This window comes from Saccostrea cucullata, unplaced genomic scaffold (genome assembly GCF_032062105.1).
Source record: "Saccostrea cucullata isolate Sc308-1 unplaced genomic scaffold, CSIRO_AGI_Scuc_v1 ctg2799, whole genome shotgun sequence".
NCBI lineage: Eukaryota > Metazoa > Mollusca > Bivalvia > Ostreida > Ostreidae > Saccostrea > Saccostrea cuccullata.
In genome coordinates, this window is record NW_026935018.1 from 1 (window position 1) to 61,518 (window position 61,518).

At 36.7% G+C, this 61,518-nt stretch overlaps 3 protein-coding genes and 1 pseudogene across 3 annotated transcripts; 3 read left to right on the forward strand and 1 right to left on the reverse strand.

Annotated features, from left to right (window-relative positions):
* The first annotated feature begins 10,619 nt into the window (after positions 1 to 10,619).
* Positions 10,620 to 11,747, forward strand: LOC134241710 (thyrotropin-releasing hormone receptor-like). The gene has a single exon (XM_062723731.1). The coding sequence runs from the start codon at positions 10,620 to 10,622 to the stop codon at positions 11,745 to 11,747; it is 1,128 nt and encodes a 375-aa protein (XP_062579715.1).
* Positions 11,748 to 16,619: 4,872 nt separating this feature from the next.
* Positions 16,620 to 43,030, forward strand: LOC134241709 (myelin P2 protein-like). Its single transcript, XM_062723730.1, has 4 exons — positions 16,620 to 16,746; positions 20,098 to 20,270; positions 20,996 to 21,112; positions 42,856 to 43,030. The coding sequence occupies exons 1-4, from the start codon at positions 16,659 to 16,661 to the stop codon at positions 42,907 to 42,909; spliced, it is 432 nt and encodes a 143-aa protein (XP_062579714.1). The 5' UTR covers positions 16,620 to 16,658; the 3' UTR covers positions 42,910 to 43,030.
* Positions 43,031 to 48,003: 4,973 nt separating this feature from the next.
* LOC134241707 (uncharacterized) lies at positions 48,004 to 50,268 on the reverse strand (annotated as a pseudogene).
* Positions 50,269 to 56,055: 5,787 nt separating this feature from the next.
* Positions 56,056 to 61,509, forward strand: LOC134241708 (fatty acid-binding protein, adipocyte-like; the record flags this gene model as incomplete). The annotated part of the gene is made up of 3 exons (XM_062723729.1): positions 56,056 to 56,233; positions 57,896 to 58,068; positions 61,399 to 61,509. Coding segments are annotated over exons 1-3 (375 nt in total), but the record flags the coding sequence as incomplete, so codon positions are not given.
* Positions 61,510 to 61,518: the final 9 nt, after the last annotated feature.

A 61,518-nucleotide genomic window follows, 5' to 3' on the forward strand; every position in this document is an offset into this window, starting at 1 on the left:
GATTCAACCTCCTTATCAAACTCATTTCGATTTTTGGGTAATGTAGACAAGATTAATTAGCCGTTTTGAAACTTGAACTATAGTATTTTGGCGGGGAAAACAAGTGTTTAATTTGAAGTTAATTAGTATCACATTATACATAGAATATACGCGGATAAATTCAATTAATTTGATTAAATTATACATGAAAAGGCATATTGAATACAAAATGTTCATATCTAACGATTTTGATATAGTTTTATCAATTTGCAAGACCCGACCAATACATTTTCTTAGTTTTCAAAGACAATCCCTTCCAAAACTAATGTCACCAACATCCGATCTAATCGATTCTATTTACATATAAGTAACAAATTTTTCAGTCCTTCGGACTGATTTATCCTCCAAAACGGTAAGTCTCTTGGACTCGCTCTACATTAAATATTTCTATATGTTACCTTATGCTTGTGTATACTCTCTCTGTACTTCGTTGACTTTCATGTTAATGTTCCTTAAGTTTAACTCTCTGTGAATGAAAGTGGTTAATAGTGTCTGTAAACAAACTACATTTTAAACAATTATTAGTAGTAGTACTAGTATCTACCAATTTTTCAATTCAAAGTCAGATTAAAATGGATAGTATTTGAGGACATCCATGCCTAAAACACTTACAGTAAAATTTATTTAATAAAATTGTTTATCCACAATATTGTGTACGATTTGAAATTTCAGTACCTGTCTTTACCACCAAATACGCCATATACCAAGGGAATTATTTTCCATAAACCCCATCATGACAATGAGCGCAAGGTGGGCCAAACCCGGTGAGGATGCTTTTTCCTCCATGTGACCTGATCCCAATATTCCTTTTTTTTCTAAGAGGTCCATGTTACCTCTGCATTTAGTTTGAATAGATTCAACGGTCTTTTGACCATAAATTTTCGTTATTCCATTATTTTATTTAAAAAAAAAAAATACATGTTTTGATGTGTAGTTTTTCTACTTTTTGGCTTTTAGTTCTACTGAGTGTACTTGTATAATGAAATGATTGCGGAACGGGCTGCTCTATGATTTAATGGATCGCTAATCTACTTATAGATTAATAAATTTTGCGAATAAAGTCCGAAACGGGTGCACCGGGGGGGGGGGGGGGGGGGGCTAAAGCTAATTTTTACACGGGTACTTGGGTTTTGGTTTATGACTATGTACATGTATGTACCTTGTTGATATTAAAAAAAAGCCTTTTTACTTATCGATAAGGGTACATATATAATTATAAACCAAGACCCAAGTACCTGTGAATTTTTACCCCAACTCCCAAAAATCAATTTACATGTATTTGTAAATTGTGTATATTCGCTGCTTTTATCTTTCATGAAAATGAAATAAGAACATCTGAAGGGCAATATCCATAACATTGTATGAGGCTTCACATAAACGTCAAGAAAAGTTTTTTTTTCAAGTTTTCACAAAAAGTGGGTGGGGATGATGACGTACATCTACTTCATGCGGGATTGAACAAAGTATTTCTTCCCTCTATCAGTCTGTAGTCTGTCAGTAAAATCTACAATTTACAACTACATTGTATTTAATGTTCTGTTGTAAATGGTAACTATATATACATTCAATTTCCCGCGCTTGCGCGGGTGTTTATCTAGTACTTCTATATACTTATAATACTTGCATATGTAAAATGAAGTGACAATTGAAGAAGTCTTACATGTATCTCAAACTATCAAGATTGGTTTCATGTTACAGTGTATGGTTTTCATTTTTATCCACAAGTGCGGGACTTTTCGCAAAGTGCGGGATATTATTTTCGATCTGTTTGCCCGTCCGTCAGTCCGTATTTCTATTTGTCTATAACACTCGTTTACGCGTGATACCTCAAGCTTTAGCAGTAAAATTTTAAAGACGCATATCAATTTTAAAGTGAAAGGTCATAAATTCATTTTTGTGTTTAATTAATATTTTCGTTTCCGCGCAATACCGGTATCTTCTCAGCTCTTGCATTAAAATTTTATACCGTAATTTCCAAAGGCCTAAGCTAGGAAGACCCGTATTTGTTTTGAGGGGTCAAAATCGTAAATTCATACATTTTGTGTGTGTGTGTGTGTGTAAAACATTACTTCCCGTCACTATTTCAAGAAGCTTTGAATCTTTTGCATTTTGTTTAAACTTTAACTTCCTATGACCTGTCTGCCTTTGCTAAAGTATCCCTTCAAACCCAAAGCATGCTCTTCCCTTTTCCGCCAGCGGGGGACACATACTCTTTGAATTAGGTTTTTAGTGGTTTAGGTCTCCTATTCGGGAACGTGCCTGAATGAATAATTATGTTCCCCAAACGAAGTTGGGGAACATATTGTTTTTACTCTGTTTCTTATTATTATTATTATTTTTCTTCCTGGGAAAATTTTGTCCGCGAGTGATCTTGTAAACTATACATCCGACTTAGGTGAAACCTTTTTAGGGTCAGTAGGCATGTTATGTAGAGTTGCCCAACGAAGGTCATTTTGCGCGCACGTGCTTGCAAGAGCACGCACGTGCAACACGTTAAATGGCCAATATAATGTATACTGCCGTAACTTTTCTATTTTTTGATGAAATGCTTTGAAACTCATAATGTAAGGATATATTAGTAGTATAGACAAGACGACATGGTCAAAATACCAAGATCTCACGCGCATGCACGTGCGCTTTGCTCTGATTGGCTGAAACTAAAGTCTCAATATCTTTCTTGTTTTCTGACGAAATCCTTTGAAAGTTTGAATATAGCCCTGCATTAGGATATGCTACAACATGTTATAAAGCAATTATCATGAAAACACGTGCATGCACGTGCGCTGCAATCTGATTGGCTGAAACTTTAAATAGCTATAACTCCCTTGGTTTTCAACCAAACAGGATGGGATTTGGAACATAGATATATATAATGGACTTCTACAAGAAGGTATGGTCACCATGCACATGCATACACGTGCATGCACGTGCGCTGCAATCTGATTGGCTGAAACTTTAAATAGCTATAACTCCCTTGATTTTCAACCAAACAGGATGGGATTTGGAACATAGATATATAAAATGGACTTTTAAAAAAAGGTATGGTCACCATGCACATGCATACACGTTCGTGTACGTGAGCTGCAATCTGATTGGCTGAAACTTTAAAAAGCTATAACTCTTTGGTTTTCAACCAAACAGGATGGGATTTGGAACATAGATATATTAAATGGACTTCTACAATAAGGTATGGTCACCATGCATATGCATACACGTGCGTGTACGTGAGCTGCAATCTGATTGGCTGAAACTTTAAACAGTTTTAACTCCCTTGGTTTTCAACCAAACGGGATGGGATTTAGAACATAGATAGAGTTAATGAACTTCTACAAGAAGGTATGGTCACCATGCTCATGTATGCACGTGAATTTTTTAATACTTTTGGATTAAATACTTTAATATTTAGTATATTAAAATATATAAATTGTGTAGACAAGATGATATGGTCATTACGTACATGCTTTCACATGCGCACACATGCAATGCTAAAATTTGAATGAGCATGGTACATTTCTGGGTAAACATTGTTAAAATTTCAAATGCATAGAGTTTGTGTTAATAAATGAAGCTTACAGGGAATATGGCACCAAAAGGGAGTTAAGGAGCGTTTGGGGAACATCTGTAACGGTCCCCGTTACAATTAGCACTAGTTCTATACATTTTTATTGATATTTAATTAATAAAGTTTACAATGACAAACCATTTATGTAAGCCAGATATTAATAAAAGGAATAGAAGAATAATTAGTATAGACCTTGCAGCATTATGTATTTGTAACAGGTATGTCGTACCGATAATCACACAGCCAGGGTCTCATTGTTTGTCTACATGTAATTGTCACACGTTTCCATTAATCCTATGTACCAGCGCGAACATTATCCAAACTTAAACAATGTCAGATTTTTAATATAATTCTCTCTGTTCTTTGAATGAAATTGTTGTTTTTTTTTCATCTCGAATGGGTGTATATATACATTTGCGCACACATAATTATGTGACTTTTTGAATATTTATTCCAGCGGAAAGATCAGGATTCAAACAACCTACATGTAGTAAGTACTACCGAGTTTTCCGACAATCAGTACCAATGACTTTGTTTATATGACTAAAACTTAGTATATTTATTAGGTTAAAAATTGAAACAAATCAAAAAAACTTTGCTTAAGCCTTTAGTCCAAAATATCTGACGTTTTCCAGGTTTTTTTTTTTACGATTTTGATATTTTACGCGCCAGGACGTAAAATAACAAAATTCGAAAATTGTTTTAAAAAGCCTGGAAAAACGTTAGACAAAATATTTTGAATTATTCTAGAGCCACGTTTCGAGGTTAGCTTCACTGCATTTTTATACGACAATTTCAGAGCAGACGATTGAAAGGTGCTATGAAATTAAATTCTCTCGTCCGACACTGGTAGGAAAGTTTGTGTACGTACTGATTCTAATCAAGCATGAACAAACGTTCCCTCTGAAATCCTCGAAAGCAACTGTTGAATCCTGTACTTTTTATTTACACTTCAAAAATTAGAAGAAAAAAAACATTCATAAACAAAATGAGCCATCGTGAAACCAAGTGCCTACAAGCATCTTCTGCCGAACGTTAAAACCTGCCGCGTGCTCCTTGTCATGATCGTGAATTTGAAAAAAAAATCCGTTAACAAATTGGGGTAAAAATGGTTTGTACCGCCAGTCGTACTTCATCCTAACGATTGATTGTGTATTGTTTAACCTCCCATTTAAGAATTTTTTTCACTCATACAGGTACATCACCGTATGCCGGTGAAGGGTTACAAATTTAGACCTATACTCGGCACTTAGGGCCATTCAGCAGTGAGGGTTCTTTATCGTGCAAACGCCTACCGTGCCAGAGGACCTACGTTTTTTAGGTCATATCCGAAAGACCCGTGACTTTCATTGCTAGTGTCGATCGAGTGCAGTCACTACCTTTGTTACGTCTTAAGTTTGACGCAGCGCCGCGAACGAGAATCGAACCCGGGCCTCCCAATCCCGAAGCGAACGCTCTACCACTAGGCTACCCTGACCGGTCTTTCTAACGATTAAATGTTATTGCAATGAAACAGGTTAAGAAATTCCAGCGTTGGAATACGAAACCGAGAAGGAGAAAGCACCCCATTTCGACCCGTGTATCGAGAAGGAAAACAGAGTAAGTTATCAAATGCAAACAATTGTTTTACCCCCCGCAACAGGTTGATTGAGGTATAACGTTTTTGGCCCGTCCATCAGTCCTGGATTTATTTTTTTTTTGTCAGCGTAAGTCCTCATAAACCCCGGAATTTCAGCACTTTTCAACTTTTATTTTTCACCGTAACTTGAATATAGAGTTGAACAGTTTGTCAGCGCAACTCCTCATAAACCGCTGCACAGAATTTGGTTAAACTTTGCAGATATTTAGAACACATTGTTATACTATTATAAATAGCTTTCTTTATATTTATTACTAATAAAAAGTTCAACAAAAGACTTACATCGGTCTAACAATTCACTGTTGACCGGTCTGCCGGTCCAACATAAGAATTTTTAGACCGCAACGTCACTGCTACGTCACAAGTTATTAATCATCGTTCAATATCGGCGACACGGAAATAGCCGAAATGAAATGCTGTAAAAATTGTTGCTACCAGCAGGGTAAGGATTAAGGGAAGAGTATGTTTTGTGATAAATAGTTTTTGTGATAAAATAAAAAAAAAAACACAGCGCGTGTGCCTCGTCGGCAGGGAATACTCACTTCTCCATGACACCTGGTCTTGTTTTAGTCCGTGTTTGCTCTGCTCCCGGTTTGTATTGTTTAAAATGGCCTAGGCTTTGAGCTTAAATACTGATCATCATACGGTTACATGTATCACACACCTCATATATCAGTCAAAATACCTGTTGAAAGGTTCTTTTCGCTTACAAAATACTTTGATATCCATTAGATTTTTAAAATGCAGATTTTGAACGAGAATATTGACAGCCTGTAACATCAACTTTGGCAGTGGTCTGTTTCGGTTTTAAAAGAAAATTGATCATACTATAAAACATCTTTTGAGTTGTCACTGGAACTTAAATTAAAAAGCCCTTTATGTTTATAAGTTACGCATCTATAAAGGATAATATATGCATACGTACATACAGTATAAAACGATTTGTTGTTAGATAAAATTGTTTCTCATAGCGAATTAATTTAAAAAAGACACTGTCTGCGGACGATATCGAATGTAGTTTAGGCACTCTTCAAGCACAGATTTTCATGGAAAATTAGGTTGTATACACAGAATGACCACTGCACCGGTCAAAAATAGAAACCGGATCTCGGCACAGTTTTCGTTTACGCTTTTTTTGTTGTTTTATGTTAAGAAAAATATTTTTGCGAATTCAATGGAAATGCAAATTTGCTAACAAATTATCTACAGTAAAATTTCATGATCTACAGTAGTATGATCATTTTTTTTGCTTGGAAACAGAAAAAAAAACTTAGCATTTGCAGGTAAAAAAGGGAAATAGAAACTTAAATAAGGAAGTGCTTGTAAACTTCGATGATTTTAATTCGAGTTCATTGTAGTATATTTAGAGACATGTGCATAGAAGAAACTTTTGTTAACTTAAGAAACTCGCTCGAGTTAAGGAAAATGTTTTTCTTTTTTCTTTTGTCAGAGCCCCGTGGGGATCCGGGTTAGAATAGGTCCTCAGTACCCCCTTGCTTGTCGTAAAAGGTGACTAAATGGGGCGGTCCTTCGGATGAGACCGTATAAACCGAGACCCCGTGTCACAGCAGGTGTGGCACGATAAAGACCCCTCCCTGCTCAATGGCCCTGAGTGCCGAGCATAGGCCTAAATTTGCAGCCCTTCACCGGCAATGGTGACGTCTCCATATCAGTGAAATATTCTGGAGAGGGACGTTAAACAGTATACAATCAATCAATCAATCTTTTGTCAGAATTGAAACAGATCTGTTTTCATATGAGTACAAAAAAGAACAGTGAGCTCATAAGGTAGCGCACTTAGTTCCCGTCCAAATTCAAAAAATTGTTGAAAAGACTGCATAAATGATGTCAATGACGCGAACATTTTTTAAACATCAACATCGGTTTTAATGTATAGAATTAGAGTGATTTTTTACAGGGTAAAGATTATCAATCACAAGAATTAAATGTTTCTTCGGTCCATTTTTAGCTCCACTGGTCAGAGACCAGAAGAGCTTATGCGATAGTAATGCGTCCGGCGTCCGTCCGTCTGTCTGTCTGTCTGTAAACAATTTTTCAAAATGCTACTCCTCCTACAGTTTTGGTCTAATTTCAATATAACTTGGCACTCAAGTAAACTACACTAAGATACATAATTCTGTTTATCGGTTTTTGATTTCGATAAACAGTGTTGCCGTGGTAACTAAAAATAGAAATTTCTGTGAAATTCCTTTAAAATGTTACTCCTCCTACAGTTTTGGTCTGATTTCAATATAACTTGGCACACAAGTACACTACACCAAGATACATAATTCTGTATATAGATTTTTGATTTCGATGAACGGTGTTGCCATGGTAACTAAAAATAGAAATTTCTGTGAAATTCTTTCAAAATGCTACTCCTCCTACAGTTTTGGTCTGATTTCAATATAACTTGGCACACAAATAGAATACACCAAGATACATAATGCTGTGTATCGGTTTTTGATTTCGATGAATGTTGTTGCCGTGGTTACTAAAAATAGAAATTCCTGTAAAATTGTTTCGAAATGCTACTCCTCCTACAGTTTTGGTCTGATTTCAATATAACTTGGCACATAAGTTCACTACACCAAGATACATAATTCTATACATCGGTTTTTTTATTTCGATGAACGGTGTTGCCGTGGTAACTAAAAATAGAAATTTCTGTGAAATACTTTCAAAATGCTACTCCTCCTCCAATATAACTTGGCACACAAATAGACTGCACTAAGATACATAATTCTGTGTATCGGTTTTTGATTTCGATGAACGTTGTTGCTGTGGTTACTAAAAATAGAAATTTCTGTGAAATTCTTTCTAAATGCTACTCCTCCTACTGTTTTGGTCTGATTTCAATATAACTTGGCACATAAGTAGACTACACTAAGATCCATTATTCTGTACATCTGTTTTTGATTTCAATGAATGATGTTGCCGTGGTTACTAAAAATAGAAATGTCCGTAAAATTGTTTCAAAATGCTACTACTCCTACAGTTTTGGTCTGATTTCAATATGACTTGGCACACAAGTAGATTACACTAAGAACATAAAGATACTTTATCAAGGATCATTCTTCTATTTATTGCTGTTGTTAAGTTTCAATTCCCAACTGCTTAAGTACTTTTCCTTTGCTATAAGTACAAACCAGTAGAGCTTCAGTCTCGACAGAGACTTTTGGTTATTTTAAGAACTTGTCTCTGATATCAAGTCACTCTCGAGAATTTTCACATATATGGAGACACCAACACTTGCCGGTTCGGAGCTGCCACCACTTGCCAGTGGAGGGCTTCATATTTGACTTATACTCGGCACTCAGGACCATTTAGCGGTGAGGGGTATTTTTCTTACCAGCCTCTTCTGCGAAACGGGACCTCGGTCTAGACGGTTTCATACGAAGAACTAGTCTTCACGTCCCACAGTGGGAATCGAGACCGCGACGTAAAGATTAACCACTTACTCCTAGACTCTAAAGCAGACGCTGTACAACTGCACAAGAGGATCGTTGTATCGACCTCAAATGTGCAAAATGTTGTCTTCATCTAAATTTCAAATTTTTATATTCTTCAATCATTAACTTCTCAGGTAGGTGGCCTAGCTATTAAATCGTTTTAGATATTGTTTGTACAAAGAGTATGCTCTTTCTTGTCGAATTAATGAAAGATATAAACCTTATGTGCAGGTAATATTGTATATTGTTACATAAAAGGGAAGTTGTCGTAAAAAAAATATGAAGTTGTATATAGTTTACTTTATCCGCAGTGTTTTTTTTCAGAATCCTTGTATATATGAAACAAACGAGTCCGACTTTTCTGGTTCATTTTGTCGATTTTCAGGGCATGTATCGAATCAAAGTAGAAATTTTGTTGATAGATAAAATGCCGCCCATATATTTGAATGTCGGGTTTATATCTGAAGCAATTCAGAGAATAGATATATATAACTCCTTTTTAATGTTGTCAAATCGGACGATTTTTAGTAACTGATTACTCGCTCAATCTTCCGATCGAGTACCCGGTTGCTCGGGTGATTTTCCTTAAAAGTTTCCACATATCTATTATTTATCCAATCCTTTAATCATCGGTTGTTATAAAACACAAATATACTGTATATGAACATTATTTAAAATACACACTAATATAACATGTAAACACTTTGTCTTCAAATAATTTTGATTTTAGATTCAAGAAAATAATTAATTGACACAGGAAGAAGACAAGTGAATATAAAATGGTCAATCACCGTTTTACATTGACTCTTGGTTCCATTTTCCTTTTCAGTCCCCATTTTAAATAGATGACGGAATCAAGGAAAATAAATATTAATTTTACGTATTCCGTAATTACTGGTTAATTTGCGGAGTGTCCAGTAAATCGCTGATTTCGTTATAATTGTTTTCAGCTTAGGTAATTAAGGAATATTTTTCAGTTTGGTGTTTTGTAATTGGCGTTAACGTCGCTGCAGCCTCACTGTAACGTCACGTTAAATAATGCACGTTTCTCCTATATTTCTACGCATGAGTTTACACGAAAATGGTATTCAAATCAATTACTCAGTTGGTTTAGTAGAAAAACACAGCAAATGTAAATATTTCTATATATTTGTAGTCAAACCCCAATTAGGGTAAATGACATTTGACAGATTTCGACTCAGCAGTTGTTTCAAAGTACTTCCAAGCTTTATATATATGTGGCAGCATCGTTGAATTATTAGATCAGGTAATTATAGCTCGGGTAACTGTAAAATGCGAACCGAAATGAACTGAAACGAAACAAAACTAAATCAAATCGAAGCCTAGCGAAACGAAACGAACCGGTTAAAATTTAATTTTATATGAAGTAGTCCACATGCAGTGTCACCCATATACAATTAAATACCTTGATTTGAAAAACATTCTGAAACTTTGGTTTCGTTTCAGCAGATTTTGTTTTGATTTCGTTTCAGCTCAGTCGTTTCTATTTCGTTTCGCATTTCACAGGTACCCATTATAGATGATGTCTTCAAGACTTGAATACCTCTAGGCAATCAAAGCTATCAATTATAAAAGTTGTGAAAACCAATCAAAACAATTCGATCCTATATGTGAACCATTGGATCAATTCTAACGGTACTACTGTATTAACTAGTATACCTTTATATATAATATTTACATTATTTTTCTGCGTATTTACTATGTTAAATGTATTTTATCCGAGGAACAGATAAGCAGTTTTACTAACCGATATTCGTCTCGTTCGACGGGTAACCGGTCAACCGGGTACTTGTTGACAACACTAGTTTTTCTCGATTTTAGGATAATTTTTTCCATTGCAATGGACACTCGCGTTTTAAACCTTTGAAGGTCTTTATAATCTCTTTTTTTTCTTTCAGAAACAAGTATGGACAGAAACGGCACGTACAACATTTCTGGTTTTAATGCATCTGATGAATCAGGCACTCATTCAAGCGACGTCAACCGCGTCCTTGAAGTCCTCCATTATACAAATTTCATTTTCCTTCCCACCTTTCTTGTCCTTGGCCTTGTAGGCAACTGCTTGTCCATCATCATAATGATAAGACCAAAATTTAAAAACATCACATCAAGCATGATTCTTATGGCACTCTCAGTTTCCGACTCCGTCCTCCTTCTGACACAACCGTTCAACAAAAGATTTATCATTCAACTTATTGGTACTGATCTTCGGGCACTCTCAGATATAGGATGCAAAATATTCTTTGTAATATTCAAAACCTCAAAGATGACGTCTTCTTGGCTAGTGGTCGCAATGTGTGTGGAGCGATTCATAGCTGTCTGGTTTCCTTTAAAAGCCAAGTTTATCTGCACGAAAAACGTAGTTCGTGTTGGAATCATCAGCATTTATGTTTTCATAGGTACTTACACATCGATATGGAGCTACGCATCAAAGATTAAAGACGGGATATGCCATCCAGATGTTTACAATGCAAGTAATCCAGAGGAAGTGGAACAGTTCGGTCGATTTCTACTTGGAGGAGTCAATTTGTACTCTTTCATCCCTATCATCATTCTTTGTATACTCACACCGATGATAATAATCAAACTCTCACAGTTAACACGGAAAAGACGCCGCCTAACCGGAAAACATAAGATGGTAGACCAAAAGCAACAAGCTGAGTCTAATAGGACAACCATGATGTTGTTGGGAGTTATGATTGCCTACATCGTACTCATTGCCCCCGTCGGATCCCTCCATCTGAGCGCATTTATTCTGCGTAAGAATGCTTTTGGAGTTCAAAACAGTGGGTTTCAGATTTACACCGAAGTCACACAGATAACCGAACAAATCAATTACGCCATCAATTTCTTCTTGTACGTTGTCACTTCAAGAAATTTTCAACATGAGCTGAAGAGCATTTGCCGTTGTAACCTGGGCTTCAAGGGATCCCTCACAGCGAGCATAAGGAGACAGTTCACTTCTACAAAAACTACCAAAGAGAGCTCGAGCGATGTACCTTTTGATGAAAAAAATGAAACGAACAAAATTTAAAACGATTTTAAGAAAGCTTCTGGCTGATATTCCACAAAGTAGCCCTTCTATGTTTATGACGAATATATACTTCTTGATTGTTGTTGTGGTATACGACAGGAGAGATATTTATTCTTTAATTAGCCAATTTTAACACTTGATAATTAAGTCTGATTCAATTTTTTGTGTTTTTCAATTATTGTATTATTTCCAGTGACATTCATTACAATAAATATTCTTTCATATACAATAAAATCAAAAGTCCTTAAAACACTACAAAAAAGGAGCAGAGCAAACACGGTCCTCAAAACATCAGTTGAATCGATTGCCATGGAGGAGTGAGCATCCCCTGCCGACCGGTCACACACGTCGGGCGCTTCTTCTCATGATTGGAAATAAGGGGAAAATCCGTCAATGCAGTGCATAAATAATGGACTAACAAAGTGTATGAAGAAAGTCTGTCAGCATTTGACTCAATGATAAATTGTATTTGCTGAAAAAGTCATTGTATCGACAATAGAACTAAAGAATTGATGACTTAAAACGAGACTGCTGATAATCTTGTTTCATCAACTTGTTTGCCAATAATTTACCTCCTTTTAGAAATTGTTCATATGAAAAAGATGCTCTTGCGTACCGAATCAACTAAGATATATAAACTCCGTAACTATGCAGGTGATGAAGATATATTGCTATATAAGTAAGGGAAGTTAACGATTGTAAAGTCATCACGTTTATCATCCAGTTTGGTTAGAGTACCATTAATGTCTTTTTCAAGCAAAAAATATCCAAATATAAATTAAATGTGTCAGACTCTGTGGTACCTTTTATCTCAAGCTCATTGCGATATTATATCGACATAATGGAAATAACCATAATTAATTGACAAAACATCGTCGATATATCTAAATGTCGAGTTGAAGGCCACAGCAAATGTTTTCTTCTTAGTTTGGACAAGTTCTGCTTCATATAAATACAAATAGGTCTGCTAATAGCGGGGCACAATTGGTACCTATTGGAATTCCAATAAATTGTTGGAAGACCTGGTCTCCAAAAACCACATAGATATCGTCAATCAGAAACTCAAACATCATGTTGATATCAACTTCTGAGCACTTGTGTCTACAATCAGAATTTAAAACAAAAATGATTTTGCAAAATATGAAGTAAATTTACGAGTGCCACTTTTAATAAAAAGCAGCTGTCGATGATATCAAAAAGTCCGGACTTTAATTTATTGTGGGGAATTGTTTTGTATAAAGTTGAAAAGTCGTAAATTTTTAACCTGTTGATTTTAGTAAAATCTTATGATTTCAAAATGTCCAAAAGATCCTTGAAAATTTCAAGTATCCACATTTGATTTACACCACTTCTTGAGTAAATTGTTGCACAATACTCTTGAAGCTTTTCCTTCACTGCTTTTAATATCTTAGTGATTATGAGGAGTAAAGGAAGAGGCTTGGTTAAATACCTACTGGAACCCGCCATGTATCTTTGCTTCTAAGTATTTTTATGAAGTTTAATTAATTGTGCAGGGGGATCTTTTACATGCCAGAACCTACTTCGACACAGAACCTCGGTTTATAAGATCTCATCCGAAGGACCAGTCTCCACGTCCCACAGTGGGATTCGAACCCGCGTAGTAAAAACCAACTCCATACTCCGCGATTTATTACAGAAACAAGTACATGTACACGTGTTTCAGTCCCGGGTTTATATTCATGTTCCCTCCGGATTGTAATCCGGTAAAACCGGAGGGAAGAAGAGGTTTCCTCTGAGTCTATGTATCCGTCTGTCTATCCACCCGACCCTCTGCCCCACTTGATTTTCTGCACTCCTTTCTAAACGTGTGCAGATATTGAGCCGATTATACTCCCGCTTCAAAGAAGAGGGGTATACAGTTTTACCCAATTATGTCTGAAACAAAGTTTTGGTCGCAGTTTTCTCAGCAGCTACTAATCGCAGATGCTTGACATTCTGGCACATTCTTTGCTGGGGCATGCCATATCACCCCTACTAATGTGTTCGGAACCTTTTATTTTTCTGGTGTTCTGCAAATTTTTAAACCCGATGAGTTCAGAGTAGCTCTGACAGTAGCTCTGGTGAGAGTTAGCGAGACTACAGCGAGATATGTTAATTTTTTTCACGGAAATGTGGCTAGGAAGTGACTAGCACGTGGAGACATTGTAAACAGAAAAGTTATGTTGCGTTTTAGTTTTCACCACCCTATAATATTGTTCTGTAGAAATGTACTTCAATCGATCTCTCTTGAATTCATTCAAATTTAAATTATAAGTATTCTCTATGATACAATTTTCTGTTGTCATGAATTAAGATTTTTTTTGGACAAATATTTTGCATGGGAACCGGGACTATATTTTGGGCGTCAGATTAGCAAATGAGTAGGCCTTTCAACTAATTTTTCAAGTTGCACATATGGTAAAAAACATTGCATAGATAGATTTATAGGTACATGAAATTATCAAAAAAGATAATAACTTATGCATACATTTAATTACATCATTAAAAAGTTTAATTATTTATAATTGACTTTTCCGATGTTGTGTTTTAAGGATAGGTAACTCAGGTGTGAAAAATGACCAACTTAGTGCCGATTTATGAGTTATCGTTTATAGGAATGACATATAGACTGCTTCAGAATTGGTATTGTTATGTACACAAAAGGGTTCCTTACATTGTTTTGTACACAAAATTGTTGACCAAGAGAAAGAGAATATCTTCACTCTACCTGAAATAACAGGGTCAAATGAATGGGGAACAGACTATATTCAATATTTTAACTCTCTTTGGCGATTATTATAAAGAAGAAAATTCAATGTCATGTTTTTTGTGTTCGCGCTTTTTCGCTTCCTATATAAATATATATATTTTTACAAGTAAATGCAGCAATTGATCATCTTACTTGTGTTACTAAGCACGAAGGGGAACGACCGAGTATAAAAATTTAATTATGTTAGAACTAAGAAAGAGGGTAGATTTCACTTTTTTATTTTAATTAAAACTTTTAATTATATGTAGTGAAATGGTGTCCGCAACTATACAGTAAATAAGTTTAACATTGGTGCTAAAATTTAAAACCACTGGATTCTACTGAGAGCAAAGAAACACTCGGGAAATGCTAAAAACTACCTTGTGTGTAAACGGTTCGATACCCCGAGCCTGCTCTCAACATGTTTCAGCAGTGAGTTATCGTTCATAAAGCCGACCTCTAGCGGCAGTTGAAAGGCCTAAAATGAGGCACCAATGTGACTTAAACTGACAAATCAGCTGAATGAGAATTGCATTATGGGTTACTACAAATACTACAGGAATTTTACGCTTGATAAATTCCTTTATTGTACTATCGGTGAATACAATTGTCAAGTGGATTCTCTGGCCAACACACGTTATCACGTGACACTAACTACGTATAACTACGTATACATTTTATTATATATATGTATTTTCTATTTAACCACAAATTAAAAGCGCCTGTGATATTTTTCATAGTTTCTAATGTTTGCATTTTGTTAATAAGAACACTTTTTTTTATTTTGCACTCATTGACATGACCATAGATTGACCGGAACCACGTGTTCGAAGTAACATGTAAACATGTATTTAGCGTAAACGTATTCGATCAACAATTGGTCAGTTGCTCGTGGTAAGATCCTCCGTGCGCATTAATAGCAATAGCCATATCAGGTAAACAAACGTTTGTCTTTGTATATGATATTACACATTTTTTCCAGCGTATCGGTCGCTGGTGAGCTGTAATTTTTGCAGTAAACTAAAATAAGATATATTAATTGTTATCCCCCCTTTAGCCACCCATTTCTGTTGAAAATCATGAAAGTCTTTCAGAAAGGTCTGGAAACACATTTCTCACATGACATGTTTTCAAAAGAAAAAGACTATAGCAATTCCTGTTTACTACCAATTTTATTTATAAAACCGGTTCTACCCTATAACCTTTGTATAGGTAAACTTAAACCACGTGTCTTGAGTTTAAATCACAATAACATTAGTAGGTGTGCATATGTTGGAACTCATTTTTGTTCACATCTGACGTCACCTTCCTATTTACCTGTGCGCCTGTCCGTAAAATACATAACGAATTTTGGTAGCAGTTTTCTCAGCAACTACTCTGAGCAAATCTTTGCACATTCTTTGCTGAGGCATGCCACATATAGTGTAATTCATTTTAGTTCAAATGCGATATCAACTTCTTATTTATCCGTTAGTTTGTCCATCGTACCATACATATAAAATAATTGGCCGTAATTTTCTCAGCAACTACTCATCGAAGGTGCTCGAAATCTTTGCACATACCGGTAATTTGTAGATGCATGTCATATGGCGGGACTCATTTTGGTATGAATCTGATATCAATTTCCTATTTATTCTACTGACAAATGTCAATCGTTTGTAATTGTCAAGTGAGAAAAAGACGTTGAGAACAATTTTCATATGGATTAATTTTAGGTATAAGGCATACACAACCTCAAAAAGGTTACTTTTAATTACTTTGATAGTTTTTTTTAAATGCAAATGCTTGTGCGTTCTTCAAAATTGTTTTGAAGCGATTCTCATTCTGCAATTTTGTGCTACATAGCGAGTATATTAGAGGCATTCTAACCATGGTGAATACTTGTCCAGAGACACAGTTAGATTATTCTAAGTGACAAACCATAGATCTAATTTAAGTTATTACCGAAATGTCCACATTTTGGGGCATTTCTTCATATACATTGTACAGGATGTTATAAAATGAAATATGTATTGCTTTTGAAATACTCTCCGTTTATGGTATGTTGATAGGAATGAATATTTGAACCTAGTAATCTCAAACACTAAGATAAATAAGTAAACAAAAAGATAACCAATGAAGCGATAACGAGATAGACAAGTTTAACACTATTAAAAATAATAATGGCGCTTGACGAAATTAAAGAGAAGTTTGTGGGTGTTTGGAAATTAGACAGAAGTGAAAATTTTCAGGAATTTCTTAACGAAATGGGTAAGGCACATGATTAAAACAACAGAGAGAAAAGGAAGATCTATAAGTCTATGTTATACCGGTAGCTCTTACTTGCAAGAGTTAAGTCCCGTTGTACTTTAATAGTACCTTTCGATGAAAAGTACTCACAGCTCAAAATAAAAAAAAAAGATTATAGAATTTTTCATATGTAAGAGGGTTGTTCCAGAAAGTCGTAGACAATGTTTACACCTTTGTACACGTTTAACCAATTACTAAACAAATTTTGGATATCTATAGTACATTAAATGTTCCTTAAAATAATGAGTTCTTAATTATTCATCGTTCATATTAATAATACGTTTTATAGAAAGTCCGATATGGTCTGTCGGCGCACGAACAAAATTCGGAATAATTTACACATATAACTAATTACATTTGTATGTGTTTTTTTTTACTACGTAAAGCATTAAACTCATATTTATATCAGCGAATCCTGAATCAAAATCTTAATAAAATGTCAATTTTTCATATAAATAGCATCAGACGCAAATATTGATGTCGTAATTTTTGAAGTGTTGTTGGAACTGGGTTTGCCGAAAATGACGTCGTCAAACGCGTTAGCGGCGCACGGGGATGTGATTAATTGTTTTGAATGTTCTTTATCCACATCAGACACAAATGGTATAAGATATCTGTGCTATATCCAGGTTTTTTAAAAACAATATCTATAGATAAATCATCTGTTAAGAGAGAATGTACCCCTTTTATTCCTTTTTATTTTGAAAACATTATTGGATATAAAAAGTGCACTAAAGTAATTTATAGAAATTTGAATAGTAACAATGTCATTCCTACATCAATATTTAGATGGAACCAGGAACTATCAGTATTTTTAGAATCTGATATTTGTGTTCAAGATGTTTTTAAGGTTTGTTTTAGAACAACTGTGGATACTTCTGCTCAATGGTTACAGTATAGAATCCTTCATAGAATCCTTCCAGTGAAATATTTGAAGAAAATAAATATTTTATCTGATGATCATTGTACCTTTTGTAAACAGGATCTATTATAGAAACAACACAACACATATTTTTGAATTGTACAAAAATTTCTTCACTATGGAGTAATCATAGTATGCACATATTTACAAAAACTTCTAAAAGAGTTGGATTTAACACATGCAATATTATTTTAGGTGAAATGCCATTTTCTTATCATAATAGGGTGATAAATTTACTTTTTTTTTATATATACAAAGCAATATATTTTTTCTTGTCTAAAGCAGAACAAAATACCTATGATTACTGGGCTGCTACATCATTTAACTCTTAAGTACAAAGTAGAAAAATGCATATCAATTCAAAAATTTACAATGAACAATTTTGAAAATCTATGGTCACCATGGATTAATATTTTTGAGTTATAAACATTTATTAAAACACCAACTTTACATATTTCTTGAATGAAATACTGTTTATTTAATATACTCAACAACAAAAATTAAGGGTTGTGTATATAACTGTAGTTAAGTAAAAGAAATTTCAATTCTGAAATTTATTATAAACTGATGTGATGAATCAAAATTCTGTGTGGATTTTAATGATGGAAGGTAACGAGTGTGGAGACAGAAGAATGAACGTTTTAGTGACTGTTGCGTGGCTCAACATAATCGCTTTGGTGGAGGTTCTGTTATGGTGTGGGGAGGCGTTTCTATTCAGAGGTCCACGGGGTTGTACATCATCAGAAATGGAGCACTGACCGGTATCAGATACAGAGATGATATCCTTCAGCCAATTGCAAGAACATTTGCCGATGCAATAAGGACAGAATTTGTTTTAATGGATGATAACGTCAGACCAAACAAAGCAAACATAGTGAACCAGTACCTTGAGACAGAGACTATCTATAGAATGTAGTGGCCCTCGAAGTCACCAGACCGCAATCCTATTGAACATGTCTGGGATGTTCTTCAAAGGCAAATTCAGCAGCGGTATCCTGCTCCATGCAGTACCAATGGACTTGAAGTTATTCTTTTAGAAAAATTGGATTGGATACCACAAAGAACCATCCGTTCATTCATTCGAAGTTTCCAATGGCGATGCAGGGCTGCTATTCAGGCAAGGGGAGGCCATGCCAAGTTTTGAGAGTTGTTGGATGATTGTCAGTTTTGAATTAAACAAATCATGCAATTACTGTATATGGAAATTCACTTTGAATAGGAGGGTATCCATAATTGGTAATCTTGTTCTTCTGTCCAAGTGAACAATTACCATTAGTTTTTTATATTATCAGACGTGTAGGAACTTTACAGAGGAAACTATGTAATTCATTTTGAATAAATATACTTTTTCGATGTAGAAATTATAAATGAAGGTTTTGATAACCCTTAACTTTTTTTGTTGAGTATATTTCATTTTTGTTTAAAATCAGAGGGGAAGTGTGAATGTGTGTGTGAATGTGACTAAAAATCTTATTATATATTAACTTGACATGTCACTTTTTGAAATAAAAAAAAATGTCAATTTTTCATATAAATAGCATCAGAGGCAAATATTTGAAGTGTTGTCGGAACTGGGTTTGCCGAAAATGACGTCGTCAAACGCGTTAGCGGCGCATGGGGATGTGATTAATTATTTTGAATGTTCTTTATCCACATCAGACACGAAAAAAAAACGGAAATGCTTTTACACAGTATAACCTATTAGAGATCTTTTCAAATGGTATAAGATTCAATGATAGTTTTCACCTCTATACCACATATAGTTACACCTGTGTGAAGTGGAGTAATGTTTGCTAAAAGCAGACGGGGGGAACGTTATGGGCTACGACCGACGTCAAACATTGTGTTTTTTCTGCTGCCTACAATGTAAGGTGATTTTTCGACCGAAATACAATCCTGATTAATAAATTGACAGTAGTTAAAATGGACAGTAGTAAATTAAAATGAGTCCTTCAGTCAAGAGTGTTTCTTTTTTGTACTTTTATAAAAATAATTGGATGCTTAAGAGACACGTGTTAAGCACATGAGGTAGTATTTAAAAATTGATCATGACGTTATAAGAGACGTAACTTCTTACGCTTGCTTTCGTGCGCCGATGTACACTTTTATATGCTTTCTTTATTTTAGACTTGTTTTCTTGTTGAATGTGTGATATTATCATGAAATTTGAAATGCATGATCATAAAATGTTGCTTTTTACTATAACAGGAAAATTAATTTGATTAAGCAAAGAGAAACTAAACTATTTTTCCTGTCTCCTGACTCTTTTTAGGACAACCCTTGTATGTGTCGATTAATTGTCAAGTTCTTACTTCTTTATCTTTGCACTTTACATTCTAATAATTTAAAAAGGCTTGCATGTGTAGTGTAACCTTGTCAACCTTTTGTAGGTGTGGGTTTACCCCTCAGGAAGATGGCATCTCTAGCGAAACCGGAAATGACTATAAGCATAGAAAGTAACAATAAAATCAAAATTGTAATGAAAACAGGATTTTTCACCCAGGAAGACTGCTTTAATCTTAACGAGGAGTTCCTAAAAGAAATGCAAAAAACAGTCATGAAGGTAACTTGAGCCATTTTCCCGGAATGGGAGCATTTAATGACTTCGTCTAATATCTCTGAAGGTATGAAAAGCATGTAAGTTAATATTCGGCGGATTTATGGCAAATCATAGGAAATAACGAGGGGAAGATGAAGAGATGAAAGAAGTAGAAATCAAAGAGTCTGTGTTTTAAAGCAAATGGATTAGTACTCTGATGAAACTGGTTGATAAAAAAAAACTTGCGGTCAAATATAATTACTAATAATAAAATGGAAGTCTAGAGTTGTTTGATTGTCTATTAATTACATTACTATTATATAGTACTTCAAAGAACTTAAATTATTAACCTATATACTGCAGGATTAAATTTGTCGTTTTAGCAAAGTAATAGACGTTTAAAATAAAGCCCTACCGGAGATGTTTTTTTGATATATAGGATGGTTAAAATGATACACTGGTTTGGTAACGTGGTTGGGTCACTTGCAATTAAAATACTTGTCACTTTTCTGTTGTTTTTAATTTAATCAAGTACTTTGTAGTTAGATAAAGATTTTATCCAACGAGTTATCCTGGAGCCTTGGCGAGGGGATAAAAACACAACGAGTTGGATAACAGTCATTTCCAACTTATGGGAGATTATTTTATCCCATGTTCTATACTTCACAACCAATATTTTAGTTTTTTTGTCGCTGCTGTATTTGGAAAATATGTCTTATTATTCAAAAACACTTTTAATTCTCTTTTAGGCAACTGCAACGTACGAGGACGGTGTTTTAAAAATGATAAATACCCCTGTAGATCCGAAATCTAAGATTAAGGAACAGATTGTTCACAGGGAAAGAGTTGGCGACGAAATTGTTTTGGTAAGAATAACACTTGCTCTTTTCACAAACATATTGAACAGATATGTAGAAATGATGTGCAGTCTATTTCAGAGCTTGCTCCCACGTGACTTACTTCTCATTTATATTCATAAGATCCTGCAAAAACTCAAATTATACCATTTCTTTAATTTATAAAGATTTATTTCTTTAAGCCCCTGCCATGAATATATACGTAGAATTTAGCGCGATTGTAAAAATAAACATTCGTTTGCACCCATTTATCGGCGGAAGAACTTTGCCATCTTACAACGCACTTTGAAAAATTACGCACTTTGAAAATTTTTTTCAAAGTGCGTTAAAATTGGGACCAAGCTAACGCACTTTGAAAAAATTAATTTTATTTTCAAAGTGCGTTGATATCGACCATATTAACGCACTTTGAAAAATTGTAAAGCCTGATAAATATTCTTACAAAAATCTGTATGATAAATAATTGATCCTGGTTGCCTATCTTATTTTATGATAAGGTCACTTAATTCAGGACATGAAATATTGACGTTTTAAATATTGTAGGTTTTGTTAATGTTATAATACGAAATCGATCTTTTAGACAAATGGAAAGATGATTATTTAATATCATTATTTGATACGTTTCTTCTTATTAAAAAGTATATATATATATATATATAAGGGGCTAGATATAAACAACTAAAAGAATCGCATTTTTCTTAAGAAAAGAGAGCAATTTGATTTTTCAAAACAATGAAAATTCTTTCTCTATCATACATTTTAATGTACTTAAAAATTTCTAGATTCATATATTTAAAGATAACTAATTCATTGAAATTTTCAATACTAGGTATGTAAATACACTGTACATATAAACATCTTAATGGATTAGCATAGGCATCGAAACCGGGTGAAGGTCGGGCAAGGGGAGGGGCTATGCCCCCATTCATTTTGTAAAAAATACACATCGTATAGGCATTCATCGTCTCAAGTCACGTTCCGGAGTCCGCATATATAGCTCTCTCTCCAGAATGGGAGAGGATCGTACATTTTGGCCGTGGTTTGCGACAATGATAGGCATTGAAAATGCAGCTTACATTTTGGGGGGTTTATTACTACCTTCCCTGTTTTATTTGCTACCGACGCTTGTATAATGGAAAGAAAAAGTCGGATGCTGGACTCAGAGATCTTTTACCCGTCTTCTGCTCTTCCCGACGGTAGTAAAACAATGCATAAGTTTTTCGATAGATAATTAAAAATCAAAGCTTTCTATTACTTAAATCTGAATTCAGAAATTCGTTTCTTACATATTTTTTTCAAAGTGCGTTAAGTGTCTCCATTGTAAAATATATTGATGTAAACTCTTAACGCACTTTGAAAAAAATTTTCAAAGTGCGTTGATTTGGTCCCAATTTTAACGCACTTTGATTTTTTTTTTCAAAGTGCGTTGATTTGGTCCCAATTTTAACGCACTTTGAAAAAATTTTTTCAAAGTGCGTTGCCACAAAGCACTTACATTTCATCATCAAAAATGAGAAAAAAACACTAATTCAGTTCTCTTTTCTTCAATAAAGCAGACTGGTGTTCTCTCGTTTTGAATTTTCAAATTAACAAGAGGCCCACGGGCTTTATAGGTCACCTGAGTATTGTGCAACAACTTTCAAACAATTAAATTTGGTTCTTGATTTAAAACAGAGGCCATGAAATTGCAATTCACAATGTTGAAAGAGACCCCATTGCTTATCATAATTATAGACTTAGAATGCTTACTCTATTTACTTAATACCCAGAGGTAGATCAGAGTAACATAAAGAGAAAAATGCACTTCAACTTTATAACCAGTTGTGCACCTCATCCCAAAGGAACCACTGACCCTGGGGCCACATATTTCAAAATTTTATCATAAAATGGTTGATTAATACCAAAGAGCAGATTTCAAAGTTTTATTTATTTTCAGACAATGTACACACCTCCCCGACCCAGGGAGGGGGGCATAAAAAATAACCATTTTGCTAGATGCACCTTTCTTTATCATAAATATATATATACTTGGATCATTGGCATAAAACCCAGGAGCAAAGGAAAGATTTTCAAAGAATTAATGCATTTTCACTATATAATCAATAGGGCCCCACCCTAACACCAGAACCCCTGACCCTGGGGCCATAAAATTCACAATTTTGGAAGAGGAACTCTTGCTTATCATAATAACTATGTACTTAGTTAGTTTATTTAATACCCAGAAGCAGAGAAGACGATTTTCAAAGAATTAATGCATTTTCACTATATGATCAATAGAGCCCCGCCCTAATATCAGAACCCATGACCCTGGGGCCATAAAATTCACAATTCTGGAAGAGGCACTCGATCTTGCTCATCATAACTATGTGCTTGGTTAAGTGGTTTTAGAGAAGAAGCAAATGTTAACACACGACGCACGACACACGATGAATAGGATAAAACAACTGTTTTTATGTATGTTTTATGAAGAAATCAACATAAGCACTTTTTTTTAAAAAGTCAATTTATGGTCAAATTAAAATATAAATTATAACACCAGTACCTAACCCTAACCCTATGCAAATGAGGTTCAAAACTAACTGATTGGTGATGGGGATAGGTGGGTCAGCTGAGTGGAGTGCTAACCCTAACCCTAACCCCTACCCCTAACTAGCCCTAACCCTAACCCTAACTAACCCTAACCCCCTAACTAACCCTAACCCCTAACTAACCCTAACCTATTCCCTTAAATACTGGAGTTGTTTACACTGTGTTTTTACATTGGTACGTAGGTACTACGTTTTTGTTTATGAACACAGGTAAAATGCGCCGTGTGCAAAAAACATTGCAAGAATGTGATTATGACGTCACGCATCACAGTCTAGCTTCATTTTCTGAAAACCTCATTACCAAGAAACAAAAGTGAAAATGAATTTGATCACATGACCAAAAGCGATTTTTTTGTGTTAGCCAATCACATTTAATCACGTGATTGATTTGTTGATGTTTTGCCGCGATTGCAGTATCGTCTGCTATTGTAAATAAATACAGTCCCTCCGTGGTTTCAGTATCATTCCTTTGCGCTTGATTATTGATATAAGAAGAAGAAGTAAGAAGTAAGAACAAGATGTCGACCTTTAATCAGGACCTGTTCATGATCCCAGGGATCACCATTGAAACTACGGTTGTTGTCAGGAGGATCGACAATGGGGCAGAGATCGCCAGGCATAATATGCTGAGAGTTCAACTCCCCCAGCGGCCACAGAGTGGGACCAGGAGGGCCCACCCCTACAACACGCGGACAAACAGGAGGAGGAGAACCTCACCACCATCTCCACTCCCACCGTCGCCACCCAGACCCACGGCTCCCCAGGTACAGGCCCGGAACCAAGGGGAAATACCGTCCTGGGGATTTAGAGTCCCCGTCCAGAGGGTTTATTGTACTTTATGTATGACCGATAACGAGGAGAATAACTACGAATGCAGTAGATGCCTTCAACGACCCTCGTGTGTCCTCTGCGCGGCCCGCATCATTGAGCAGGGAATGGGGTGCCCCCTCTGCAGGAACGGGATCCCTGTCCCCCGTTACAGTTCCAGTGACAGTTCCTCAGATGAAGAAGACGGGCGCGGAAACATTGGACAGTTAGTCCAGGAGCTGCTGGCAGCCTAGGCGGGACCTACTTGACAACAAAAACCAGAAAAACCAAAAAAATCAACAAAAACCAGAAAAACCAAAAAAAAATCAACAAAAACCAGAAGAAAAAAACCAAAAAAAGTGTTTTGTACAAAAAAGAAAAAAAAAGGTCCTTTTAAGGACCACCAAATTTTTCGAAAAGATGCCTTCATATTCAGTCAATAAAAAAGAAACGTGTGTGTGTATCTCAAGTTTATAACACCAGGTCACTTTTTTTTTTTTATAAATTTTTTATGAAAACATTAACTTTTTTGAAAACATTAACTTTTTAAAAACTTATAAAATTTTTTTTTAAAACTTTTAATAATAATAACCCCTTTTTAAAAATCTATAAGTAAATTCACTCTATACATTGAAGGAATTTCTGTATGAAATAAACTTACAATATTCTTGAATTCTTTTTGAGACGCGCAGTGTGTGTGTGTGTGGTTTTTAATCAAACATAAAAAATCTAGAGTGGATCATGATCTAAAAAGTAAATACGAATGATTTTTAAAGTAGTACGAATCTTTTCATGTCAAATTTTCTTTCATAAAACATTGGGTTACTTAAAAAATCAGGGGATGTGTATGTCCTACGTTGTTTACACTCCAGTGTCACTACAGTGTTCGATTTTTGGTAAAAAAAAAAAACAAACGATCATGACTTGTAAAGGATCTAAAAAGTAAATACGAATGATTTTGAACCTCATATCATTTTATTTTTCTTAAAATATCAATCAGATAAAAGCTAGATTCCAAGAATCCTTATGTATCTCATAGTATGATTTTCTGAAAATCCGTGACCTCTGACCCCTCATTGTGTCTATAGGTAAACCTATTTGAGCTTGTTTTTTACCCTGATCATGATTCTTTTGAAATAAAAACTATATCGGCACTCTTCCCTAAGTCCCTTCTCCCTAACCCACATGAGTTTTCCCAGTCTCACCCTCTAAAAAAGACTGAAAAGGTTTATTTTATACACTCGGGTCACTGGATTTCACCTCGTCGCTTCGAGGTTTTTTACTCTTTTCTCCACGACGGATGCATGTCATGTATTAATTCTAGTATGAAAAGAAGCAGGAAACTTATCTTGTTTAGACCTGTATCATTATGGAATCCTACTATGAACACCTACTAAATAATCCATGAAAATGTGTAAGTCCCAAAGCACAAAACACACACAATTTCGGTTCGCCATGAGATTTCGGCTCTCGCCATCGAGGTGCTCTCTTTTCCGTCCGTGCTCTATGCATAAATACAGACGCTCGCCAGTAGTCGGCGTCATTTGTTAGTAGCAGCACCTACGATTTACAATGGCTTCTGGAGGAGATTTGCCTAGTTATTTCCCGATGAACAACATCTACTTAGAAGCGGTTTGGATTGTCAGGGATGCAGCGACCGGCCGGGAGCTGACCAGATTATCCATCGCCACCCTGGGTCCTGCCAGTCCACCCGTTGCAGAGAGTCCGAGGAGCCCGTCCCCCCCTCGTCGACCTCCATCACCGACTTGGTCCCCGAGTCAGCAGCAGGGAGCGGCAGCACAATCATCGGATAGTGATTCCGACTGGGAGCCCCCCGTGACGGACGACTGGGCACCTGAGCAGGAGCCAGCACCCCCAGCCAATTTGCCAGTGAGGAGGGGACCCGTGCCAGTCTGAGGGATCCAGCTACCGGAGGCCCGGATCCGATGTACCATCTGTTTGGAGGAGGATCTGCCCTCCAACTACGTTTGTTTTGAGTGCCGGAACAGGCCCGCCTGTTACCGGTGCTCGGAGGTGCTGGTCCTCCAGGCCCCACCCTTAGGCTGCTGTCCGCTTTGCCGGAGGAGGGATCCCAGACCACCTATGCCGAGGAATGTGGCCACCCGCGGGGTCCGAGGGTTGAGAGCACCACGGCCCTTGAGACCCCCCACCAGACTGCCCTTACCCTCGGTGAGGATACCCCTCTCCGAGAGACCAGAGTTCCGGAGACGAGGACGAGGCAGGGGACATAGGGAGTAAACCCTATAAAAAAAAATCAACCCAACGGCTCTTTTAAGAGCCACCAAATGTTTAGAAAAGATGCCTTCATATTCAGTCAAAAGAAACGAATTGTGTATCTCAAGTAATAACACCAGGTCACTTTAAAAAACTTATAAATTTTTTGAAAACTTATAAATTTTTATAACTTTTTTAAAAAACATTAACTTATAAATTTTTAAAAACTTATAGCTTTTTTAAAACTTTATAAATTTTTAAAAACTTATAGCTTTTTTAAAACTTATAAATTTTTTAAAACTTATAAAACTTTTTTAACTTTTAATAATAATAATAGTAATAATTTCCCTCTTTTTTATAAAATAAATTCACATCAAATATATATATATATTTTTAAACATTTATTTTTTTTTCATCAGAACAATAACACATACATACATACATACACTTAAAACATATATCGACAAGTAATGTACACCTGTTTGTTATAAGTGTGTGCAAATTGTTCAATATAATGTCTATAATGATCCCGATTTCCTTTTAGTCCACAACATAATCCAGAAGGAAAAGCATAAGTCTGGTAAGGTAAACTACCCATTTGTTGTAAACAAGCTTGAAACCATTTCTCTCTATTATATGCTGTGTCCTGATAAGTGGAAATTCTTCTAGGTCTGTGACTTGCTTTTCCATAATCCCATTGAGATAGTAAACAAATGACCACAGGGGTTTGTGAAGGAAACACCTTAATAGTGCCTGGAATTCCTCTATCTTGTTCTAAAGCTATATTTTGAAATCCTACAGCTCTGCGGGTGGCATAGAGATTGGCTTGTGGGAATTTCTCTGCAATAATTTGACTCAATCCATAAGCTTTTACAGACAAACAATCACATTGATGAACAATAGCTTCTACCTCACAGTTGAGTAAATCACCTTGTATCTCCTGGACACTCATGATGTAAAATGAATATATTTTCTTTAACACCTTTGTTTTTATACCCCTCACACCTTTGCAAAAGATAAGGGCCGTGTGCAAAGAAATATAACGATAGACCTACGTTTTTTGTTTATGCTGACTGCACAGGTAAATACTTGCGCCGTGTGCAAAGAAATATACGATAGACCTACGTTTTTGTTTATGCTAACTACACAGGTATAATACTTGAGGGCCGTGTGCAAAAACATTGCAAGAATGTGATTATGACGTCACACTTTTCATTCACAGTCTAGACTGTCTAGCCAGGCAGCCGGTTCAAACTGGATTTTTACTGAAAAAACCATAACAAAGAAAACACAGATTTTTGATTTTTTTTCATTCTTTATTTGTAACAACAAACAACAAACAACGTATTTACAATACATTTTGATAAAAACATTGACACTTTTGTCCATGACCCGTAGGTAATTTATGATAAGTGTTTTGAAACCAATTCGCTACATATCTGTCCCTTTGTAAAGCCGTACTCTGGTCAAAGGGGAATAACCATTCGTCGGTTTTCTTTCTTTTCTTGTCTCTTTGATGTAAATAATACACGCAATATTGTCCACACACGTCGGTATTCCAGTCTTGATAGCGATACGGATTATATATCCATTGTTGAGCATGACGCTGGATAAAATCTTGAATTTCTTTTTGTAAGGGAGGAAATCCATAAGAATCGAAATATTCCACCACGGGATTGCTCACATATAGACACACCCAATGTTCTCCAGGTCGATCTTGAGGATCCGTATTGACCACCACAGCTTTTTCTCCAGGTCTTAATTGATCCGGTAATAAATCTACAGGATACACACCTCCAAAAGAACTCTTGAATTCTCTGGATAAGACTTCTCTCAATTGCCCCGTATCCATTAGTAATCAATGCTCACTTCTCTCTGTTTGTTAATTTCTAATAGGTTATCGAATTCTGCATACACCACACAATTTAAGGTAGTGGCCGTATTGTTGGTAAACTGCACTTCTACTCTCAGATTTCCTGTTTCTATGAGATGGAATTTATCCGATTGCGCTTCTTGATCTTTAGTGAAATCCCAGCCCCATAGAGTGTAGCCGCTTTTATACTCTTCTAAGGTGATGTCTGGAGCCCAATCTTCTCCTAATTTTCCCAGAGCTTGATACAGACTGAGATAAGATCTCAGATATAAATCGTCGTTGAAATTAGGCTCAAAACAACGAGTACTCATGGTCTCTCCGTTGATACTGACATCTAATTTCTTGATCCCAAAGTTTTGGAAATGAAAGGGATTTTTAGTTTTATCTCCGTTAAAGGCCGCATTCTCCACAAAGCCTAAAATGAGCCGTTTAGGCATCTTTCCTTGAAACAGATGATCAGTAATCTTAGACTGAGTTCCTGTGGGGATGGTAAAGGTTTTCACTTCCACTCTTCTCAAGGGATATTTGGCTCTGTGGGTATTCAAACTCTGATTAATGGCATTCATCATGACTGGTGTGGGTTTGACTTTTCTCACCCACAAGACCATACTCAAAATTTTCACTTTTCCTGTACTTCCTCCTTTGATCATCATGTAGAAAGCAGGTCTAGCTCGATTAAATCGCAAACGGACGTCCACTCCATTAGGTAGAAATCGATCTTGTTGAAACAAATCCAGATGTAAACGATCCAGCAAACTGATTTTCTTACTGTCAGCAATAGCTTGGTGTCTTTTTCGGAATCCTTCGTTTTTAGAATTGGCTGGAAACGCTGTGAGGATGGGTTCGTCAATGGTCACCGTGTCTTTACCTGAACCTTTACTTACATCAAAGGTCTTATTTTGAGCTACACCAAGAGCCTCTAACCCCACTTCGTCCATGTGTCCTGCCGTATCTTTTTCCCACAGACTACAGGCCCTCGCCTGTGTCTTTAATGTTCTGGGTTGGTAAGACAATAATTTCTCCAGATAAGCTTTGTAAGGATAAGTATCCGTCCCTGGAGTCACTATTTTTCCATTCAGACTGATATCGATTTCCGTAAACATGGAATGTAAGATATTATTCACTGGACTCGAAGTGCTGTTTGCCCCGGTCAGATTACTTCCATCGTCTTTGGTAAATTTACATACCATTTGAAGATAAGTTTGAGATAAATCCAGATAGTGATCTCCTTGTCCTTTAATTTCAAATTCGATGGGAGCGGTGTCCGAATCTAAAGTACTGGAAATGGGGTAATATTCTTCCCATTTCGAGTCTTCTAAAGCAATATTAGTGGGAGGGACTTCAAACAATTGTAAATTGTTCATCCCACACGCACAGGAATCGGGTTGTAACATGATGTGTCTACTAGGATTCAGTTTTCACAAATGAACCTTCTGTTCACAGGACTGGCCTATTTATACCCCTCTCTCAGTCAAACACATCTAAAGGACGTTTTCTTTTAGGAATTCCTCCTCCTTGTTTTTTCCTTTTTCTCTTAGGACCTCCTCGGGCTAACATAGGGGTCTTTTTTTTTCTTCTGTTGTTAGTACCTCCTAGATTCATTCTTTGTTTCACCATTCCCGAAGTATTTTTTAGAGCTTGTACTCCGTGAGTTTTGACTGCGTCTTTTAAAGATCTCTTATTTTCTAATACGTCTAATCCCGTTCTAGCAGCAGCAGTCAAGGCGTGTTTAGCTCCTGTTTTCAGTAAATCAGTAAAAAATCCTCGGCCTCTCTGTCGTCTTCTTTTTCTTCTTGTTATTTTAATCACCATTCCCGATCCCCTCTGTTTTTTCATTCTTTTTCTTCTTCTTTTGTTAGTACCTCCTAGATTCATTCTCTGTTTCACCATTCCCGAAGTATTTTTTAGAGCTTGTACTCCGTGAGTTTTGACTGCGTCTTTTAAAGATCTCTTATTTTCTAATACGTCTAACCCCGTTCTAGCAGCAGCAGTCAAGGCGTGTTTAGCTCCGGTTTTCAGTAAATCAGTAAAAAATCCTTCCCCTCTTTGATAGTTTTGGGGTGGATAATAGCCTGGTGGTGGTGGTGGTGGTGGGGGTTGCTGTTGACCCAATAATCCTCCTACTAGATTGCTGACTAAAGGAGCTGCTACTTTAAATAGGGATCCTAAAAAACCGTGTCCTTTTTGACGTAATAACCCTCTATGATAGACAAACTGTCCGTGTCCTCTTTGTCTCAGTAATCCGGGATGATACTGCATGGTTCATGTCTCTTATTCAACTGACCTTTCTGTCCTCATGGGACTTCCTTTTATACCCTCTTTAGGGCTGAATACAATACAGACAGCAGACCAGACAACCCACCACGCCCAATAAGATGGAACACAATAAGGGTACATTCATCTCAGTATACTTTTCTGAAATGAAGTTTCACCACTGATTTACCACTTACAAAGGGCATGGGAGTCCCTAAAGGAGTCATGATGTGAATCTCAATGGTATCGAAATGTTTTTTACTTAGTTTCAAATATTCCGCTCGAATGGGTTCCCATTTGGCTTGTTTTGAATCCTCCAAATGAAATGTACAAGGCACCACTCTTAAGAGTTTCAAGGCATTGGATCCTACCGTCTGGGGTTGAATCAAGTCACAATAGACATACATGGATTTCAGATTTTCATATAAATCCACAGTATTGTTTCCCAAGTAACTAATGTTGATCCATTTGGTCATGTTTTCTGTATCGTTCTGAAGAATGACTTTCTGACTGTCCATGCCTAGCTTATAAGCTAGGGATGTGGGGAAACGAATGCATAAGGGAGTAAGATTTTTTCCATTAATTTGATACATCACCCGATCATAGGTCTCGTAATATACTAATTTCATAGAATTTTCTTCATCTGGATGACCAACGGTTTTCCATATTTTTCTCAATGATCTCTGTAGTCCTAGACTTATTTCCTCTGTTAAAGCCTTGGGGTGAACGTAAGGCCCGGGTCTGAAGTGAATTCGTCTAATTTCCATCTTGCCATCTAGATCAATGAGTGAAGGCCGTTTATTATGGGCCCAATCTATCAGTACAGGACATTGACGTAATGGCATTGGGTCTAAGGTTTTCATTTTAAATCTGCCCGATTTAAAAACATTTGGGTCTTTGATATCTTTGTTATGGGGAGCAAAAGACTGAGGGATCAGGATGTCAAAATAAGCCTCCTTTTCTGTAATGTTTTTCAATGAATTGGGATACATCATTTCTGTTAAAGCCACTTCCCATTCTCCGTCGGTTAAATCCACTGTTTGTGGTAATAAGGTTTTAAATTGAGCGGTCGTATTGGTAGAAAAAGAGGTCATAGACCCATCACTGGGTAAAGTCATGTAAAACCCACTGCTCTCTGCCATGTTCAATCTAAGACTGAGACCTTTGACCTAAGGACCTTTGTATTTATAACAACTTCTTTTTTGTATATAGGGGAAAAAATAACAACACTAGAATTTTGGTTTTTTCTTTTATTTTATTGATTCATAACAACAACAACAACAAGAACACGAACATCATAATAACAAACATTCAAAACTTTGGTTCAGTTCTTTTTGTATGGGAAAAGGTCTCCTCATGTACAAATAGTCTGTTTCACAACGGTTACCACAGGCATTGAATCCTTTTACGACCACTTCTTTCAAATAGTCTTTAATACAATCTCCAGCTTTTTCCATCCATTTCCCTTGAAACAAACTGCTTTCGGGTCCCTCTCTTTGATGAGGCAAGACGTAATTGATTTTCCATTTGAATTCTCCTATACTTGGGCTGTCTGGGTCCTAATAAGACCATGTGTTTGCTTCTTTGGCGGTCCGGTAACTTGAATCTCTTATACAGGTAGATTTCATTGAGACCTGTTTGTCCTGGATTCTGATCAAAGAAATCTTGAATACATGTCTCTTTGTTTTTCATCCATTCTCCCTTTAAAGTAGTCCCTTCAGGTTCTACTATTTTCCAACGATACTCTGAGCTTAAAAATTCCATGATGTGTGTGTGTGCTCTGTCCCTCACTCAGATCAGAAATGATCCTCTTGGGGTTATGGTATCTCCTAATATATAGAGGGATGTATCTATTTTTAGATTCCGGGATTAACTGGGTGAATTGGTCTTCTTGGTGGTAGGGGTATGATGCATCATCCTAGGACTAGGCATGATGTAACCCACCGAAGAACTCACACAGACCATCCAATATTCTCGATTAGAATCGTGTAAAGCTAACATGACCACACTGGTGATGATGAGGGAAATACAGATGAATAATTGTGCAAAATACACAATTTCTTCTCGAGGAATATTCTCTCCACAAAATTTCCAATGAGGTGTTATTTGATGAGATCCGTTTGGGGAATCCATGAATCGAAACTTGGGGGATATCCTTTCCACCGGACTTTGACTTCTTGAATGATTTTTTTCCCGACTCGTCGCTTTTTATACCCCAAGATTTCCTCCACTTCGTACACGTCGTCTTTTTTAATGATCTGTTGTAATTCTTTCTCGTAAAAAGTCCCTTCTAATTCCTCTTGGTTATAATCTTGTACTCGATACACGTAAGGATACCGACCGGGGACTCGTTGAGCAATGGTAAATATTTCCGTGGTCCAGTTCGGTAAATATCCTTTTTCAAAAGTGCGTTTGGCTTTACTGATGCGCACTTTATCTCCTGTTTTAAATTTGGGGGGTTTTTTGGTTTTAGGTGATGATTCTTCCCCATATAAAGTTTTCCAGACTTTTAACACATTCGAGGGCTTCACTTGAGCTGGAGCTCTTTGGATACTGCGATGATAGGTATGATTGTAAGCATACACTAAATCCGGTAAGACCTCTAAATACCGTCTGGTCTTATTCCGAGTGAAATACCGCCACATGCGTGCTTTGAGGGTTCTCTGGAATCGTTCCACGATACTGGCTTTAGTGTCCGTATTGCGAGTGGTAAAGAAATGAATGGATTTAAACGCCTGTAAGAATTCTCGATTGGTAAATTCTTTGCCTTGATCCGATTGAATGCGGACGGGACGTCGACCGTCTTGTCGGAAAATCTCTTGTAATCCTCGAATCATTTCTTTTCCCGTTTTCTGTTTTAAAGGCACCACCCAAGCATATTTAGATAAGACGTCAATGGCACACAATAAAAAAGTATAGCCGTCATTATGTTTCTTTAAACTGGACACATCGGCTAAATCTAATTGCCATTGTTCGTCCATATCCGTCACTCTCGTCTGTTGTCTCCGGAATTTTCGATGAATGGGTTTATGTAAGGTATAAGTATCTTGCTCTTTTAACCATTCTCGTATGGTGTTTAAGGAAATCTTATGTCCCAAACTTTTGACCTGACGATACAAAGTCTGTATGCCTCCATACCCTCTCTTGGGATCGTAATAAATCTCTGTTAAAATGTCTCCCACTTCCTTCTTTTTCTTCTTCATGTCTTAGGCAAAGGAAGCCAATTTTCCTCGATTTGTTGTAATCTCTTTTGAAATGGATCTGTTCTGGCTTTGTTTTTCTTCTGGAGGGCCCCCTCTAACCTTAAAATAGGGGAAGGCTTGGATTTTATAGATCGTCTAATAGGGGTCAAAAAAGAGGAAGCATCATGAAATCCGCTCTCTTCTTCTTCGTCCTCTTCACTCAAAGCCCCTTTAGGAGTACTGATTTTTCCTGGTTTCTGCATGGCTTTTATAAGGTCTCGATTTTGCAAGTAAACCATGGGAGTACGGGTCTCTTTTAAAGCTTGAGCAAATTGTTCTATTCCTTTAGGCACCGGTTGACTTTTGAGAGGTTTAGATCTCATACTATCAGCCATTAAATCCACAATGTTAGAATCGACTTGATTTTATTTAACATATGTTATATGTATTAGAAACAAATGGCACTTTTTGACCTCGATAACTGATTTCTCCGTCTTTATCCCAAGTCAAGACTTTGGTTTTCTTTAAATGATTTAATAATAATTCAGCTTTTCTTTGCATGGGTTTATTCACGCTTTGAATGATTTGTTGATCGATCTCGGGATCTGGAGCTGCTGCTGCTACTGCTGGAGCTGCTGCTGCGGGGGCTGGGGCTAAGGGTGCAGGGGTTTTTTTCCCTGGCTCTCTCGCTTGTTGTAAATAATTCCTATACCGATGAAGTTCTTGACCGTATAAAGCCACTTTTTCTTCTGGAGTTAAATCTTCACGTCTGGTAATCTGGTCCAATTCTTGACCTATACTCAGCGTAGATTGAAATTCCGGAGGTTTGGGGAGTTTTCCTTTGAGTTCATTCAACAGAACTTCAGGTACTAACACCATTTTACGACTCATTTTAGAAGGTTCAACAGTAAAGGAGCGGCTGCTGCGAATAAAAAAGGAAAAATACCTCCTTTTTGTTGTACTAATAAAGCTCTTCGTCTCTGGATGGATTGAGGTTGAACCAGTCTCCTTAAGATGTGTTTCTTAGGAGCTAGTTTTCGTTTCTGAGCCGAATGGAGAGGTAACACTCCTTTTAATAGGTTGTAGACGATCTCACAAATTTTCAGAATACAGTCTCCAGAACAATGTTTTAAAATTCCGTTTTTCAAGGACGAGGAATAGTGAGGATCGGATAACACTCTTAAAAGAGGGGCATGCGCATTTAATCGCGTACAACATCCCTTTTTCTTCTTGGCCATCTTTGAAAACAATGAAGAGAAGTCTCTCATGTCACTCCCTTTTATAGTCTCTCTCTCTCTCTTAAGGAGGGGCATACCCTCCGTGTTTGTCGCTCTCGTGTTTATCTCTATTTTTCTCCCTGACATAAATTTTTCCACAATATCGGCATTTATATCTCAGACCTTTAGGAAGTTGAGGGGTGGAGGCTGTCAAGGGTTGAAAACGTGTGATTTTAGGGACATGAATGGGAACTTTAATTCCAGGGGAGGGAATGCCCACATTCACTCGAGGAAACACTTCTAAATCGCTAGCTCTTTGACTCCCTATGGGTCCCATAGTACGATCCATTCTCAGTTCTGCTTGTTTCTTGAGTAACTCTCCTATGGTCTTTTGTCTTTGTTCCTTATAATACTGATTGATTTCGTTTTTTAGACTTTCGGGCATGGCTTTACTTTGAGCTAGAGTTTGAGGGGTCCTTTTAGCCGCTGCTGTTTTCTTGGGAGCTTTTTTTCTTCTTAGGAGGGGCTTTTTTCTTCTTGGGTGGGGCTTTTGGCTTCTTTTTTCTACTCTTTTGAGCTGCTCCTCCCACACGGACCATCCAATCTGGAAACACTCTTTGTTTCTTATTATCGACTCTTACCACTACACTCTTTAAACGACGAACCCGTCGTTTTTTAGGACTATTCCATTTGAATAAATGACGAATGATGACTCCACCTAGAAATCCAGCTCCTCCGCGTTTTAAAATGGCTGTTTTCCTATCTTCGTCACTAGCCGATTGATCGGCAATGATCTTTAAATCTTGACGATGACGATCGATAAACTTTTGAGTCAGTTTATTGATAGGTAAGACCCCTTTCATTAAATTGCGAGCTCCCATGGCAAACCAATTCAATAAGGCTTTACGCCCTAATTCGATTAAATGGGCTCGTTTGGTGGGATCTCGTTCCCGCTGTAAACGTCGTAAGGTTCTCACTAATTTACTCTTGGCTGATGGAGCCATGATGAGAGTGAAATGAATAATGACTCAGAAGAGTGGGAAACACTTTTATTTATACTCTTGAGGCATGTGTATAGTCAACAATTCAAACATTCGACTTCTTAATCGGTATTCGTCTGGGGTCTGGGGACTCAAATCCACGAGAAGATAACCGTGAGGTACCTGGGTGGCTTCTTGATAAGCAGACATCAGATGAGGCAAAGCTAGCTGACGACTCAATACACTGATCTGTGATTTGTCTCTGGGATTTTTGAATAAGACTAAATAATGAGCATTCAAACTAATGGTGCGATGAGAGGCAGCACGATCAAATAAATTCTGAGTGATGTAAATCACACTGGTATTCCGATGATGAGCTTTACGGGTAAACCAATCCACAATCGATTCGATGGCTTTTCCTCCCATCATGTCGTCAAAAATGAGTAAATGGGGCACACTCAAATTGGCTACTAATTTCTCGTCGTCTTCTGGAATATTTCGGATGAAAGATACCTTCTCTTTTAAAGAAGTGTAAGCGGGTTGCCATTCCCGATAACACCAGACGATCTTTTCGGGCCTGGGGGTGATCCAGTCTAGATTGTTCACTAATGACTTGACGAATTCTGTTTTGCCCGATTTCGAGGGTCCTGCAACTACCATGGTAAATTCGTGTTTCAATTGAAAAGAAGGGAGGGGTGTCTCCTCGGAATACATGTTGATGAATGAAAGAAAAGATGGGTTCAGGGTCTTATTTATAGTGAACACAGAAATCTTTTTCATTTTTTGAAAATAAGAATATCTATTTTATAGAGAAGAAACAACACATAAAAACAATTCAATTTTTTTATTTGTAACAAACAAACAAACATATCAATAACCATAAGGTAGAGTGTTATAATTCTCTACAATTTGTCTCTTGTCATATACAATTCTAACTGTTTTCTCTGAAGGTTTGTTCACCACCTCATAATCACGGGTCCTCTGGATTTTGCTGGGATAGGGGACTTTTACTTCCTCTATTTCTCCCTTGAGCATTTTTTCTAAAGTCTCTGGGCACACCAACTGAGAGGTTCGATGGTTGAGAGTGACCCCTTTGCATTTATGAACCTCGGTTCCTTTGTCCGTCCGGAAACCATAATTTTTAGGACCTGCCGACATGAATTTGGTGATGTGATCCCCGTCTAATTCGTCGGTCCATTCTCCTAAACTATGACCCAAGGTAGGATTAAAAGCTCCTTCCTTATGTTGGTAAATGATACTGTCCGTATCGAAATAAAGTCCCCGTTCTTCTAAAGGTTTTAAAGTCTCGTAGAGATGTAAGCGGGCATAGGCGGTGGTAAAACAAGCCAGGATCACGTTTCCAAAGGGACATTCTTCGACGAATTCCTGTTTGTCTTGAAAATTCACTAGAATCTTGTCTTCAATGGAATCTTCTTTATTGACTAAGAGTCGCACACCCTTGATGTCGAGAGTCGAATTTTGTAAGAGTTGATGTAATTCCTCTACTTCGTCCAAGTATCTGACTTTGGGTAATAACAACCGTTGAGCAAATTTTCCCCACAGACAATTTAAAAAGAGTTTAGCAATGGTTCTTCTCACTGGATTCTTCTTGATACTGAGAATGTCCATCATGAATCCTTCTTTGTATAACACTTCTCGAATGTAATCTTGTTTTTGTTCTGAGGTCTTACATTCGGGGGGAAATCCGGACGCTTCCTGTTTGATCTTGAGGAAGGTATCGATGTAGTCTTTAAATAAGTCTTGATTGCTTTCTTTGAAATGCCACACTTCGTAAGTTCGCTCTAAGGTATAGCCCATGTCCAAGGCTTTATGTAATTCGCTCGTCACCCAAGTACCCGTGAGACTACGTTCCCGATCGGTGTGTTGACATGGGTGTTGAGAAGTAGAGTCTTGTTGTTGGGCACACGTGCGACATAAGGGAAATAATAACTTACCTCCCGTCCGATAAGGTAATACGGGGTGAAAGAGGCCTCGGGGTGGTAAGACCCGACAGTGAATGAGACCGAAATAACTTCTCACGTCCTGGAAGTCGTCTGTGATGATCTCGGGATGCCCTAGGGGAAAAGGTCTGTGTTTCAACACGTAAGGGTATAAGGAACACACGTCCACGTATCTCATGTCCCCTTCTTCACAATATAATTTAGTGGCATTGGTCCGGCCTCCGTACAGGGCTTCTCGAGGTTTCAAAGGATCCGGAATGTCCAGATCTCGTACAAATTGCTGTAAACTCTCATCTTGTTGCACTTGTTGATCGAAATCGTGCTCCCAGATACTACACACGTTGTACCCCATGTCCTTTAAATCCGCAGTCCTTCTGAGAGTTTTCTCGTGTAATTGTTGGTAAGTAAATTGGGTCCGGTGAGGATGAGTTTCCGTCTGTAAACTGGGATAGCAAGTGGGGCATCCGTGCCAATAGCATCCGTAAAATTCGTAGACGGTACGAGTCGCTTCCTGGTATCCGTCGACGGTATAATTTCCGATCGGGACTTCGCCTCCGTTTCTGGCATGTCGTATGTGACATCCATTCTGATGACTCATCCAGGTGAGCCATCGACAGGCTTTGGCCGAATATTGTCGTGCCGGTTCATACCCGAGGTTCGGAATGATGGCAATGCTGTCTTTAGGCATGAAATTTCGACGGTAGGCTAAATTAGCAGCACTGGCAAACGTGATGGATTCCTGGAAAGGGTCCACGTTGACCAACTTCTTGAGGGTGCTTCTAAACTGTGCACAGCATTGGTGTAAAATGTCGACGTCCGAGATACAATACCCTACAAACTCTTTATGGAAATCAAACACTTTTCCCCTCTGTTGGTCGTACCATTCGTAAAAAGCTTTTCGTCCACTGGTAGTCATTTCGTCAGGATTGTAGAAAGCTGCCGGTGGATAAGGTCCCACGTAATTCTGGTTCTGTTCCGTATTAAAAAAGTGAGGGAAATAACCTTTCTTCAATTCGTTCAAATCGAAAGCGGAGGGCATCTTGGCCAAAGGAAAGGTTAAGAAACTATACGAGTCGATGAATTTGAGTCCACATATTTCCATGGACAAGATCTTACTCCCGTTCATGATCACGTTAGGTTTCAGGGGAGAAGAATGCACTATGTAATTCAAAATGAATTGTCCGTCGTATCCTTTGAAGTTATGGGCGATGACGATGGCCCCGTCGTGTACTAAAGTGGAATTCTTAGTACCTGAAGTGGGTTGAAATAACCAGTCCATGAACTTCTTTAAGGTGTCTGGGCCTTGAAATAGGTGCTGACGGGGTCCCATGTGTTGACAATGAGGACAAGGTTGGTCTATGGGTAAGTCATCGCAATGTTGACAGACGCGATGTGCCACACACAGATTAGGAACGTGAATGCCCGATTCCTGAGTGCATTCGAAATCGAAATAAATGGTAAACTCTAAGGTGCCTTTTCCCTTCTTCTTCTTCTTGGGCTTCAGTTGTACGTAGCACCGATGATCGGCATCGACGATTTTCTTACAGATCTTACACTGTTTCTGATCTCCGCATTTGTGATGAGGAAATAATTTCTTAGGCATCCAGGACTGACACTTCTCGCATAACCCCATTAAATTGCAGACAGTAGTGGTGGTTTTCTTACCATGAGGTTTTAAATGATCTTCGTAGCAGGTCTTGTTCTTAAACATTCCTTGGCATTCCTGGCATTTAATCTTGATCCCTTCATCGGGACATTGAGGGTGTGGTCCTAAACAATAGGTACAGCGATGAGGACATTTGGACCGATGGTCTGTGAATTTAGTGTACCCCACGTCACAATGATCACAGTAATATTGGTTCCCCGTTACTCCGGCCATCGATATGATGGCATCGCAATGACGGTTGTCTAACAAAATGTTCAAACAAGTTCCATCTCCCCAGCCTTTGAAGATGCGCTCTAAACAGAGTTTAGTCGAAGTAGATTTGAACTGAAATATTTTCAGACGATACTGAGGAGCTAATACCTCTTGTAATTTCGGCCACTCTGCATTTCCACAAGCTTGAGTGATATCACACCCGGCCTGTTCCATGAGAGCTATGGCTTCGTTCTTCTGGTCTAAGGATTGCCTATCTCCTAATCTCATACGGACCCATCGTTTTTCCCATTCCGGGTCTGGATGATCGGGTTTCTGACTGTGTAATCGAGTGACGACGATGGCTCTAGCCAAACAAAATTTATCATGGGGATTGACGATCCGAACGATGGCTCGTTTATTTTTCTTGAAAGTTTCTTTATCCAGTTGTAGATGTTTGGTTCTGTCTCCACCACTTCCCTGGGGATTCTCGATGTGTAACAGATCGAATTCCGTGGAGCCGTCGCCGATTTTGAACTCCTTTTTGGATTGTTGCACACGTTGTATTTCTTTTAAAATGACGTCTTCGTTTAATTCTTTACATTGCATAAACTCGTAAGAAATGTCTGAATCCAAAGATTGGTGACTTATGTTCAGGCGGAGGTAATCGTTAGGATCACACTGCATTTTAGATTTGAAGTCTTGTAACATGTTTGTGAATAATCGCCGAAGGAAAGCTGTGCTTTCTTCTTCTTCTGGAAATTCATCGAAATGAACGACATATCTATTTTCATGCGCTTTAAATTTTGGAGAGGTCCTTTTTTCAGCTAGTCTCATGTGATAATACTCAGAAATGGGTTTAGTTGGTAAATCTATTTCTCTCTCGGTACTTTTTCGTTTCAATATTCGTCGAGCCTGTACCTGTTTTTCTCTACTAGAATCCATGTCTATCAGCTGATGGCTCTGAGAGTAAAATAAACCCAAAGTCGGAGAAAACCGTATTTATATACAGTGGATGACGTCATAATGCATAGGTAAGCATTTTTTTTTTTTTTTTGCACACGGCCCTAAACAAACTTGAATCGCTGCCAAGTATTTACCTGTGTAGTCAGTATAAAAAACGTAGGTAAAACGTATTTTTGCACACGGCCCTAAACAAACTTGAATCGCTGCCAAGTATTTACCTGTGTAGTCAGCATAAAAAAAACGTAGGTAAAACGTATTTTTGCACACGGCCCTTACAGTAAAGGTATATAAACCAGAGCTGGACATCGAGGATCATTCTGTGTGATTACTAGGAAGTGAACACATGTAAAATATGGCAGAGGAAAATATGACAGAGAAAACGGAGCATCGTTGGTTCATTGAGATATTCGGAGGTATTGATAAGAAGGGACCTTGGATGAAAACCACAGAAGAAGCCATACAGGATTTCATGAATTTTAAAATTCATTCCACAGAATCACCTAATGAAGAAGAAATGACCCCAATAGTATGGTTGGAAACAAGACAAAAAATTCATGCTGCAGATTGTCCTAAGAGAAGAAACCTAGTCTTCAGCTATATTGAGGGAATAATTGGTGGTCCTGAATCCAAGTACCCATTTTGGGCTGTTCCTGGTGGTCCTCAATACAAGTGGACAATCGAGGGTGTTCGTGGTAATCTGGATGGAAGTAACTGGTACAGAAATTCAGAAGACTGTTTTCAGGATTTGCTCAAGGACATGAAAAAGAAAAGGTTATTCCACCAAAGTCACGCCTACTACCTGAATGCTCGTATATACTTTAGTAATGTCTTTAATTTTTATTGTAAAATTTGGGGTATAACACAGTGATTGATTACAGATCCCTGAAAAGGCACAGAAGAAACAGAAAAATGTAAATTGGATGTATTTTTTCATTCTAAATAAAAATTGGAAAAATCAAAATCTGTGTGTTCTTGTTTTCAATAAAACCAGTTTGAACCGGTTAGGCTAGACTGTCTAGACTGTGAAGCGTGACGTCATAATCACATTCTTGCAATGTTTTTTTTTTGCACACGGCGCATTTTTTACCTGTGTCCATAAACAAAACGTAGTACCTACGTACCAATGTAAAAAAAACACAGAGTAAACAACTCCGTATTTAGGGGGATAGGATAGGGTTTTTAAAAAGGGGTTAGGGTTAGAGGGGGGACTAAGGGGGGATAGGGTTAGTTAGGGGTTAGGGTTAGTTAGGGCTAGGGGTTAGGGTTAGGGTTAGGGGGTTAGGGTTAGGGTTAGTTAGGGTTAGGGGGATAGGATTAGGGTTAGGGTTAGGATTAGTTAGGGTTAGGGGATAGGGCTAGGGTTAGTTAGGGGTAGGGGGTTAGGGTTAGTTAGGGTTAGGGTTAGTTAGGGCTAGTTAGGGGTAGGGGGTTAGGGTTAGGGTTAGGGCTAGGGTTAGGGTTAGGGTTAGTTAGGGCTAGTTAGGGGTAGGGGTTAGGGTTAGGGTTAGCACTCCACTCAGCTGACCCACCTATCCCCATCACCAATCAGAATCCTCCATTTTGAACCTCATTTGCATAAAAAGTGCACTCAGTTGACCCATCTATCTAGGAGGCTTATACTACTAACACCACCTTTTCAAGTGGTACATTGCTTGCATGTACCGGCTTCCGTCGGTTGATACAACTATTTCCGGGTTGTAATACCGGTATGGTAGTATTTCGGTGTGATTCAGCATTCGTCAGGTTTATAGTGAATCTTGCTTAATTTGTGACATAAGAAAACATTAAAAATATGTTACGTAAATAATTATCAATGTGCAATATTTTTTTTCCAGACAATGTACGTCGGAAATGTGGTGTGCAAAAGATACATGAAGAAGATAGGCTGACATTTAAAATTTATAAAACTTCTGATAATATACATGTTCTTGCATGAATGATAGCCCTTATTATATTTCTAGATTGTTCAGAGATGAAAAATACTGTATATTAGAAAAACAATTGTACCAACCTGCTTTAATCAAGTTTATGATATCATTTTGCTTTAAATTTGTTAATATTAATCATATTTATTTCAGTTCTTCTTGGAATTAACACTTAATAAAATAAACATATTTCTTGTATAAGACTATAATACTCGCCAGTATCTACCAATTAAAAGAAACTTTATCGACTATGAAACCAATCCGGGTATTTGTTTTTCGTAAACTCAAAGCAGACACGCATGCATGATCGCTGCTTCAAAGGCCTGTTTATACCTTTGGTGATGTGTGCAAAAAGTGTGTTTGTTTGGGTGGGGGGACTATCATTTTTTCCAGTCTGAAATCCAGTTTCATCAGCACTCCAGGATTATCCTTAAATATGTGAAAATCTTAGATGGAGTATCCAAATTACGATTCAAATACGGATGTATTCAACATTCGTAACCGAAAAACGGTAAGTTTCAATGACAGTGATTGTGGGATGGCCTTTACGAAGATCATCTGTTCTTTTCCTGTTACCCCTTCTTTAAATGGTGGTACACCCCCTATTTCACATATTTTGGTGGCATTTCTGCAAAGTGGAAGGATATATAAATCTATATTTAAAAGATACCCTGTAGCGTGTCTGAACGAATATTCATGAGATATGTAATACATATAACGGTTATGTCGTCGTTCTAGGTGGCGAATTGTAGTCGGCGCGCCAGCGCATCCATCTCATCCAAATATCACAAAAGTATTTATTATAAGAAAATTTGACATAATTTGTGAAAAAAAAGTGATAATTAGAAGTATTGTGAGCAATGAGCTCACTAAATGATACCTCGCCTCCCATACGAATATAATGGCAGTGTCCATGTTTTGCTACGGGGAACCCAAAATATATGTCGGATCAAAAAGTTAAATAGAAGGTGCATACTGGCATAATGTAATAAAGATCAGCAAATTTCATTCAGTTGTATAAGAGTAGTTGCGGATACATGTAAGAGATGGGTACCCCAAAGCATAATAGACGGACGGACATCCCGATTACTATATACCCTCCCGCTTTTCAAGCGGGGGTATAAAAAGTGTGCAAAGCTGTATATTTTTTAAATACATAAGAATTAAAATTTTAACAGTCAAATTAAACACACAAATCAATAGAAGAGAAGCCTGGTTTTGAACCATTTATAATCCTTGTTTTGCGTGAATTATTAAAAATATGCGCACTTTGACTAATGTAGTACGTGCAAATATGCTTTAATAAAAATGTCAATCTTGGTCATTGATAATCTTCGGTCCTGCTGACAAAGGAGGTAAAAACATTGCCTTCGTTTTAAGGCCCATTATATAAATTGAATTTTCAAAGAACTACAAGTGGTAATCCAACTTATACTCATAGTTCCTTTTCTAAGGGAGAAATTCTTCAAAATCATGTCAGTTTCAAATATTTTTAATATCCCAAAGAATCAAAATGATTTTGAACTACCATATATACTGGATTTCGAAACGTCATAAGAATCCTTACAAATAAAGATACATAGCGGGTTCCAGTAAATGTATAACCAAGCCTCTTTTTTTACTCCTCACTAAGATATTAACAGTAGGGAGGAGAAACTTCAAGAGTTCTGTGCAACAATTTATTCAAGAAGTGGTGTAAATCAGATGTATGTGGATACTTGAAAATTCCAAGGAACTTTAGAACAATTTGAAATCACAAGATTTTACCAAAATCAACAGCTTAACTTACGTTTTTCACACTCATTGTTTGTCCATTATCTATAGACTTAATTAACGACGGATTTTCCGTTACTAGTTTTTCCCGATAATGACAAGGAGCACACGGCGGATGTGACCGCGCAAGTGGGTTAAGGCTACATATGGAGGGTTTTATGCAAAATATTAATTAAATTCCATAATTGCTCTACCTACCGCACAGAAGATGTTAAGACTTGTTTTCTAATACGTTCTTGGTACCCACGACATGCGATAGCCAGTACACATTATGACGTCATATTATGACGTCATCGACCTCTACTACACAAGTTTATAAGAAACATCAACAAAATCGCTTCGGCGCACGGGCATACCTTTCTTTGTTTTGCAGAAACAAGGTATAAAAAGACGCAGGATATTTCAAGGATTTAAGGTATTGCTGCACAAATGTCGGCATTGCAATTGTTTAGTTACTTTTCATGCAGTTTCAAGTTTAAACAGCGTAAAAATTCACAGTCCAGTGTAAGTTTCTAAAGATTTTTATTGATTGAGAAAGTGCAAAAAATTCAACAATGCGATATTTTAAAATAAAGTTTTTCACCGGCGCTTTATTATATTAGACACAGATATTTTCATTGCATTCATACAATTGTTATAATCAAAATTCCAACGCTCTTCGATTCGTACGTAGTGAGTTTCTTGGGCATCAAAACGATGCACAGATACTGAATTTTTTTACCAGCTCTCGGCCCAAACCAAGCACTACTCTTTCCAAACGAGTGCGTTATCCTAAGCGGGGACAAAATTTTCCTAAATAGAGATTCCTTTGTCACTGCGTACACCCGTGCAGATATAAATAGACGACCTGCACATCAGCAGCGACAATGAAGAAAATTAAACAGAAAAATAAATAAACACAGAATAAATGTTGAACATTTCGAGAAATAAAATTGTTCCGTGCCATAGGCATTTTGTGGAGGCATCCAAAGTACAAAATAAGACAGACAGTCAATATTTGCGCTGCTTTGTCATGCAGAAGAAAACAAATGATAAATCTATACTAAAATTAACCTTGTCTTTGTTTTTTTTTTAATTTTATTTTTTGGTCACGGAAAATTACATAAAATCCGTGTAACGTAAAACTCCTTTTTATACGGCCCCTTATATTCTGTCTTCCCGTAAAATAGAGTTACCGTTCTTTGCAACAGTTATTTCCCCTTGAGAGCAGGTATTGAAAAACGCATTTCGCCATTTGTAAACACGCGGTAGGAAAAATGAATTTATCTGCAAATACGACGTTAGAAGATATTTTAAATTATAAGAAAGAAGATCTTAAAACGTATTTACGATCATTTAAGCTTAAAATAGGGGGAAATAAATACGCACTGGCACGGAGGATTATTGAACACAATCAATCAAAACACGGGGTTCCCAGGGTAAGAGTTGCCGAGTCATCTTCTAAACAAAACAATGATATACATGTACGTGTAAATGCACCCCCCATTTCGGACCTGATCAACGGATGGACGGACCAGCGGTATAATTAATAAAACAATACCACCAATTTCTCAAACAGACATTGAAAACTACTTAATTTCAAGCAGTCATCGAACGTGTGATAAAGAAAAAATGGCATGTTTTGGCAATATATACAAGGGCACAAATTTTTCAAAGAAAAATATGTCCATAAAGTTATGATAAATACTGTATCTGCTGATCATCCCCTGTGTTATATACGATCTAAATGTTATGCATCAATGAAGAAAGACGTATACACACAGTGGATCCTGATGTCGAAACAGGCACCTGTTTCGATCAATGAAGCCAGTTGTAGTTGTCCTGCGGGGTAAGATCTAATCTTCATTGTGGAAATATATATAAAATCTTGTGGCATCATCGCAATTATGTTTCGTTTTATTAACATTTTATTTGTCATTGCAACTTTTACAGAATGGACGGGGGGGGGGGGCACAAAAGACATTGAAACTCGGAGAACGAAACCTCTGCATGGGAGGGGGTGGGTGGGTAAGCATATGGATTGTCACAAAGGGGTGAGAGGACTTAGAGAAAATTTCTATATTAATTTTTGTTCAAAGATTGTTTTATAGGAACGGAGCAATCCCCATCCCTTCAAGCATGACAAATATTGTGTACTCAGTATTTATCTGGAAAAAAAACAAAACTCTTTTACTTATTAATTTTAAATAAATATTTTTTTAAGGTTAGGTGAGGGTTGTACACATATAGCTGGACTACTATTCACTCTGGAAGACGTGTATGAAAATGAAAGCAATGTGTCATGTACATCGAAGCCTTGCACATGGAACAAGCCTTCCAAAAGACCTAAGGATTGGAAAACAATTGATGAAATGGACTTCAAAAAAGTTAAACATGATGTTGATCAGGAACAATTAAAAGTGCAAATGAAAACGAAACAAGTGTCTTTTTGTGAAAGTCTTTGTAGTCGACTTCAAAATAATGATGCAGTTATTCATGATCTTCTCCCTCCATGTAATCATTACAACGAAACTGAAATTAGTCATGATCTAAATGTAGGACAAAATGAGGAAGTTGTAACTTGTTTAAAGGTTTTTAAATCCGATGAGTACATAAAACTTGAAGACTCCATGAAACTAGATAGCACAAATGATCAATTCACTGTCTCTGAGGATGTCTGTGATGAGATTGAACAGAGAACAAGGGGGCAATCGGAAAACAAGCTTTGGTTTGAAGCTAGAAAATGCAGAATTACAGCACCCTTATTCCATGATGTTCTAAAACGAAGGGATAGTTCAAAACCTGAAAAACTTATTGAAAGAATTAGCAACAATGATAAAATAATTAACACTAGTACAATTAACTGGGGTCGAAAGCATGAAAATGTGGCAAAAAAAAAAAAGATACAAAGCATTCATGCGCCTTCATCATATACAACGCATTGAAATTAAAGAGAGTGGTTTACATTTGTGCAAATCATGCTCATTTTTAGGTGCTAGTCCTGATGGGATTGCTCAATCAAACAATGACACTTATTTGATCGAAATAAAATGCCCCTACAAATGGAGGAACCAAACAATCAGCGAGGCTTGCAAATCTTCGGACTTCTGCTGCTATATAGATAAAAATAAAGAAATTCAACTGAAAGAAAATCATCGCTATTACACTCAGATTCAAGGACAGCTTGGAGTTTGTCAACATAATATGTGTCATTTGGTCTTGTTCACACTGAAAGATCTTAAAATGATCAAAGTTTCATTTGATGCTGAATTTTGGAAATGCCTTTTGCAAAAGTTAGAACAATTTTTTATCAGTTTTATTATTCCATATTTAAAAAATAAATGAAATGACTTTTTACAACATTTTGTGTTTGTTTCACTTTGAATTATTTCAATAGATATTAATTGGATTCTGTATATTGATGAAATGCATGTGCAAATCAATCAATAGCAAATTTAAAACCTCCATAAGTTAAGCAATGAAATTATTTCATTGTTTTACAAGGTGAGGCATTAAATTTGTAAGAGCTGCACAAACAAAAAATATTTCATTAGCAATAGGCACAAGTGTTAATGGTAAAATGCCTTGCAGCAAACGAAATTTTTTAATTTGTTCCATTTTTCTTTCCACATGAATTCTTGCTGAAGCAATACGCCTTGTTATTTCCACCTCCTCCTTTGAAAACTGTCTTTGTTTTAAACGGAGGACAATACAGTTTTACAATTTTTATGTTCAGGTCAGACTTTAAGTTAGCAAATCCTTTGTCCACCATTACTGCGTCACCTGGCTGTAACATCTCTAAAAGGCCACATTTTCTTGTAATATGAACATCCGAGGTTCAACCTCCCCATAATTTAGATATCAAACAAACTGCTCCTGTCATGGAAATTCCAATTAATATTTTAAACGTGTTGTGTGACTTATATGATGAAAATGTTTTAGATTTGTTTTCTAGAGAAGGAGTTTGTATAAAGATTTCTGTACAGTCCAACACAATACGAGTGTCTGAAAAATGTTTAAAACAACACGGAATTCTTTTTTGCAATACTTTGAGTTCTGGTAAGAATACTATAGTTGATAGACACTGTTTCATAAATAGGATCCATCTGTAGAACACCCGTGATACTGTAGTTTTTGAGACTTTAAACCTGTAAGCTAGATCCTTCACGAGAAGTCCGAGTCTCAGTCTCATCAGAACCAACAGGAACTGGTCTACTAGTCGCAATTTCATGCGTTGATCTCCATCCACCGCATCTAATCCAAAATCATATAGGGTTTCAAAAAGAGCTTGAAATGTTATATTATCAGAAAGGTCTGTATAAAAATGAATCCTTTCGTCTGAATGTCCTATATCCTCTATTGCAATTTCAGGTCTTTCAGCAAGTACTGATTTATTATCTGTCTCTATTGTTGTCTGTGTCCCTTTAGAGCTACCAGTCAAATCATTCTCCAGACTGAAGGTGGTATTAGGGCTAGTCTCTGACTCCTGGGCAGAATACCTGACAAAAAATTCATATTCATCTTTAATACACGGTCACAATTGATCAGCATTCTGTGCCTTTCAGATAAGGATATATAAAAATTTTTAAATAATACTAATCATAGACTCTGCTAATATAAAATATCCTAAATACAAGTGAAATAAATATACATTTAAAGCATACTTACTGGTGATCGAGGAGAATTCTAGACGAATGAACGTCTAAGTCCAGGTCCTCTGACACAGCTTGAACAATACAATCCTACAAAATAATAGCAATATTACCAGGGCAGTTTTTTATTAACCAAACTTTTCAACTGGTATGGTAACTGGTATGTAAAAATGTGACTCGATGAAATATATATATATATATATATATATATATATATATATATATATATATATATATATATATATATATATATATATATTATAAAACACAACAGAGTATTTGCCATACCTTTAACCCTCTATGATAACCAAGAACTACAGACTATAATTGGTACATAGGCCGGATAGGCGTCGGAGATGGGGGGGGGGGGGGGGGTAGCCCCCCCTTTTGCAAATTAATATATAAATTATATATTAATATAGGCATTGAAAATTGGTGTGTACTTTTTTTTATTGGTTTAGCCCCCGCCCCTATTTTCAATTAGCCCCTCCCCCTTTTCGATTTGCTTCCGATGTAGTAATACAGTGTACATCTAAATTAGAAATTTATCATGATATACTTACTTTGTTGTCAACAAGAAAAGCTTCAAAACTGTCCCCTTCCTCATTTCTTGAGCTGTTTTTTGTTTTCCTCTTCTTGTCGATAAGTTGATCCTCTTTTTGGGGCAAGAATAAGGTGGGAACTTCATGCTTCTACGTCCTCCCTTCTCCATTTGGAAAGTGGTCGGAACAAATGTAGGTATACCGTCTCCACTTGTAATGTGATCGACTGATAAGCCTCAGCCATGCGCTTCTCAGATAGGTAAATGGTGCAATTTCACCACCTTACCAAATCTGCCAATCGTTCCACTGGTGTTGTGGCATCCTTTGATTGCACAATAATCTTTTCCCATTACAGTCTCAAATTTTTGTTTACAAAATGGCGGTATATACCTGCTAATAAGAAAAGATAACTCGCCTAACGACCGATAACTCGTGTTTACGGATATACAGAATATCGAAGTACAGAGTACGAGTTCGAGCTCGTTGCACTCTTAACTGGAAATGTCTATTATTTTTAACCACTCTCTAATACCTGACATCCGGGTACTTCAGTATATGTTCGGGCAGCCATATATTGATTTCACTCGGGTTTTTCTCCTGTGAATTTTTTCCAGGCATTTACCTATTGCTTTACTTCTATCATTCAAATAATTGGTTGAACTTGTAATTCTGAAGTTATTTTGATCGCTGTTGTGCTTTTTAGTCATGGTTTAGTTTGTTTTTGTTGTTAATTTTACCTTGAATTACTTTATTAGGTCAGTACCGACAACTTGTAGTAATCGGTAAGTCTTACAAAGAATGCAAGCGATGCACAGAGAGATGTGAATCGTTAGTAAACTGGCAAAAGTCGCAACTGATACCAACTCAGGATATAGACTATTTGGGGGCGCACTTCAGTTGGACAATGGGAGCAGTGTATCCGTCAGAAGATATTGCACAATTCCCTAGATCAACATCGGTGCGAGCACTCAAGTTTCTCAGGCTTCTGGGTCTAATGACAACGTGTATAGATTTAATCCCATTGGCTTGCTTACATTGTACATATGCAGCCAAACCAATGTTATTTCTTGTTTTTATGGCAACCACACAGACATTTTGTTTGCCCTGATACCCATCAGATGGTCATTCATTTAGAATGGTGGACCAACATTCTTCTTTACCAGGAAGAGCCAGTAGTTCTATGGACAGATGCATCAGATATGGGTTGGGGAGCCCATTTAGACACATTTTAAATTTCGGGGAAGTGAATGTGTCTCAACAGACCCACAATATAAACTGGCTAGAATGAAAGCAGTTCAGTTGGCCTTGATGCAGTTTTGCTCCAGATCAGGAACAAGCGAGTCCTCCTCTGGTGCAACAACTCGACAGTTGCCTCGTACATAAACAAGGAAGATCATTTCTACTCTGTCTTCTGACATGAGAGATTTTTCAGTGGACGAAGAGTCACAACATTGTTTTCAGTGCAGCCCAGATACCGAGTAAGAGAAACATCCTTGCGGACAGTTTATCCAGGGGCTGATTAGGCATTCGACTGATAGAAATTAAAGGAGCCCGAATCAGAATATTGTGAAGAATATTTTTCAGCGATTCAATCCGCCAAATATCGATCTGTTTGCGATTTCGGAAAAGAGGCTTTAAGTGTTTTGCTCCCCATTTCCAATGGAAGTAGCCTTTGGAACAAATGCACTGAGTGTAAGTTGGACAGGGATGTATGCATATGCATTCCCTCCTCCAGTTCTGCTCCACTTAGTTCTTTAGAAAGTAGCTCAGAGACACTGCACTTTGTTACTGATAGCACCATTTGCATCAGGTCGGTCATGGGAACCATTACTCACTGAACTTCTCATAGATCATCCAAGAGAATTACCAGTATTATCAAGAATGCTGACACAGGAAAGAGGTCAAGTGGTTCATCCAGACCCGGAAAATCTAAGATTAGTAACTTGGAAAATATTCAGCATAAGAATGCTGCATAGAGAATATATTATCTATTATAATAACGTCCGAGAGAGATTATAACGTCAGTTATTGTAATAAGGAAAATATTCTCCGTGTACTTCCGTTGCATTTACGTATGGATTTTTTAACGCTTTGATCAAAATGCCGTTTAAGGAGAAATTCTGGGATTCTTACGAGATGCAAAGTCGATCTGACAGCATGGACCAAGACAGAAATATAAGAGACAGTGTGAATAGACATTTCAGGTTAAAATAAAATATTTATACATGTTTTTAAACCCAGAAAAACCAGTGGAGGTACAACGTAAACAAACCGGAGTGACATACCTTTCTTTCTTATATTGTTTAAAAGGGTATTTTTTCTGGAAAGATTATTGTGGGGTTTTTACGATTTTTTCCTTTGGTACACATGATGAATAAGTGTAATAAATATTTTTTTTAATGTCCAACAAGCCTCGGGATTGAATATCGGGAGGGTGGGTTCCTGTTCCTAAATACCTGTGAACGATATGGTACCTTTATTTCGTCCGTCAAAATTTGAAATTTCCTATATTGTTACACTGTCCTGAATTTTATTTTTGACAAACATGCATACAAGTTGACGGAATTTGATCAACTCTTATTAAGTGAAAAGAAATCACTTGAGTATGCTGAAGCTATTTCTGACATTGGTTTCCCTTTATCCCAGTGCTGGGGATTCATAGATGGTAAAGTAAACCAATTTGCAGACCGCCGAAACATCAGCAAGTGGTTTATAGTGACTACAAACGCTTACATGGACTTAAGTTTCAGTCAATCACAATTCCCAGCGGATTGATAATTCACATGTAGGGGCATGTCGAAACTCTCTCATAATTTTCATTTGTGGACTACAGAAAGAACCAGAAACTTCTTCAATCAGTCGTTTAATACATGTACTACTTTGTTGCGACGCTACTCGCAAACTACCATACTTATTTATATGGAAGCGTCACAAGTGATTACTTCAGCCTGCAACCTCCAACTCTTGAGGAGTATATGTCTTGAGAAATTAACCTATTAAAATGGAAAGCAAACAATCAAACCGAATGTCATTTCTGTTTTATGGAGAAATAAACTGCTATAAAAAAATATTTATTTATTAATTTATTTTTTGTGTCAGAGAAACGTTTTGTCATTAAATATTATTTAATTTCATTCATTTAAACATTTTGTTAAATCTCCATCATCATTTTATTGTGTTGCTCCTCGTTTTCAAGTCTCTGAAACCTTTCCTGCCTTTCTGTTTCGAACCTATCCCTTTCAAATTTACCTTCCTTCATCAATGCGAGTTCCTCTTGTTTGGTTGCTATATCTGCTTCAACGGAGGTAGCTTTTTTCGGCATATTTCTGAGGCCTTCGTCTGAATTAAGTTTTGATTTAAATTAAATAATACAAAAAATGTAAAAGGCAGATGTGTTCCGTTAAATGAAAAAAAAAAACTTAAAATGGCCCGATCGTACCCAAAATCGTTTTAAAAAATTTATAATTTTGTGTGAAAGATTTTCATTTCTCAATAAAATTATACAGTAAAACTACGTTAGAACGAAGTCACTAGGAACTATAAAAATACTTAGCTACATGTATATTGATTTCGTAATTCGTTAAATTCGTTTAAGAAAAAATCGTTCAATTTATATATAATGTAGCTGGGGATTCATTATAACTTCGCTATATCCGTGAATTCGCAATATCCGTGTTCGCACTAAATGAGTTTTATTGTATCCTTTTACTTCATGTAGGATTTATTAAATTTTAAATTTCTTGGGTGTGGGGCGTGTGTTCAATTCCGTTGTTTTTATATTTTCTGCTGTAGTTTTTGGAATAAACAAATATTTACCGGAGAAAAAACAATTAAAATGAACAAGAGGCCCACGGGCCTTATAGGTCACCTGAGCATTATGTAACAACTTTCCAATAATTAAATTTGGTTTGCGGTTTAAACCTAAAGCCATGAAATTCACAGTTTTGAAAGCGTCACCATTGTAAATTATAACTATACACTTAGCATGCTTACTTTCAAATTGGATACATGACCTTAATACTAAAAGGTAGATCAAACGGACAAAGAGAAAATGCATTTCCACTTTATAGCATTCACAGCATTACTTTATTTCCAGACTATGACCCCCCCCCCCCCCCCCGTGGTACCCCTTACCCTGGGGCCCTGAAATGAACTGTTTTGGAAGAGGCACCTTTCTTCATCATAAATATGTACTTAGTTTATAGGCATAATACCCAGGAGCAAAGGAAAAGATTTCCAAAGAATACATGCATTTTCACTATACAATCAATAGAGCCCCACCCTCACACCAGAACCTTTGACCCTGAGCCATGAAATTCAAAATTTTGGAAGAGGTAGCCTTATTCAATATAAAATATATACTTGTTTAGTTTATTTAATACCCAGGAGCAGAGAAGAGGATTTTTAAAGAGTTTATGCATTTTCATTATATATTAATCATTAGAGCCCCGCCCTAACACCAGAACCCCTGACCCAGGGGCCATGAAATTCACAATTTTGGAAGAGGCAGCTTTATTCAACATAACTATGTACTTAGTTAGTTTATTTAATGTCCAGGAGCAGAGAAGAAGATTTTCAAAGAAATCATGCATTTTCACTATATAACCTATTTAGCGCCTCCCTAGCACTAGAACCACTGCCGGGCGCCCCTGGGGCAATGAATTTCACAATTTTGGTAAAGGACTCGAAGCTGATTACAATCCTGCCAAAAGTTTTACTGCTTGATGTCCATGAGTAAAGAAAAAGATTTTTAAAGATTGCATTAATTTTAGTGATTTTAACCTCACCCCAGGCCCTCAGCCTCATCATGCATAACATAGTACAACAGAAAAGTTTCTTTGTAATACGTAAGAAGAAGAGGCCTTTAATGAAATTGATAGTTGTAGAATTAAGTAATACAAACCCAAAATTTATGGGAGTGTACTTCTTATAATTATCTATTTCTGTTCCTTAACTTATTGCGGGACTTTGCAGTATTTCGTCATGCTATATTCCTTTATCTAATAAACTGTCAGTAGAATCTGAAAGATATTTATAGGAATAGTTCTGTTAGCAGTAAAAAATTAATTTCCCCCGCGCTTGCGCGGGATTTCAGCTAGTATTAGTTATTTAGCCCCGCCCTAGCACTAGAACCACTGACCTTGGGCCCATGAATTTCACAATTTGGGTAGAGGACTCGATGCTGATTACAATCATGCCAATAGTTTGACTGCTTGATGTTTAGGATTAAAGAAGATTTTTGAAGGTTGCATTAATTTTTGGGCTTTTGCACCATCCCTCAGGCAGGCAGATTAGATGAAATTCAGTTTTGTTCCGCTTCACCCATAGCTGCTTTATGCAAATATTGGTTGAAATCGGTTGAACGATTGCAGAGAAGAAGCTGAAAATGTTCACGCACGATGACGGACGAAAACTGAGCGACTCAGTTGAACTAAAAATGAGACAAAAATAACTTATGCTTTTAAATGTTCTTCAATGGCAAAAATAAGACAATGTGAGAGGTATTTATAGTGGGTTAAATAATAGATATTTAATCGTTAATAGTTTTATTATAATAGTAATAAATAGGGGACAAAAAGATATTAGGTCAATTATTTTGTTGACCGTAATCAAACTACTTTTCTTGCTTTTGGGCAACAAAGCTTCATTTATCAGTATATGAATCCTCTAAATTGTACTTAGGTGACCGTTAAGGCCCTTTGTCCCCTTGTTTTAACCAAGGAATATAGAGGTTTTTAAAAGAAATGTATTTTCATTACTACCAATAGTGCGATGCAATTACACCAGAAATCATGACCTTCGGGACCACTAATTTAACAATGTTGAAAAAGCTCACGATGATCTTAATTATTTATCTTTTTTGTAAAGATTGCTCTAATTTGATTAATTTAAGCATCACCCCTTGGACCTTAGGTTGTATGGGTCATGAATTTCATAGATTTTGTTCCCCATTATCCATAGATGCAATAAGCCCAAATTGGTTGAAATTTCTTACAACAATTTCAGTGTGTCTTAATAGTACATCACACGACGACAGACTAAACAGTTACAGGTACATGTATAAATAAGTCTACTCAGTTGACCTTTGATTTTTACATGTAGGACCCATAACGTGCGGAATGTCATTTATTTGCAGCACCTTGTTGGATAACTAATGATGTAAGTTGTTGACGCGCATTGCCAGCCATAAAAAGATTGTAGATCAGTGATGATCTTTACAGGCTATATAATTATAAGCGTTTGTCAGTAACATGGATGGAATAAAAACCATAAAAGATAGATTTGTCGGCAAATGGAAACTCGATAGAAGTGAACGTTTTGAAGATTTCTTACGAGAATGTGGTAAGCAGTCATTTTAATAATTAGGTCTGTTGATTTGTTGTTTACCTCTTTAAGGGAAAAAAAAAATCGCCATGCATTTCCTGAAGATGTCATCCAAAAAACCTATTAACCGATTTTTGGAGAATACAACCAGCTCCATTTACACAAACGAAGCATTAATTATTGTTATTTTATGAATCAAAAAAAAAAAACAATGGGATAAGAAAGCGCACATACTTCAATAACAAGATGTCGACAAAATGTTGTGAAAGGTTAAGGCGTCATGTTTGGATAATTAATAAATATTTTTTATTCTTACTGGAGCGTGATATCTACATTGTTTGCTTTGAATCTTCATAACTAAGTTTATTTTTGATGCTTAAAAAAATATTTGCCGTTCCCTATGATGAGCCAGACTTAAGATACTAACTTCTAAGGGTGATGTTAAATTCATTTTAGGCGATAATAATGTGTCCGTCCGTCTTGTCTGTAAGCAATTTATCAAAATGCTACTCCTTCAGTTTTGATCTGATATCTAAATTACAACGTCGCCCGCGTGGCGCAGTGGATAAATCGTCTGCACTAGAGTCCCAAAGTAAGGAGTTGATCCTTGCATCGCGGGTTCGAATCCCACTCTGGGATGTTGAGATCGATCCTTCGGATGAGATTGTAAAAACCGCGAAATCCCGTGTCACAGTTGGTAGGTGTTGGCTCAATTGGCCCTAAGTGCCGAGAATAGGACGAAATTTGCAGCTCTCCACCGGCAACCGGTAGCGTCTTTATATGAGTGGAAAATTCTCGAGAGGGACGTTAAAAATATACAATCAATTAATTTAAATAACAACACACAAGTAGACTACACCAAGACACAAAATCATGTTTATCATGATCAGTTTTTGATTTCGATAAACGGTGTTACCGTAGTTACTAAAATTAAAAGAAATTCTTTGAAATACTTTCAAATTGCTACTCCTATTAGAGATTTACTAAGATTTCATTTGACACATAAGCAGACTACACGAAGACACATACTTCTTTACATCAGTATTTGATTTCGATTAACGTATTGTCACGGTTACAAAAAATCGAGAATTTTCTTTGAACTACCTTCAAACTAAACGCTAACCTTCATACAGTGTTGTCCTGATTTTAATATAACTTTGCAAGCGAGTTGACAGCATTATGATACATATAATTATACAAATCGGAGATTGGTTTATATTAACGACGTTGATAAAGTTACTAGAGATAGAAATTTATGTGAAATACTTTCAAAACGTTACTACGTGTTCTCTTTATATTTTGTTTAGATTTCAGTATAACCTTTTCACACAAGTAGACTCATTAAGATTCATAACTTTCTTCCTTAATTTTGTTTTTGATGAATGGTTGCCATTGTTACTAAAAAATATAAAGTTCTGTAGAGTTCCTTTGAAAGGCTACTCCTACAGTGTAGGTCTGATTGCAATATTTCCACGAAAGAGACTAAATCAAAGATTATTAAGTTATTGCTGTGGCAAAGTTTCAAGTACGCTATTTACTTTTCTCTTCCTTTGTTACGGTAGAGCAAGAGTCTTGAAAGAAACGTCTTGTTGCATTAAAAGTTAATGAAAGAGTACAAGATGTATTTGAGTTTTTGGTTCCCTATCGCCTCAGTCATCAAGAATGCCTCTTTTTTTCAAGGTGTAAATTTCTTTGCTCGGAAGATGGCTGGTTTGGCTACACCAGTTTCTGAAATCTCTGTGAAAGATGATGATAAAGTGCATATTTCTATGGCTACTGCTTTTATGACACAAGAAGACACATTCAAGCTGGGTGAAGAATTTGAAAAGGACATGCGTGGGAACAAGATGGTGGTAATCTTATTCTATAAATAGTTTTTGTTCCATATATATTTAAAAACACTTTACTATCAAATACATATTGTTGTATATATCTTCTGAATAATTGTCGATTATAGGTCAAAATTTGCATCCCTCTGCTTGCAAGTGGTGGTGTCTCCATCATCCATATGTGTAAAAAAAAAATTCCAAAGATCGTACCAATATATTATGCCATCAATTTTTGCCCTCCTCAAAATGACATTTGTAATTGACGTACTATTTGCCATATGCCTTGACACTGGTTACCACAAAATATGGATTTTTAGCTCACCTGATCCGAAAAATCGAATGAGCATTTCTGTTCACCCATTGTTCGTCCTTATGTAAATTTTCACTTTTTCAACATCCTCAAGAACCACTGGGCTAATTTTTACCAAACTTGGTACAGAGCGTCCTTGGTCAAAGGGAGGGGGTTAAATTGTTTAAATGAATAGCAAAGCTCCATTACAAGGGGGGACTAATCAAGAAAAGACGAAATAGGGTGGGTCATTTAAAAAAATAATCTCAGGAAGCACTAGTCAAGAAAAGCTGAAACTTACATGAAAGTAAGAGAGAGTATATTCTCATTAAAATTGTTCAAATCATTACCCCACAATAGAAAATTCAAGTTTTACATCGAAATTTATAGGAAAAATCTTTAAAAATGTTCTTATTAAAAACCACTGGACCAGGAAAGATGAAAATTGTATGGAAGCATTCTGGGGTTGTGTTAATTATAAATTGTTTAATGCATGATCCCCGCGAGCAGGGCAGAGCCACAATAGGGAATCCAAATTCGACATAGAAATATAAAGAAGAAATCTTTTTTAAAAACTTCCTTCAACAACCACGGGGCCAGAAAAGCGGATGGGGCCACAATAGGTTTTACAAAGGGGAAAATCTGGTGAAGATCAGAATGGTTAAAGTTATGAAGGTGAGCATTTTGACCCATGAGCCCCTTGTTTATTATTCTTAGTTTCTTTCCCTCATCACCAATTATTGTTGCACCGTAACGCGGGAAAATTTGAAACTTGTTTCCCCATTAAGAATCTGTTGAATGTGGTGGTTATCGACGTAAATCTATATATATTTTTGAAGGAAATTATTCGACTTTTTTTGATGTAGACACTTGTTTAATTTGTAATACCGGTAGATACATATGAGAGCAACAACTTTTAAAATTGTGAAGTCGCACCCTTGGCCTTTGAACTTGTAACAATACAAAATAAGTTTTAATATAGACGTATTTCACAGAATTGTTATTAAGATAATGTATCATCGAAATCAGTGCATGCATTGTTGGTTCTCTGAATGGATTTTCACCGGATAATAAACTACATAATTTATTTTTTTTTAGAGAAAGTTGCATTGCTAATTTTTTTATTTGCTTGTTGCAAATGTTACTTTTGGCGTTAGCTTGCCCTGTACAGAGTGTGCCAAGGAGGTATGAGCTTTCCTTGAGTTGATCCTAAAGTTTTAATCCCTCAGCGGGAGTTTGACACCGGATCTAAGGATAGGATCGTGAAACCAGAGTCCTGCGTAACAACAAATGTATACAGACGAAGTTCCCTCAAACTCATTGGTCACAAGTGCCAAATACATACACATGTACAGGTCTAAAACCTCATCCTTAAAACAGTATTTGGTTGCTGCCTAACACGAGTAAAACATTTCATAGGGACTGAAAACAAGTAAATTACTAGTATAAGCTGACTTTTGAAAGAAAAAGAGTAAATTGAAAATAGAACATCATGATACAAAACAAATTCACATGACTGATAATAAATAAAAAGCTGGTCATTTTGAAGCTTATTTTGTCAAAATATCAGTTGTAAATGATCCAATTTATATCATCTATTTTTTTAAACTGATATGTTTATGCAAATTTTCGCCAAGAGTTTTGTATAAAACTTTATATAATATCTTAATAAATCATGCGCTACCCATGGATACATGTATCAATGTAAATTTCAAGTTGCAATTAACATGACAATAATTAAAATTTTGTAAATTCCTTTGGGGAAATATGATTTTCACCTTCAAAATGCTACCGTGATTAATCATTTCAAACCATTAAGTACAAAATACGTTCGTTATACATTGAATTGCTTAAGTGGTGTCATAACTCGTTAAAAATCCGTATACTTTATATATACTTGTTTTCTTGTTCATTATGATAAATTCGTGGACGGTACTAAACGACATATGCCATTTTTGATTACCCTTTATAATAGTCTGCTAGATTTTTAGCTCTACTGGTCAGAGACCAGAAGAGCTTATGCGATAGTAAGGTGTCCGTCGTCCGTCTGTCTGTCTGTCTAGCTGGCCGTGTGTCTGTCTGTAAACAATTTTTCAAAACGCTACTCCTCCTACAGTTTTGGTCTGATTTTAATATAACTTGGCACACAAGTAGACTACACTAAGATACATAAAATAGTGCTTCGGTTTTTGATTTCGATGAACGGTGTTGCCGTTGTTACTAAAAATAGAAATGTCTGTGAAATTCCTTTACAACGCTACTCCTTCTACAGTTTTGGTCTGATTTTAATATAACTTGGCACACAAGTAGACTACAGTAAGATACATAAAATAATGCATCGGTTTTTGATTTCGGTGAACGGTATTGCCATGGTAACTAAAAATAGAATTTTCTGTGAAATTCCTTAAAAACGCTACTCCTTCTACAGTTTTGGTCTGATTTCAGTATAACTTGGCACACAAGTAGACTGCACTAAGATACATAGAATAGTGGATCGGTTTTTGATTTCGAAGAACGGTATTGCCATGGTTACTAAAAATAGAATTTTTTGTGAAATTCCTTTAAAATGCTACTCTTTCTACAGTTTTGGTCTGATTTCAGTATAACTTGGCACACAAGTAGACTATTCAAAGAAACATAAAATAATGCATTGGATTATGATTTCGATGAACGGTGTTGCCATGGTTACTAAAAATAGAATTTTCTGTGAAATTCCTTTATAACGCTACTCCTACAATTTTGGTCTGATTTCAATATAACTTGGCACACAAGTAGACTACACTAAGATACAGAAAACAGTGCATCGGTTTTTGATTTCAATGAACAGTGTTGCCATTGTTACTGAAAATAGAAATGTCTGTGAAATTCCTTTAAAATGCTTTTCCTTCTACAGTTTTGGTCTGATGGCAATGGCTTCTTTTCTCATCCTTTGTTATAAGTACAAACCAGTAGAGCTACAGTCTCGACAGAGACTTCTGGTTAACAATATGAGCTGGTCTGCTGGTTTTGGTACTGTAACAATATGAGGTATATGTATTGTGCTTTTGAATATGATCTTTTCCTAGGGTAAGTCATCCTTTGAAGATGGAAAGATTGTAATACAATACACCCCCACAGATCCCGACATAAAGCCCCAGAAAGTAACCAGAGAAGTCGTAAACGGAGAGTTAGTGCAGGTACATCTC

Excerpts from the sequence above, each read along its gene's own strand:
- LOC134241709 (XM_062723730.1), top strand. The coding sequence starts at position 16,659 with ATGGCGCTTGACGAAATTAAAGAGAAGTTTGTGGGTGTTTGGAAATTA. Across the intron at positions 16,747-20,097 it reads GGAATTTCTTAACGAAATGG|GTGTGGGTTTACCCCTCAGG; the intron begins GTAAGGCACATG and ends AACCTTTTGTAG. Across the intron at positions 20,271-20,995 it reads TGCAAAAAACAGTCATGAAG|GCAACTGCAACGTACGAGGA; the intron begins GTAACTTGAGCC and ends ATTCTCTTTTAG.
- LOC134241710 (XM_062723731.1), top strand. The coding sequence starts at position 10,620 with ATGGACAGAAACGGCACGTACAACATTTCTGGTTTTAATGCATCTGAT.